Here is a 70,084-nt window from a genome sequence, read left to right as displayed (position 1 = left end):
GAGGCTCCTCCCTATATAATCTAGACATTGAGTCTCTCAATGTCTCTCTCCTCCTTCTCTTTTCTCTTGCATGCCCTTTCTATCCCACTGATCTGTAGTGACTGCCCTGGCCTCAGTCCTTGGGGCCAGTGATCTTACCTGAGAGCAGCTTCCCAATAAACCTGCTGTTAATTTAATCTAACCTGGCTTGAATTGACTCAATTCGCCATTGAAGAAATAACCTACCCGGTAAATAATTTAGTAGTTCAGGAAGTTCCTGAAACTGACCAGATTCACTAGTTCCTGCCCTATCAGTGTAAGCTGCTGAGAGTTGCTCTCAAATGAGCTAAGATGGGAAGAGCTGCCTAGAAGGGCTTTAGACCAGAGTCACTCACTTGAAAGGCTACGCAGTGTGCTTCACCGTCCCAGTTCAGTGAACTGTCACCCATGTGGGGGGTGGATTTTGGTGACACAACTGTCTTTGAGTCATTTCTGTTCCTATGTGTCTCATGTCTCCCCAAGAAAAGTTTTATCACACAATAGCTGTGAGCCACTCAGCTTGTATGCTAGGAACTGAACTCTAGTTCTTTGAAAGATCAGGAAGCTACCTTAACCACTAAGCCATCTCTCCTGTCCCTAGAGGAGTTGTTGATGTTTCGTTCTAAGCGCAAATCCAATTGGGAGTTGAAGGGAAGACACACCAATCCCAGGCCTACACAGACAGGCAGCAAAATGGGAATTAGGAGGAGAGTCCAGAAGCACTTAGCACTAAGCACTAAGGCCCTAGGTCTTAAGACAAGTCTGCTACTCACTAAATACATCTTTTTTTTTTCTCATGGAGCATTCATTATAATGGAAGGAGAGAAAGAAAATGAAAACTGTTCCCATATAATACAGTATTATTAATGTAGAATAAACGGATAAGAGGTAGAGAAAGAACAGGCCTGGTGGTATATACTTCTAAGTCCCAGCACTTGGGAGACAGAGGAAGGCAGATCTCTGTGAGTTCAAGGCCAGACTAGTCTATATCCAAGACAATCAGGACTACCTAGAGAGAACCTGTCTCAAAAAGAAAAAAAAGGGGTTGAGGATTTGGCCCAGTGGTAGAATGCTTGCCTAGCAAGCACAAGGCCCTGGGTTCGGTTCCCAGCTCCAAATAAAAAAAAAAAAAAAAAAAAAAAAGAAAGAAAGAAAGAAAAAAAAGGTAGAAAAAGACATAAAGGTTCTTATTTATTCCAATTGTTTATTTTGTGGGTGAGCATGTGTCACAGTGCACTTGTGGTCAGTGTTAGCATTCTATCTAAGCTCCACCCCACAGTTACCTGGCAACATAAAAGGGGTTATACTATAAAAACGTTATAAAAAAAACGCTATAAAAGGGGCTGCTTACCCCCTCCTCACTCTCTTGATCTCTCTTACCCTCTTCCCACTTTGTCCCTTCTCCCAGAATTCCCTTCCCCCCTCTCTCTCCACTATTCCTCTCTCTCTCTCTCTCTCTCTCTCTCTCTCTCTCTCTGCCTTTCTCTGATCCCACTACCTCTTGATTCCCCTCCCCATGCCCTGAATAAACTCTATTCTATACTATACCATCCTGTGGCCGATCCCTCAGAGGGAAGGGATGCCTCAGCATGAGCCCTCTGAGGTACCCCCTTCCTCCATACCTTACCACACCTCCATAGAACATATCATATCCCCCCTCTCTTTATCTTTTTATAAACACATCAGTCAGAGGACAATTTATAGGAATCAATTTTCACCATTCACCAAGTGGGCCTCAGTGATCAAACTCAGGTGATCAGGTTTTGACAGCAATTACCTTAAAACTTGAAGAGCTCATTTTTTTTTTATTTATAATGTGTTATTTTTAAGTGTGTGTAAAATCTCTAACTCAGAAGATATCCTAGAAACTCTCAGATCTGGAGAAGGGAAAGAACTAAGCCACGAAGATGGGGGAACAAACTTCCTTTTATGTTCTGCATTTTCTGAAATTTCAAACTTTGTGAATGCATGCTCTCATCTGAAATTAGTAGAAACAATTGCAACTTAAAAAAAAAAAAAAAACTGGGGGCTGGGGATTTAGCTCAGTGGTAGAGCGCTTACCTAGGAAGCGCAAGGCGCTGGGTTCGGTCCCCAGCTCCGAAAAAAAGAACCAAAAAAAAAAAAAAAAAAAAAAAAAACTGGAAAAAGTATTTGGCAATATTTCCAAGCACCTGGGACTTCAGGTTATGGGAAAGACCCTGTTGTTTGTGAATCTGGGCAGGAAGAAAGGGCACACTCCCCGCTGCCACGCAGAGCAACCGTGGACCAGAGCCACGCACGTCTTGTGAGATGAAAGAGGACGGAAGGAAGTCAGTTCAGTCTTTGAGTCCCATACGTAGCGTGGGTGTTTATCAAAGGCCCGACAGCTCTTTCCTAAATTTGAATTCCTGTCAAGTGAGAATCAGTTCAGAAAATATGAGTTCCTCCTTTCAAGCCACTTTGGACAGCCCTGTTCTGGAATGAAGGTAACGGGGCCAAGTTCATTCATAGGGGACATCCGCGTGGGGAAGAAAGGAAGATAAGGCCCAGAATAAAGCTGAAAGTGGACACCTCTGCCTTTTCTCCCAGCTTCCTTTCTGCTGCCCATTGGTTGGCTACACAAGAAGGAAGGCCCGTGGCGCTTCTGTGATTTATCATTGTGATTTATTCATGTCACCTCATGAAAGTGCCACATGTGGAGGAGGAGCTCGCCTGCAGCCTGCACCCTCTGTAATGCTTGTGTTCCAGAAGGTTCCCAGAGTTGTTAGATACAGCTCTAGGATTAATGTCTTCTTGTGGTCTCGAGTCAACCAGTTTTGGAAAAACAAAACACAAAGCAAAACAAAACAAAACAAAACAAAACAAAACAAAAATCCCACAGCTTTCTATAACACATTTATAATCACTTGTATTGTTTCATGATAAATCACCCTCTTTAAAAATCTGCCATTATTTTTCTTGTATTACTAACTTTTGACTTAATTAATGGTTAATAAAGGAATGGACTTCTCTGAAGATTAGAGTGCTGCAGTCGAAGGTTTGAGTCTCTTTACTCACAATACCAGTTTCTCTCTCTCTTTCGAGAAGGACGGTACCCTGGAAGATGTGTGCACATCATGTGCCCAAACACTGCTGGTTTCTGAGACATGAACATCCATGGGCCTTAGTTTCCTAGTAGTCCTGGAATCGATCCCTGTTGGTAACCCATGAAAAATATATTCCTACTTGTTACACAGACTGTTTCAGATGCTGTGTAAACCTCCTGAACTCTGTATTGTTTATCACAAAAAAAGAAAACAAAAAAACAAAACTCAAAGAAGAATCCCCTTGCCAGGTGGTGGTGACACACACCTTTAACCCCAGCACTTGGGAAGCACAGGCAGGATGAGCTCTGTGAGTTCGAGGCCAACCTGATCTACATCTCAAGTTCTAGGACAGCCAGGGCTACATGAAGAGACCCTGTCTCAAAAACAAAACAAGGGCTGGAGAGATGGCTCAGCGGTTAAGAGCACTGACTGCTCTTTCAGAAGACCTGAGTTCAATTCCCAGCAACCACATGGTGGCTCACAACCATCTGTAGTGGGAGCTGATGCCCTCTTCCGGTGTGTCTAAGACAGCTACAGTGTACTCACATATATGAAATAAATAAATCTTTGAAACAAAACAAAACAAAAAAACCTAAAAGCAGAAGAATGCTCTTTTTAAGGATTTTGTAGTGCTTACAGAGATCGTTTGGGGTTTTGGTTCGTGAGGATCAATAATAAATGTCTTGTAAATGGGATATCTGCTGTATTAGCTACAGAAGGCCTAACAAAAGCAGCATAAGGAAGAAGGCTTCCTTAGCTCATGCTTTAAAGGGTACAGCCCATGATAGCAAGCCAAGCCCGGCAATGAGAGGGTAAGCGGCTGGCTATGTGTTCTCTACAGTCAGGAAACAATGACATTCAGGGTGAAAATTTTTCCCTCCCAGTTTATCCCCTCTGAAATGCCTTCATAGACATTGCTCCTAGTGGAGTGTCTCCTAGGCAACTCCAAATTCAGTCAAGTTGATAATGGAGATTAACTATTATACCTACTATGTGCTAGACGTGTCCAGATTCTTTGTAAACCTTGTGTCGAGCCTTATCCGGTACTTATTGGTGTGTAGGTGATTCCGATGGCCTGCCCTCAGGGACCCAGCAGCTGTTTAAATGTCACGACCTGCAGGTGTGCCAAGTGTGTGCAGAGATCTCTCTCTCCTCAGCGTTCTCTCCCGGTGTGTTCTCCAAACGGGCCCTCTCTCTTTTCCTCTCTGCCCGACCCCTTTTTCTCCATCCTCATGGCTAAGCTCCCCATCTGTCTGCCTGTCTATCTGTCCACTCGTCCCTTCTACCCCTTCCCCAGGTCTTCACTCCTCTCCCTCCCCCCCCCCATAACCCCTTTTACACCAGGTCTGTTGTGTGGTTTCTCACAATTTCTCAGGGTGCCAAGGACACTCCTCACCGCATTATATTCCATAACCATGTGTCCTTATATAGACGAGGAGTTTAAGATGCAGAAAAATAGGGGCTGGGGATTTAGCTCAGTGGTAGAGCACTTACCTAGGAAGCGCAAGGCCCTGGGTTCGGTCCCCAGCTCCGAAAAAAAGAACCAAAAAAAAAAAAAATGCAGAAAAATAGACGAGGAGTTTGAGATGCAGAAAAGTGAAGCATTAAGACCAAAGACACCCAGCCAGGAATTTGAGCTCAGAGTTTTTAACTGCCTGCTTGGGGGGGGGGGGGTCTCAGTACGAAGCTCTGGTTGGTTTGTCACTCACTATGTAAACAAGTATGGCTTTGAACTCACAGACGCTCCTGTCTCTGCCTCCTGAGCACGGGAATTAAAACCGGGAATTAAAACTGAGCACATGGGGTTGGGGATTTAGCTCAGTGGTAGAGCGCTTGCCTGGCAAGTGCAAGGCCCTGGGTTCAGTCCCCAGCTCCGGAAAAAAGAAAAAAAAACAAAACAACAACAAAAACAACAAAAGTGCACATGTAGCTGGTTCTCTCCTCCATGTTGATTTTTATTTTTCTGTTTTTTGAGACAGGGTCTCACTATGTATTCCTGACTGGCTGGTTTAGAACTTGCTAGATAGATCGGGCCGGTCTTGAATTTGTAGCTATCCTGCTACCTCTGCCTCTCCAAGTGTGTACCACCACACATAGATTTTGGTTTTGGGTTTTTGTTTTGTGGTTGTTGACATTGTTTTATTTTGAGACAGGCTTTCTTGTAGCCCAGGCTTGCCTTCAATTCCTAATCCTCTCTCCTCTATCTTCCAAGTGCTGGAATTATATGCCTGTGCCACCGGTGCCTAGCTTGACCTTAAACTTCTGAAATTTGCCTCCCTCCTGCTCTCTTTCAATGGTCCAAATCCTCATTAATATTCACAACTCCACTTTTGCTATGCTTCTGGAATGCTTAAGCTTACAAAAGAATTCCGTTTTTCTTTGGGCGGCCTGAGTCAGAAGCTATTAAGGGCACCCAGAATTACTCCTCTGTTAACTCAGCTAGACGCCCCTGAGCAGAGTGGTCCACAGGCAGAGCTTGCTTGATTCCCAGAGACTAGATGTCAAAGTTTCATTTGTATCTGACTAACCTCAAGTAGATAATTTTAGGCCTTGTAGAGCCAATTTTGCTCAGGTCTGTGTTGAACATCGTCTCTTAGAAGTCATTCATGGCGGAAGTACTCAGACCATATTACTCGGCTAATGCAGTCCTCCACTGCAATTTCCGAGAGCCATTCGTTAAACAGTTACCAGCACCCTTTTGTCCTCAGAACTACTAAGAAGCAACTAGCACATCACATGTTTCATCGTTTGCTCCTCTCTCTTAGGCTATTTTTTTTTCTTTTCCAGAATCATTTTAGTAGTTCTCAGAGAAGCAAGCAATTTATGCAAATAATTTTTGCCTTTTAAGAAGACTTGGTTTTTTTGGTACTTGGTTTTGAACCTGGAGCTTCACACATCGGGCAGGTACTTCGCCATAAAGCTGTAAATTAAAGCAGAAAGTACAGCCCCCTCTCCACTCCAAGCCTCTGACATGAAGTAGCACGTCTACTGCTACAGCTAGGGAGCCTAGACTTACAAACCATTTTCACCCAGAGACCATAGTTCTGTGGGGGTCATTCCCGGGGTTGTGCTTCATTTTTGTCTCTGTTTTTGCTCTTGTCTTTTGAGATAGGGGTTCATGTAGCCCAGGCTAGCATAGAATGTGATAGATAGCCAAGGCTGGCCATGAATAGTTGAGGATTTGCAGGCAGGCATCACCATGCCTGGCTTATCAGTGCACTCTGTGGATTTTGACGCACATACAATAGCATGCAAGCCACCATTTTGAGAATATTATACAGGATGGTCTCACACCTCCAAAATCTCCCGTGTCTTTTGTCTTAGTCTTTCTCGCCTTCGACACTCACTGACAGTCACTGATCTTTTTACCTTTCATATAATGTCATCCGATTGGGATTAGGTGGTCTACAGATCTTTCAGATTGACCTCTTTCTCATTGTGGTTCACAATGAGTACATTTTTGTTTTTTAATTTTTTAGCACTGATCCAGGGTCCGGATACACCAGCGTTTATTTGTCTGTTTAACCTCCTGAAAGAAATCTTAGTTGTTCCTGAGTTCTGAGAATTTTGAGTAGAAGTATTCTAAATGTTCGTGCATAGATTTGGGGTAACTACTCTGGAGAGCAAGCATTTGCTGGATTGGATAAGGGTGTGCTTGTTGCGATGCGATGATGCCCTTCTTTAATCCCTGCTGGGAGTTGCAGCTCAGTGACAGGGTACTGAGGTGGAAGTAGAAAGGTCAGAAGTTCAAGGCTACCCTTAACTGCATGTAGAGTTTAGGGACAACCTAAGCTTCCTGAGACCCTCTCTCAAAAATAAACAGTGGGGAGGTGGTGGCACACAGGAGACAAGGACAAGCTGATCTCCTTTTTGGGAGTTCCAAACCAGCTAGTTCTAGGCCTGCCAAGGCTACACAAAGGAATCCTGCCTTGACAAAATAAAACCAAACAATAATAGTGATAGACAAAATAGACAATAAAAAGTCTCAAAAACAAAATAAGAGTGTCAGTTTGTCAGTATCTTCAAAATAACTTCTGTTGGTATTCTGTTGATCATGGTGGGCAGAACCTAGGAGAATTTTCTTTTCCATGATGGATCCCAGGCTTGTAACACACTAGATAGGTAGCCTGTCTCTGAGGGCAACTCCAGCTCAGTGCTGAGTCTTCCTCTCCAGGAACCCAGGGCCCTCTCCTATGATCTTACTATAATTACTACTTGGAGAAGTTCTTTTTCAGTTCTCCCCGATGTTATGCATGGATAATCATGGCATGTGTAAACACAGTTTGATTTCTTCCTTCGTCTATGTACCCTATACTTTCTTTTACCTCAACAAAGTTTTTAAATAACAATTGATTTTTTTCCCCTCAGTTGCAGTTGACAGATTTTTTTTTCTCGTGCTAATTTATGATGGAAAGTTGAAGAAATAGACTTTGGACTAAATACCTGAGAATGGCTCCCAAAATACTGTGGTACCAGCTGACGGTGTTGTCTCCATCCAGAAGCTTCAGAACCGCTAAGCTGTGTCAGACTCCTGATCCCAGAATACCATTGCTCTGCCTCCCTCGGTGCCAACAAAACAGGTGCCTCCCGCCCTCCTTCTCCCTCTACACATGGAAGGGAAACATAAATAGAGCCATCACTTCGAGAGTCATGGGGAAGGTGGCCTCTGCAGCCCAAAAAGTCAGCCACCAAGGAATTGTACTTGGAATAGATTTAGAGCAACCCGGTGTAAAGCAACCTGCCAGGTGCCACTTCTGGATGCATGCCTGATGTTATTTCATTCCTACAAGAATACAAGGAGGAAGGACTATAATTATCCTCCACTGACAGATGAGAACGCCAAGAACACAATGGGATGGTGGTTTGGGCTTTATTGTGCTTTGGGAAGGTAAAAGAAACCTGTTCTTCCACTCTTGGAGAAGCTGAGGTAGAAGACAAGAGCCGACAAGAAGGAAGAACTATTTCCAAGGTGACAGGGGACAGGAGAATGAATCCGAGAACTCCCAAGGGTGCATGCCAGACAGATTCCAGAGCCCCTGCTTGCTTCATAAAGCCATACTACCCAAAATGGAAAGAACCAGAATTAACGTCCAGGCAACACAGTCTTAAGGCTCCTTCCCAGGTCATATCTCTACTACCTCTTTGCATCTGTAGCACAGAACAGAGTGGAAGGGTGAAAGGTCAGCAGGGAAGGTTTCCAGGGGCAGTGAGTTCGCAGCAGGTTCTAGAGTTGGACTGTAGGCTTGTGTATGCCTGGCAGGCCAAAGAGGGTTTCAGATGAAAGAATTCACAGGCCCTCGTGCCAAGCCTGACTCTGAAGGACACCGGACACTGTAACGTTTCAAAGCAGTGCCCTTGACTGAGAATAAAGAAGGTGAGCCAGTGTTTGGGAGAAAACAGTAAACAAGCTGGCAAGAACAGGAAATGCTTACAGAATAAGGTCACGTGCGGCCCCTCCTGTACTTAAAGTTTTATGACGGTTTTAGTTCGGAGCTGAGGAGATGCCCCAGTGGATGAAACTGCTTGCCCAAGAAGCCAGGGAAAGCCGGAGGCAGTAGTGCCCCTCTAGGCACGCCTACAACCATATGCAGGTGAAGAGCAGAGGAGTCCCTCAGCGCCAGCCAGAAAGCCAGAGGCTGACACCTGGGCTCCTCTAAACAGTGTGCACAAATAAATGCTCAGGAGCTCACACAGGAGCAAGGGACTAAGAAGAAACAATCAGTATATCGTCAAGTGGATTGGTAGTTAAGATGGCTCTTACAGAGGACCAGAGTTCTGTTCCCAGTACCTACAATTCTACAGTTCCGGCAGTTCACAGGCATGTGTAACTCTGGATCTGACACCTCTTCTGGTCTTTCACTCACATACATACATGGTATACACTCATACAAACGCACGTATGTACAAAGAAATAAAAACAGACCTCTTTCCCTTTTTTAAATGAGTACAGTGTGTAATTAAATTCATTTTGGACCAGCATGAGATCTCAGAGAACACACCACAGCAATGGTATACCAGTATTCAGATGATTCTTGGGCCTGCCTGTCTTAACTATCTCATCCTGGGTCCATTCTGGATGCCCAGGTCTCCTGCACAGAGACCTAGCCCAAGTTCCTGTGTGACCTTGGAAACTGAGGCTCCTTTACAGTGTCAGTTTTTCCTGAAGATATCCCAGTACAATCAAATTATAGTTACAGGGCTGGCTGTGGTGTTTTACACCTGTAACCCTAGCACTCAGTAGGCTGAGGCAGGATGGACACAAGTTCAAGGCCTGCCTAGGTTTTAGAGAGAGCTCAAGGCTCCCCTGGACAACTTAGTGATATCTTGTCTCAAAAAAAAAAATAGAAAATATAAATCAAAAGAGCTGGGGATGTAGCTTAATAATAGAGCACTTGCCTTGCATGTAATGGACCCTGAGTTCTGTTCCTATTACCTGTTCTCACACACACACACACACACACACACACACACATGCACACATGCACACACTTGTACACATCCATACATACACCCATATAAACACACATACACACGTGCACACACATATATACACTCACACACACTTGCACACACAGACACATACATACACATACGTACACACAGAGAAGATAGTATTATGATTTTTTTTAGCCATCTATAAGAACATTGCTGTTGAAGTATGAAGGAAGCTGGAGAAGTACAAATGCCATGCGTGTGTAAAGACGTGTAGTGCATAATGCATACGCTTACATAGAAAGTGTTTTCTGAGGTGGCAGCAGGGTTCTTGCTACCATGACCGGAGCTCCATCTCACCCCCTCATCTCCTCCCACTGAGAAGAACAGAGCGGCAAGAACAGATCACTGTGGCTAAATTTTAACCTGTGTTTATTTCCCTACAAGTGCCTGCTGTTTAATTTGGCCACTCAAGATCCTTTTGTAAGCCCGTGTGTGAGTCCTGAGCACCAGATCTACGACCTTTGCATACGTGCTAAACATTTATAGAGTGGAAGGGCTCTTTTTCTCCATTAGTGATTTGAGTAAATGCTAACAGCCCCACCACCCCACCCCCCAAAAATTAGTATTTGAAAGATAAACTGCCAATAATTCATCCTGATCAGCTGAGGTCTGCCAAGCAAATAATTTGATAAGCCAATTAATTTCAGAGGGCACTGGGGCTTGTTTCTTCCTGATGCTGATTTTGATTTGTAAAGGTTTTTGGGGTTTGCTCTTGGTTTTGTTTTTTCCTTTAAGTCAGATTATCTCCGTGTTGTACTGGCTGGCCTGGAACTTACTGTGTAGACCAGACTATCCTCTAACTCAGAGAGATCTGCCTACTTTTGCCTTCTGAATGCTGCAAGGCATGGACCACCACACCTAGCTAAGGTTTTATTTATTTGTTTGTTTGTTTGGTGTTTTTAGAGACCTGATTTTTCTGTATAGTCCCAGCTGTCCTGGAACTTGCTCTATAGACCAGGCTGGCCTGGAACTCAGAGACCTGCCTGCCTCTGCCTCTCATGTACTGAAACTAAGGGTGTGTGCCACCACATCCAGCTTAAAATGGGTTTGGTTTGATTTGTTCTTTGGTTTTTGTTTTTGTTTTATTTTGTTTTGTTTTTTGACAAATGCAAAGAGAGCTTTTTAAAGTGAATTCAGCAAATCCATAGAACTAATTTATCAGATGAGAAAACTGAGCTTCAGGGCAAAATCAGGTTTTCAGAATCAGTAAAAGAACCGTATGGGGACATGTTTTATTCAACAATTCCTCTGGCACCTGAAGCTTTCTGTGGTTCTTGCCTTTTGTTTCCCTTCTAGTGTGGTGGACGGTATTTGGGCCTGCGACTGGAAACCTGCGGACACCAACCCTCAGTTTAGTACGATTGCTGCCCCCTGCTGGAAGGAAAACAGTTCACAGGATCCGGAGGCTATATGGAACTTTTCTCAAAGTGTAAATATATATGAAAGTATGCAGCAGGTATGTATTGTTTTAGACAAAGTCTCTGTGACTCTGGATGGACACTAGCCTCAAACTCACTGGAAGCCAAGGATTACCTTGAACGTCTGGTCTTTCTGCCTCCACCTTTAGAGGGTGGGATTATAGGGGTACGCTACTGTGCCTGGTTTCCGTGGTTCTGACAATAGAACCCATATACTCTTGGTAATGGGTTCTGCCTTCTGCCAACTGAGCTACATCCTTAGCTTGCAATGGCTCTCTCTTTGTTTTTCTTTCTTTTTTCTTTGTTTTGTTTGATACAGGGTTTCTCTGTGTAACCCTTGCTGTTTTGGAACTCACTCTGTAGACCAGGCTGGCCTCGAACTCAGAGATCTGCTGAAAGCTGAATTTAAAGACATGTGCCACCATCCCCAGTCAAAAAAACCACAGTAATTTCTGAGGCTAAATGTTTAACACCATGGAAAGACATAAAGGCACACAAGAAACTCTTCCCTGTATCTGTTCCATTTTCTTCTGCCAATTATCATTAATAATCCTTTCTTTGTGTGTGTGAATATGAGCTATATGTGCCTTTGTATGCAGGCATGTACATACATACATACACACACACACAGTTTTTAAGAAGTTTTTATATGTAGCTCTGGACTGCCTCAAACCCACCCATCCTCCCGCCACGTCCTTCACGTGCCAGCATTACAGACATGGGTTCCCACACCTGACTCAATCTAACCTTTTTTTTTTTTTTTTTTTTTTGGTTCTTTTTTTCGGAGCTGGGGACTGAACCCAGGGCCTTGCGCTTCCTAGGCAAGCGCTCTACCACTGAGCTAAATCCCCAACCCCTCAATCTAACCTTTTTAATGAAGAATAGGTCCAGGTGTTTAGTAATACTACCGTTTCCAAACCTGCGGGGACATCGAGAACAGAACGTCCCAGGGAGGTTCACTGGAAATCCATAGCTACCTTCTGTGAACTCCATTCTCATCTCCCAGCCAGGGAAGGAAACAGGACTCATACTTGGAAGGGCTCTCCCATGATTCCGATGCACAGTGCCCTGTATGAACAACCATCATCCTCCCCTTCTTGCTACGGGGCAGCTTCTGTTTCCTGATCCCCAAGTCAAGGCCGAGACCCTTTGCTCTTCTTCCAGAGCAAAGATTGGTGTGGGGGTGTGTGGTGTGAGTTTCGACACAGCCCCAAGGGCGGTGATGCTGGGGGTTAGCTTGTTGGTGTAGGTGTTGGCAGCCAGCTGGGGCTCAGGGAGGGAGCCGCGTGTGGGTGAAACTCAGGAATCCTGTGGCACTACAGTTACAAAAAAATTTAAAGGCCCAGCCCAGGCCTTTATGAAGCACAGCTGAGTCTGACAACCCCAGAGGCAGCACCAGCTCTAGATCTTCTGAGGCGAGGGGTTGGGAGGGGGCGGGACACAGTCCCTCTGGGCCCTTCTAAATCAGATAAGACATAATGTAGGTGAAACGCGGGTGGGAAACGCTCCGTACACAGCAGATTGCAGTCATAAAAAGAGATGACAGATTTCACCGTCACTCATTACCCACCCAAATGTCACGTCCTCTGGGCGCTTTCCCTGGCATTTCCTGCCCCAAGTGGGTGTTGTTTCCATGTGCTCCGCGACACTTGAAATGTAACAACAAAAGGAAAAAATATTACTACTGCCGCCTGAGGTTTCCCGGGTCAGAATGTCTAGCTGCTTTCCTGTGCCATCCTGTTTGATCTCCCAGGAGTCCAGGGATCCAAGGGATTTAAATGACTAAAGCCCCCACAGGCTGTTTAGTCAGTGGGCTTCACTTTTTTTTCTTGCACACTCAATTAACTTTCTAATTTCTGTAGGGCTAGAAACAGGTCTATACCTGGGCCTCTTAATCCATAACGAAGGTGGCACTTCAGAAAATGAGAGATTTTTTTTTTTCTCTTTTTCTTTTTTCTTTTTTTTCGGAGCTGGGGACCGAACCTAGGGCCTTGCGCTCGCTAGGCAAGCGCTCTACCGCTGAGCTAAATCCCCAGCCCCCGAGAGATTTTTGTCTTTGGGGTTTTTGTTTTGTTTTGTTTTGTTTGTTTTTTTTGGGGACCGAACCCAGGGCCTTGTGCTTCCTAGGTAAGCGCTCTACCACTGAGCTAAATCCCCAGCCCCTTGGGGTTTTTTTTTTTTTTTTTTATGTGTATGTTGTATGTGCTTATGTGAGTTGATGTATATTACCTGTGTGCAGTTATCCATGGAGACCAGAATCTTGTGTGTGCAGGTATCCATGGAGATCAGAAATAGATCGCCTGGAACTAGATTTACAAGTAGTTGTGAGGTACCATGTGGGTGCTGGGAACTAAACCTGGGTCTTTTGCAAGAACAGTGTATATTCTTTTTTTTTTTTTTTAAAGATTTATTATATAGAAGTACACTGTAGCTGTCTTCAGACACCAGAAGAGGGCATCAGATCTCATTACAGATGGTTATGAGCCACCATGTGGTTGCTGGGATTTGAACTCAGGACCTCTGGAAGACCAGTCAATGCTCTTAACCACTGAGCCATCTCTCCAGCCCAACAGTGTATAAAGTGTATATTCTTTTTTTTTTTTTTTTTTTTGGTTCTTTTTTTCGGAGCTGGGGACCGAACCCAGGGCCTTGTGCTTCCTAGGTAAGCGCTCTACCGCTGAGCTAAATCCCCCGCCCCCCAACAGTGTATATTCTTAAACTCTGAGCAACTCGTCTGTTAGCCCTGGAAAGGGTTGTTTTTTTTTGTTTTTTGTTTTTTTTTTTTTTTTTGGTTCTTTTTTTTTTTTTCGGAGCTGGGGACCGAACCCAGGGCCTTGTGCTTCCTAGGTAAGCGCTTTTTTTTAAACAAAGGTCAATGAACCCGATAGAGGAGTAAGATGCACCTGAGCCCTATTTTATGCCCGTCTCAAACATCGAGATTAGATAAAAGTTTACACATGGGGCTGAGGCTGTAGTTCAGAGCTCTGACAGTAGAATGCTTGCCTAGCGTGTGTAAGGCCTGGGGTTCCAGACCAGTGCCATAAAAAACCAATGTGGTGTACATAGGAGGATTAGAAAATTCAAGGCCGGGGGTTGGGCCAGGGGTTGGGGATTTAGCTCAGCGGTAGAGCGCTGCTTGCCTAGGAAGCGCAAGGCCCTGGGTTCGGTCCCCAGCTCCGAAAAAAAAAAAAAAGAACCAAAAAAAAAAAGAAGAAAATTCAAGGCCGGGGTTGGGGGTTTAGCTCAGTGGTAGAGCGCTTGCCTAGGAAGCGCAAGGCCCTGGGTTCGGTCCCCAGCTCCGAAAAACAGAACCAAAAAAAAAGAAAGAAAATTCAAGGCCATCCTAGGCTACAAAATAAGTCGAGGCCAATAAAGGCCGCTTTGAGTCTGTAGTTTGAGGCAGAGGCAGGCAGATCTCTGAGTTTAACCTGTGCATATAGTGAGTTTCTGTCCAAGCATGGCTACATCTTGAGTCTCTTGAGTCTTGGGGATGGGGCCGTTGTGGGAGGGAAAGACGGCTCAGGTGGTAAAGGCACCTTTAACACAAGCCTGATGACCTGACTTTCATGGTGGAAGGAGTGAACTGACTCCTGAAAGTTGTCCTCTGATCTCCACACACACCCACGATGCCACACAGTCAGCCTCTCACTCAGGCTCATCCTTTTTAAAGACTGAAAGTTCAAACTCTATAGTTTGAGGGCTAGGGCGACAGTTTGTAAAGTGCAGGCGTTGCAAATTCAGAGCCTTGAATTAGATCCCCAAAACCCTTGTAAAATGTTGGGTGTGACTGTAGTCCTGTGCTGAGAAAGCAGAAAGAGGTGGATTCTTCGATGCTCACAGCCTGGCCTACTTAGTGAGCTCCAGGCCGGTGAGAGAGCATTTTGGCTCCTGGAATTCTCCACTGGCCTCCACACAAACCTGTACGCACACCACACACACACACACACACACATACACACACATACACACACACACACACACACACACACACACACACACACCGCAAATGCATGCAAACACATTGTTTGCTTTTGAAATATTTTATTATTTTTTATTATGTGTATGTAGATATGTGTCTTTGTGTGGGTATGTGCATGTGACTATGGCACCATAGAGATAACCATGAAAACCAGAGGCTGCTTCTGAGCCCCAGGCACTGGAGTTACAGGCAGATGGATGCGAACCGCCCCCAGAGGATGCTGGGATCTGAACTCAGGTTCTCGGTGAGAGCAGCAAGTGCTCTTAAACACCAAGTCATCTATCTCTCCAGCCCCCCTATTTATTGTTGTTGGTTGGTGGTTTGAGCCAAGTCCTCTCTCTGTAGACAAAGCTGATCTAGCCTGAAGCTCAAGCCAGACAGGATCCCACCCCTAACCCAGAAGCTATCTGCAATTGACACCGTCTGGTAAAGGAAAACCAGTTTTCTCCAATAGAGCTTTATTTTGTATATCAACCATACTCCAGAGCAGCCCCAAGCCTTGGGGAAATAAAATCAATAGTACTTTTGTGAACTTTTTGCTTCATTTTACTTTGTTTTAGCTTTTTTCTTGTTTATTCTTATTTTCATTTTTTTGTGTATTTTGTGGGGAGCTTTGAAATTGTTTCTTTGGTTTCTGCTTGTTTCTGAAAGAGAAAGGAAGAAAAAAGGAAAAATAAAGACAGGAAATTTGGGAAGATCTGGGAGGGATTGAGGGAAGGAGAAACAATCAAAACATGTTGTGTGAAAAAAATTTTCAATGAGAAAAAGAATTTTAAAAAGGCATGTGCCACCACCCCTTTTATGTTTATTATTATTATTATTTTAATGTTTATATTTATTGTATTTTGTAGGCAAGAATGTTTGTGTCTGCAGGTATATATATAAACCATATACTTGCCTGATCCTCTTGGAGGTCAGAAGATGCTGGATCTGCTGGAACTGAAGTTAGGGATGGTTGAGACCCACTGTGTGGGTGTCCTGGGGTCACTCAGGTGCTCTTCAAGAGCAATGGGAGACAGGTGTTCCTAACCTTAGGCCACGCTTCTTGTTGTTGTTGTTGTTGTTGTTGTTGTTGTTTTGAGACAGTCCTATTATGTAGTCCAGGCTGATCTTGAACTCCTAGTTAGCTTCCTGTCACTCCCTGCTAAGCCACAACAAACTTATTTTTAAAAAGAGAATAAAATAGATTGCACCGAAGGCCTGGAGAGATGCCCAACAAGAGTACAGGCTGCTCTTGCAAAGGACTGTTGGGTAGCTGGCAACACCTGTCGCTGCAGCTCCAGGGGAGCCAGACCCTCCTCTGACCTCCACAGCCAGCTCTGCTTACAAGGAAAGCACTCATATGAGGGTGCCTGTGCGAGCGAGACACACACACACACACACACACACACACACACACACACACACAATTTTACAACAATGTTTTTTTTTTTTTAAAGATTTATTTATTTATTATATATAAGTACACTATAGCTGTCTTCAGATACACCAGAAGAGGGCATCGGATCTCTTTACAGATGGTTGTGAGCCACCATGTGGTTGCTGGGAATTGAACTCATGACCTCTGGAAGAGCAGTCGGGTGCTCTTAACCGCTGAGCCATCTCTCCAGCCCCACAACAATGTTTTAAGTTTTAGAGATAAACCACAGAGTGCTTGATAGAAATATTTTTCTTTCTTTTGTTAAAAGTAATTAAGTGATTTATTTATTTTTTTATCTTCTGAACGGTTTTTGCCTGCGTGTATGTCTGTGTGAGGGTGTCAGATCTCCTAGAGCTGTAGTTATAGGCAAATGTGAGCTGTGAGCTGCCATGTGTGTGCTGGGAATCGAACCTGACAAAGAGCACTGGCTACTCTTAACTATCCAGACCCAGATAGAGGATATTTTCGACAACCACAAGTGTGTTCCTCCCACCCTGTCACTGGGCTAAAGTAAGGAGAACAAGTGATGGATTGAGGAACAAGTAAGGACTGAGAAGATGAATCTGGCCTTGTTTTCTTTTTCCCACAATACAGAAAAGAAACTGCCACCTAAAATGACGTATCCCTCTCTGTGAGCAGTCTCCAGCTAACATCTAAAAGTTTGATTTGTACATTTTTTTTCTTTAAACTAGAATTAGCATATTCATAGCAGTCTTTTTCCTAATTGTCCAAAACTGGCAACAATCCAAATGTCTATCAACAAGAGAATGGATGGGTAAAATTGTGGACTTTCACACAAAGAAACACAATACTCAGCTATAAAAAGAAGCTGCATGGATCGATCTCAAAGACAATGTGCAAAAGAAACCAGACAGAAGATGTGCTCAGCGTGAGATTCTGTTTATACGAACTTCAAAAACATTAATCAAATCCCTCGTCATTTTATCTTACTGCTATCAAGCAGGTTTGAATTTAAAATCAAATTTAGGGTGGGAGAATGTCACTTGCTGGTAGTGACTATCCTTAGCATGTTCAAAGTCCAGGGTTCTAATCCCAGGTCCCCAAAACAAAGGCTATGTGGTGAGATTTTTTGTCTCTCAATAATTAAATTGAACTTGGATTTTAAAATAGATAAGATTTAAACCGAGTGCTACCATGTCCAGTTTTCTGCAATCCTGGGACTCATGCATGCTATGCAAACACCCTAACAAATGAGCTAAGAAAAATCCCAGACTTTAAAAAAAAATTTTTGTATGTGTGTGTGTGTCTGTGTGCATGCTTATGTGTGATTCCTACATGTATGTCTGTACTATGTGCATGCAGAGCCCACAGAGGCCTTTGAACCCTCTGGAACTGGAGTTATTGATGGTAATCATGTTACCATGTGGGTCCTGGGGAGTTGGGGAGGAACCAGTGTTCTTAATGGCCGAGCTATCGCTCCAGCATCCCATGTAATGGTTTTTGTTTTTTGGGGGGGTTTTTTTTGTTTCTTTTTTTTTTTTTTTTTTTCGGAGCTGGGGACCGAACCCAGGGCCCTGCGCTTGCTAGGCAAGCGCTCTACCACTGAGCTAAATCCCCAACCCCTTTTGTTTTGTTTTAATGTAGCCCTCCATAGATCAGGCTAGCCTCAAATTTACAGAAATCTGCCAATCTCTGCCTCCTGAGTGCTGAAATTAAAAACATGTACTCTTTTTTTTTTTCAACAACTTGGCTTTCTTCTCAGCCCAGATCCAGTGTTTGGAGTCCGTCCACTCCAACGTCTACTCTGTCTGTGAGCTTCTGGAGCACATGGAGGAGCAGACGTCATTACAGGATATGGCTGGGAACTGCTGGTCCCAGGCTGGTCCCTGGGGTCTGGCCTAGGGCTTATGCAGTGAGCTGCCTCCCCTACTGGGAGATGAAGGACACAGGGCGATGGTGCTGTCTGCAGTCTACAAGCACAAAGGTTCAGCCCCGCTGAGCCTGGGGCTGCAGGAAGAGGTGCAGCAGTATCCTAGAGCTTGCACAAAAACCTGCCCCAGGTGCCCTGCCTAGCGGCAAGATCACCCTGACTCAGGACAACAGCAGGATATGTGTGATGTGTCACAGCAATGGTTCAGGATTCATAGTGCTTTAGAAACCATAAACCTTGAACCAAACCAACGACTCCTTACAATGAATATTTTCATGTAAAGCTGTTTGGGAGCAGGGAGGGGGGGGTGATAAATACTGTGTGACACACTGCGGCTTCCAATGCCATCACGACGAACAAATATGTGATGGAGAGGTGGGAAAGGCAGAGGGGTGAACTGGTGTGTGCCTGGTGGAGAGAGATGGAACTAGAGCTCGATCGGTGACAGGTGAGAGAGGGTTTCCGGCTGTGGAAACGATTGACAGGGGACACGTCATTGTTTAGTAGGGTCAGAAGGTTGGTGTGCAACAGCCTGGAGCTTGCACAGACTCAGTCCCAGAGCACACTGCCCAGCCGCACGATCACCCTTGCCCCAGATGAAGAATGATTCATTTTCTGGATTGGACCTCCTTGAAGGGTCTCCATGGTATGTGCTTTTCTCAGACGCCATGCTGGTGTCCGAGATCCGGCAGCTGCTCCAAGCAGTGTTGAAGCATAATGGGGTTTATACTGATATTCTGGGCTGCCGCTGGAGTCCATGTCAATGTCCGAGGCCTATGGGGGAACTTTCCCTACCTGCCAGCAGTGTAAGACAAGAGGTCTTCTAATCTTTTAAAGCTCGGGCTTTTACTAGGGCAGTCTCCCAGCTAGCTCAACTAACTTAACCCAACTATCTAGTGTACAGCCAGCCACGTGATTAGCTCTATACCTTTCTCTGCTCCACTGGGGTCGGTGTCTGTTCTTTCCCCTCCATGTCCACTTTCCAAACCTCTCACTTCTGCTTTCTTCCCTGAGACAGACTGTCTGCCCGGAAGTTCTGCCCTCCACTTCCTGCTCCAGCTATTGGCCGTCAGATCTTTATTACAACCAATCAGCATTTAATTCTCTGCCTGTGCAGAATTGACGATTGAAAAATAGAGACACACCTTCACACCATCTGAGTAAGGTAACCCAACAGCGGGCCATGCTACCATGGAGGGCCAGGTGGATGTTCGTAGTCTGTGCTCTCACAGGAGGTCACGTTACGGTCCGTGGTCCATGGCCTGTGTTACCACTGAAGGCCGTATAGATGTTCGTGGTCTGCTTTCGTCACCTGAAGCCATGTAGATGATGTCTATGAACTGTGCTGCCACCAGGGATCATGTGTATGTGAATGGTCTGTGCAGCCACCTGAGACGAAGTAGATGTGGTCTGTACAGCCTCCCGAGACCTAGCTGAGGCCTGCCCGTGGCACCTGCTGATGCCAGAGGCCATGTGGACGTGGGTGATTTGTGCTCCCATTGACTGTGAAGGGCAAGGAAACTACTTTTGCAGTGGTATTAATGACTGCAGACTCACATTGGAGAAAGAGGAGGCTTTTTTTTTTTAACTTTTATTTTGACTGAAAGTCTTATAAGTTGCCCAGGCAACTTGAGATGAACCAGCTCTGTAGCCAAACAGGCCTAGAACTTGAGATCCTTCTGCCTCAGCTGAGGTTACAGACAGGCATCAGTAGCCCATGAGCCAGGAATATTTTATATATTAAATTTGTATTGCTCTATTCTTTTTCCTTTATATATTGACCATGAAATAATTGTAGGGCAGTTAGTTAGTTAGTTAGTTAGTTAGTTAGTTAGACAGGGATGCCGGTCTTTTAATCACAGAATAAGATTCCTAAGTATGACCCATACCGTGATTTATTTAATAATTCTATTATCAGACCTTTTCTGTTGTATTTTTTCTAAATTATAAGTGATCCCCAAGGAGGTTCCTCAGAAAATTGGACATTGAACTGCCTGAGGATCCAGCTATACCTCTCTTGGGCATATACCCAAAAGATGCCCCAACATATAAAAAAGACACGTGCTCCACTATGTTCATAGCAGCCTTATTTATAATAGCCAGAAGCTGGAAAGAACCCAGATGCCCTTCAACAGAGGAATGGATACAGAAAATGTGGTACATCTACACAATGGAATATTACTCAGCTATCAAAAACAATGACTTTGGGGGCTTGGGGATTTAGCTCAGTGGTAGAGCGCTTGCCTAGGAAGCGCAAGGCCCTGGGTTCGGTCCCCAGCTCCGAAAAAAAGAACCAAAACCAAAAACAAAAACAAAACAAAAAAAAAAAACAATGACTTTATGAAATTCGTAGGCAAATGGTTGGAACTGGAAAATATCATCCTGAGTGAGGTAACCCAATCACAGAAAAACACACATGGTATGCACTCATTGATAAGTGGCTATTAGCCCAAATGCTTGAATTACCCTAGATGCCTAGAACAAATGAAACTCAAGACGGATGATCAAAATGTGAATGCTTCACTCCTTCTTTAAAAGGGGAACAAGAATACCCTTGGCAGGGAATAGAGAGGCAAAGATTAAAACAGACACAGAAGGAACACCCATTCAGAGCCTGCCCCACATGTGGCCCATACATATACAGCCATCCAATTAGACAAGATGGATGAAGCAAAGAAGTGCAGACCGACAGGAGCCGGATGTAGATCGCTCCTGAGAGACACAGCCAGAATACAGCAAATACAGAGGCGAATGCCAGCAGCAAACCACTGAACTGAGAATGGGACCCCTGTTGAAGGAATCAGAGAAAGAACTCGAAGAGCTTGAAGGAGCTCGAGACCCCTTATGAACAACAATGCCAACCAACCAGAGCTTCCAGGGACTAAGGCACTACCTAAAGACTATACATGGACTGACCCTGGACTCTGACCTCATAGGTAGCAATGAATATCCTAGTAAGAGCACCAGTGGAAGGGGAAGCCCTTGGTCCTGCTAAGACTGAACCCCCAGTGAACGTGATTGTTGGGGGGAGGGCGGCAATGGGGAGAGGATGGGGAGGGGAACAACCATAAAGAAGGGGAGGGGGAGGGATTAGGGGGATGTTTGCCCGGAAACCGGGAAAGGGAATAACACTCGAAATGTAAATAAGAAACACTCAAGTTAATAAAAAAAAAAAAAAAAGTGATCCCCGATGAAAATCCTTAACCTGTGCCCATTCATGATTCTTCCTCCAGGAATAATTTCTAAAAATGGAATCTGTGTAGCTCATGATGGCTCGTTCCTTTTCTGAGTTTCTGTCTTTAAAGGTTGTATTGATTGGCTATCGATTGACACTCCCACCATCAATGGTGCCGAAAGCACCTTCCCTGACAATGAACATTACTGACTTTTTTTTTTTTCTTTTCTTTTTTTTAACCCAGGGCCTTGCGCTTCCTAGGCAAGCGCTCTACCGCTGAGCTAAATCCCCAACCCCCACATTACTGACTTTTAAAACTGTGCTACGCCTGGGTAACCATGCCTCCAATCCCAGTACTTGAGAAGAAGCAGAGGCAGGCAAATCTCTGTGAGTTCAAATACAGCCTGGTCTACAAAGTGAGTTCCAGAGTGTGGCCAGACTGGCTACCTCGTGAGATTCTGTCTCCAAAGCAAAAACAACAAAATAAAAGTAAAATAAAGATTCCTATGTCAACCTCATGCCTACCCACATGCTGTGCACACATGGACACACACATATCTGCACACATACAAACACACATACACACATTTGCATTTACAGATCGGCAAAAACAAAAAGAAGCATTGTTGATCGCTCTGGAATTCGGTCGTATTTCATGTTCGCATCCTACCTACAGCTGTATAAGTTGTCTGTTTGGTACACTGGCCTCTCAAGTAGATGGGAACAATTAGACTCCCAAAACTTAAATTTTGACCCAAGTCAAGCAATTTTGACCCAAGTAAAGCAAGCGGAGATCTAAGGCTTGCCGGTTCTTAACCCAGCCACGGCGACCTTTCCCCTACACCACTCTGCCCCCTGCTGGAGAATACTGTAGCACAAGAAGTAACCGAACTCCACAAAGTAGTTCCCTAGACTTTTCTGGGTATTTGTGGTAGATGGTTGCAGGATGTTTGGTCACACCGGGAACCCCAAGATTGTGTTGTTTACTGGAAAAACCATTTCTAGTTGTGTGTGCCTCAGCCCTTTAATCCCAAACAACAAAGGTAAAATTAGTTTGTACAAGGAAGCACCCGTATTTGAAAGTGATGTCTAATTGAGTGGCAGAAAATCAGAGGTCTTACAGAATAGCATATGCCCAACTCTCAGGAGAATAGAGGAAAGGGAAGCTACTTAAGAGGGAGCCTTGCAGAGAAAAAGGGAGAAGGCAGTTTTAACCAAGACAGTGGTACAGAGACAGTTTGCGGAGAGAACAAGCTAGACACAGTGAAGACAGAATGAACCAGAGAATGAGAAGGAGCCAGAAGATTAGAACAGATTGCCAAAGTTCGTATGAGGCCAAGCTGAGCAATTCAGGAGAGGCTGGGGGGAGAAGGGGGAGACTGAATCAGAATCAGTCAGCCTTGAGAGGATTTTTGAGCAGAACAGCTGAGTTGAACCATTCAGTCAGAGCTCAGAGAGAACTAGAAAGGGTGAGCTTATTCAGCAGCAAGTCTCAGAGGCTGAAAATATTCGAGGCCTAGATTAGAGTGTATGGAAGCTAGAAGTTTCCAGGACTAGGCTTAGGGTAAAAGTCTGAGGTAGTAAGCCTCGGAGATGACAATTATGGCAGACGAGTAAAAGTCACTTTTACAGTAGCTAGAGGAGGACATTGGTTCAACTATGAGACACTGAGACTTTTAAAAAATTAGACCCGCTCCAGGTGTTCTGGAATACCAGCACTTGGGAATGGAAGCATGGGAGGCTCAGGGGTTTGAGGCCAGCCTAGGCTGGATTCTAGATTTAATATAGAAACCCATGCAATTGAAAAAGGTGTCAGAAGTTTATTTGAACGGTTGGCTGAAGCATTTATCAAAAGATGGCCTCCTGAAAAGGAGTTGGAGATGCTTGATTTCTTTTTTTCTTAGCTTAGTGTTGATGAAGGGATTTTTCAGGCTCAGGGAAACTGCAGTGCTAGAGTGGGAACACTGTGCAAAACCTAATCCTCCATAATGAGAAGGCCTGAAAGACATGCTCTTCATCCTATAAGACGCAAACTGGAGAGAGGGGCACCAGCTCATTTAAATTTTGTTGTCACCCTTTCCTTGTCTCCTTAGTGTTGGAGAGCCTGCTGCTCAATTGGAAGAATTAAGGACAATGGGTTTAATTGGGCCCCCGAGGTGGCAGAGGCCAGGTGGCAGCACTGAATTGCCAGAGGCAAGGTAAAGAAAGTAGTTATTATAATGGGCAAAGCATGTGAAGATATTGGTGTCCCATGGAAACGCTTGCCAAAAGGTGACTTCAGCTGAGGAAGAGTTCAGTAATCAAGTGGATAAGACTGCCTGTTGTGTGGACAGTCAGCCTCTTTCCCCAGCCATCTTTGTCATTGCTTAATGGGCACATAAACGATGTGGCCATGGTGGCCAAGATGGGGTTTATGTGTGAGCTCAACAATATGGACTTCTACTCAGTAAGGCTGACCTAGCTACAGCTACTGCTGAATGCCAGATCTGCCAACAGCGGAGACCAACACTGAGCCCCAGATATGGCACCATTTTTCGAGGTGACCAGCCAGCAACCTGGTGGCAGGTTGACTACACCGGACCACTTCCTCCGTGGAAAGGACAATCTTTTTTCTTTTTTCTTTTTTCTTTTTTTCGGAGCTGGGGACCGAACCTAGGGCCTTGCACTTGCTAGGCAAGCGCTCTACCACTGAGCTAAATCCCCAACCCCAAGGACAATCTTTCATTCTTACTGGAATAGATATTTATTTTGGTTCTGGATCTGCCTTTCCTGCACGTAATGTTTCTGCCAAAATCACCATCCGTGAACTTCCAGAATGCCTTATCCACCATCATGGTATTCCACACAGTATTACTTTTGGCCAAGGAACTCATTTCACAGCCAGAGAAGTGTGACAGTGGGCCCATGATCATGGAATCCACTGGTCTTACCATGTTCCCCACCATCCTGAAGCAGCTGATAGAAAGATGAAATGGTCTTTTGAAGACAACAGTTACAGCACCAATTATGTGCCAGGAGCCTGTTTGGCTAGGCCAGAGTTCTCCAAAAGGCAGAATATGCTTTAAATAAAAAATATGCTTTGAATCAAAGTCTAATATGTGGTACAGTTTCTCCCATAGCCAGGATCTGTGGGTCCAGGAATCAAGGGCTGGAAAAGGGAATAGTCCCACTTATTACCACTCCTAGTGACCCACTAGGAATGTTCTTGCTTCTTGTTCCTGCCACCCTCAGTTCTGCTGGCCTAGCAGGGCATGCTTCTGCCGGGAGCCACAACATTCTATTGACCTGAAAGCTTAGTCTTCTTCCTGGTCATTTGAGGCTTCTAATGCCCTTAAACCAACAGGCTAGAAAAGGAATAACAGTGTTAGGAGGGGTGATAGATCCAGATTACCATGGGGAGATTGGATTGCCTCTCCATAATGGAGGCAAGAAGGATTGTGTCTGGAGTGCAGGAGATCCCTTAGGACATCTCTTAGTACTGTCATGTCCTGTGATTAAAGTCAATGGGAAACTATAACAGCCTAATCCAAGCAGGATGACAAGGGCACGGGTCCATCAGAAATGAAGATATGGCTCACTCCTCTAGCAAAAGAGCCAAGACCTGCTGAGGTACTTGTAGAGGATGGAGGAAACACAGAATGGGTAGTAGAGGAAGGTGGTTATAAATACCATGCAAGGCCACATGACTGATTGCAGAAACAAGGATTATAAGTGACATGAGTGCTCATGTTTTATTTTGTTATGAAAAGGATGTTTCCCAAGGGATGATGACCTGATCTAAATTTACAATGCATTTGCCGTTATACGTAGGATAATTATGTCATGTTAGGAGTATTTATGAGCTGGTTACTGTTTCCATTTGAACATGAGATATGATTCCTTTCAAGTTGACAAGGGGTGGATTGTGATGGCTATTCCTGGTTGTCACCTTGACAGTATCTGGAATGAACTACAGTCTAGAAATGGAAGACACCCTGTGATCCAGATCTTGAGGCTGGAAGGCACAAGCTTTTGATTGGGACCTTGAGGCATAGTGGCCATGAAAAGCTTATGCCCAGGCAAGGTGGTGCACCCATTTAATCCAGGAGACAAAGGCAGTCAGATCTCTGTATTCAAGGCTAGACTGGGACAGAGAAAGTTCCAAATAAAGCACAGTTTAGGTCCAGCTGTAGTGGTACCCACCTTTAATCTGGGGCATACCTTCTGCTGGAGGCCTACATCAGGACAATGGAGGAGGGGAGGCTTTCCTCTTTGTGTGATTGCACTTACTGGCCAGCACAGCTGTTGGAATCTACTTCCTCCAGATTCTGGCTTGTACAGAAGACCAGCCGAAACACCTAGCCTCAAGGGACTTCTTACCCATTTACAGCTGCCCATTGTTGGATTAGTTGGACCACAGACTGTAAGTCATTCTACTAATTTTAACATATAGAGACATTACATAAGTTCCGTGACTCTAGAGAACCCAGACTAATACATCTGTGAATTCAAAGCCAACCCTGATCTACAAAGCAAGTTCCAGAACAGTCAGGACTGTTACTCAGAGAAACCCTGTCTCAAGAGGAGGGAGGAGGAAGAGGAAGAAAGAGGAAGGGGAAGAAGAGTGCTGGGTCTAACCAACATCACAGGCCATAAGACCAACAGGTACTAGGTGGGGCCTCATGAAGTTGAAAAGCTTCTGTATGGAAGAAGCCACCATCACACAGGCAAAGTGGCAGGCTACACAATGGGAAGAGATCTCTACTAATTATACATCTGAATCTGACAGTAGCTTAATACTGAAACTATATAAAGAACTAAACAAACAAACAAAAGAACATCAAGGAAAAAAAACTGATGGGCAGTGGTGGCACAGCCTTTAATCCCAGTTCTTGCTGATCTCTATAGCCAGTCTTTTGCTACTTTGTGGGTTCTTCTTTCTCCCACCGCCCAAGGATAGAAAAGAAGGGGGATGACGTTACCATTGGACTACTTCCTGCTGATTAGGGTATTGAGTTCCTTGGGGCAAGCTTGATCTACACACAACTACTTAACCCACAACCAACAGCCCACTCGACCTCTCAGGCTCTGGCATTTATATACCCTCTGAAAAGTCCCCAGAATTCCAAACATCGCACAACGTCAAACTACTGTGGTGGCAGAATCACACCCCTGCTAGAGCACCAGGCAAATCACAGTCAGCTGCTGTGGACAATCTGAAGCAGTCCCATATTCCACACCTGGGAGAAACAAAAACACATTCTTATATTTTTGTATTTTAAAGAAACCAAAATTCCAAAATTGCCACAAGAGATCTCCATGAGTTTTAAGCCTGCCTATTAGTCTACAGAGTGAGTTCTAAGACACCCAAGGTTTCACGAAGAAACCCTGTCTCAAAGAAAAAAAAAAGCCCAAACAAAAACAACTTTAAAAAATTGGGGAACAGAATTAAGCAAGGAGCTCTCAGAAGATGTGACACAAATGTCAGAGAAACAAAGAAGTGTTTAGTATCCTCAGCCATCAGGAAAACTCAAATTAAAATGACTTTGAGGTTTTTATTTTACATCTGTCAGAATGGCCACAATCAATAAAACAAATGACAGCTCAAGCTGGTGAGGATGCAGGGCAAAGGGGCCATTTATTCATTGTTGGTAGGAGTGCGAACTTGTACAGCTACTGTAGAAACCAGTGTGGTGGTTCCTCAGGAAGCTGGGAATATAGATCTACCTCAGCTATGTCACTCTTGAGCATATTTCCAAATGACTGTACCTCTGCTAACAAAGACACTTGCTCACCATACTCAATCGTTGCTCTATTCACGAGAGCCAGAAACTGGAAACAGCCTAGATGTCCACCAACAGATGACCAAATAAAGAAAATCTGGTACATTTACCCCGTGGAATATTATTCAGCTGTTAAAAATTATGAAATTCACAAGTGAGTGATGGGACTAGAAAGAAAAAAATCATCCGTGTGATGTAACCCAAGCCCAGAAAGAGAGATCTGGATGCTTTCTTTTTTATGTGGTGGCTAGCTCTTAAGCCGTCCTTGTGGGTGTTGTAGTTCGTGTAACCACATGGGTTAGGTACCTAATAAAGGACTTGGGAGGGGGAATTTCACAAGGAAGGGAAAATAGAATATGTTGTTATGGAGAGAGAGAGGAGACTGGAGTGGGAGACTTGAATGGGAAGCAGGATGGAAGGGATGGGTTAGGGAGGGAAAACTAACATTCAGGGCCATTAGAGGGTCCACATGGGCTCCTCATACTGCGGCTTTCTATATCTGTACATATATTGTCTTAGGGTTTTGTTGATGCAAAGAGACACCATGACCAAGGCAACTCTTATAAAAGAAAACATTTAATTTGGGTCTGGTTTACAGTTTCAGAGGTTTTGTCCATGACCATTGTGGTGGGAAACATGGCAGCATCCAGGCAGACATGGTGCTGGAGAAGGAGCTGAGAGTTCTACATCATGATCTGCAAGAAGGAAACTGGATGTGTTTCACACTGGGTGGAGCATGAGCATTTAAGACCTCAAAACCCTGCCTTCACAGTGACACACTTCCTTGAAATCCCACCAATCCCCATTCTGGAAATGTCAACCCTGGAGAGCTCCATCCCACACCACCCCAAGAAACCCTATATAAAGTCTTCCTTCTGTTCAGTTCGCTGCTGCTTCTCACCCAAGCAGAGGCAGCCACCCTTTGGGAATTTTTTCCCTCCCAATAAATCTCTTGTATGAGGTTTGCTGTACAGGGTGACTTTGTGGTATGCTTTGGCCCCCGACTGACAGGATGCCTCCCAGAGCAGAGCTGTAACACCTTCTCTGTGGAAACCTCCCCTGCTGAAGGAGAACTGTAATACTTTTTCTAGAGAAACCTTCCCCTGCCAGGGCAGAGCCATAAAGAAACAAAGTTATCCAATTATAAAAGGAAAAAGAGTTCTGGGTGTAAGCCCCAACAGGTGACACAGTAGTCAGGCCTTGCCCCTGAGGATCTCCAACAGTCAGTTCTATCCACAGAATACTCTACTGCTCTAATGGCTAGACCCTGCCAGCCCCCACCCTACAGAGTAAAAAGTTCAAGCTCTGGGCTTGAAAACCCACCCTAGAAAGCTCCACTCTCACCCCAAGAAACCCTATATAAACCCCATCTTCTGTACAGTATCCTGCTGCTGCTCACCTGAGTTTGGGTTCTTCCTTCCCAATAAATCTCTTGTGTGGGAGGCTTGTTGTGCCATTGACTTTGTAGTATTCCTTGGCTCCTGACTGCCAGGATACCTTCCTGCTCAGAGCTGTAACACTTACACTGGATGTAAAGGCATGGACCACTGCACCAAGCTTAAAATCAGATTTTTGTGTGTGAACAAAAATAGATTTTCCAAGCATCCATTGGATGAGTTGGTTAAAATATCTTCTTGAAAAGTACTTGGAATCCAAGGTCACCAAGAAGGTTCAGTGGTTAGAAGGACTGACTGCTCTTCCACAGGTCCTGAGTTCAATTCCCAGCAACCACATGGTGGCTCACAACCATCTGAAATGGGATCCATTGCCCTCCTCCGGTGTGTCTGAAGAGAGCTACAGTGTACTCACATACATAAAATAAATAAATAATTCTAAAAAAGGAGGAGGAGGAGGAGGAGGAGGAGGAGGAGGAGGAGGAGGAGGAGGAGGAAGAGGTTCAGTGGGTAAAGAGGCTTGCCAAAGACGAAACCAGATGACTTTGATTTTAATCCCTCAGACCCACATAATGAAAGGCAAGAACCAACTTCTAAAAGTTATCCTTGGGGGGTTGGGGATTTAGCTCAGTGGTAGAGCGCTTGCCTAGGAAGCGCAAGGCCCTGGGTTCGGTCCCCAGCTCCGAAAAAAAGAACCAAAAAAAAAAAAAAAAGTTATCCTTGGATATCCATGTACACACACACACAGACATACTCACATACACACAAATCTGTTGAACTCTTACAAGCTGAATCCTGGGCTACAGGAACCAGAAACAGTAATTCAGCTCATTTTAATACAATCCCCACGATGTACCTCTATTATGTACACTTGACAGAAAGGGGCACAGGTACACAAATGGGGAAGTAACTTCCACAAGGTTTACACAATAACAAGCAGAACTGTCAGGATGTGAAGGCAGATAGTTTAGCTCCCGATAAGAAAGGCCAACAGGCTGGGATCACCAAACAGCTTTGATTGCCACAGTTAGGACTGCTTCAGAGAGTGGCTCCAAAGCCTTGTTGCACTTGGACTCTGAAGTGAGTTCAAAACTAGCCTGGGCAACTTTGCAGGACCTGTCTTAGAATAAATTTTTAATGGGGGTGGGGGGTGGAGGGTCGAGGGTCGGGATGAGGGGAGAGTGCACGGTTGATAAGTGCTTGCACTAGAATGGTTAGGTCCTGAGCTAATTCCCAGAACAAACCCATGTTTTGTTTTTTTAAAAAGTCTGGTCAAGTTGGCACTATCTCCTTTAATATCAGTACTACAAAACAGAGGCCAAGTTCAAACTCTATGTCTTGAGTTCCAAGCCAAGCAGGACTACACAGTGAGACTCTGTCTCAAAACAAAGTAACTTTTTTCCTATTGTACTGCTTTTCACAATTTGCGAAATGTCTAACACTATGCATGCGTTTATTTTTCGTATTCTTTACAGGGTCCCAAGTAAGGAGCGTAGTCTTTAAAATAGCGCACCTGGCTGGGCTGTCTGGACTCCAATCCCCAGCAAGCATAGCAGCAGACAAAACGGGAACTACGGATGCCAAGGAGGTGGGTGGACCGACCCCCCCCCCCACCTCGGTCCTTTCCCTCCCAGAAGCCCGCGGGCGGCTTGGAAACTCGTCGGTATCATGGCTGCGGGAGCCGGAACAGCGGGCCCTGCTTCCGGCCCGGGCGTTGTGCGTGACCCGATGGCGTCACAGCCAAGGAAACGGCCCGGCGGGGAGGGCGCTCGGCGGTCGAACACGATGGCGGGAGGAGGCGGGAGCAGCGACAACGGCGGGAGGGCGGCGAACCGGCGAGCATCGCGCAGCGGCGGGAGGGCTCGACGGGGGCGGCACGAGCCGGGGCTGGGAGGCGCGGCAGAGCGGGGCGCGGGGGAAGCTCGTCTGGAGGAGGCGGTCAACCGCTGGGTGCTCAAGTTCTACTTCCACGAGGCGCTGCGGGCCTTTCGGAGTAGCCGGTACCGGGACTTCAGGCAGATCCGGGACATCATGCAGGGTGAGGGCTGGCTCGGGCCGCGGGGAGGACAGGGTCTGTGGGGGCATGACTTGGGGTCCGGGGCTCGCAGAGCCAACCATGTCTTCTTTCCCAGCGTTGCTTGTCAGGCCCTTGGGGAAGGAGCATACGGTGTCCCGGTTGCTGCGGGTTATGCAGTGTCTATCGCGCATTGAAGAAGGAGAAAATTTAGGTATGGCTATTCTTTGTGTTCTTTTCTGGGCTTACTTACGTAGGGTTTTGTTATTTTCAAACTTGACATCCGGAACTGAAAGATTCCGGGTTAAAGTGCGCTACTGTTTCCACCGCGGAGGGCTTTTTCATTCAAAGGTGGTTGAATTCTCTAATTCTACTTTTCTCCAGTTAAAGTTCCTTGGCTGGTTTTATGTGTTTTTGTTGTTGTTGTTGTTGTTATTTTATTTTCTCCCACCTGTTAATTGTACACCCGTTTTTGTTGCTAGAAGTAAGTTACATCAATAAGGACATACCTTTCTCCCTTTTCCTCTGCATAGTAAAGTGTGAAACACCCCACACACACACACACACATACACAAGTTGAATTTGGCAGCTCTTTAACAAACTGCCTTCATTGTTGGCCACTTGTATCTGAGAAAGATGTGCTATTCTGGATTTTGAAGTCAAATGTATACGTTATAATTGAGCTGCGTCAAAAAGAATTGAAAGGTAGTCACTTGAAATACGTTGAAGCCCATGTAGTGTAGTGGCCAGCCTGGCCTACAGAGAGAGTTCCAGGACAGCCAAGGCTACACAGAGAAACCCTGTCTCGAAAACAAACAAAAAAGAAATATGTTGATTTGAGTTTGGACCATATATCAAGTACTAAATAAATGCAAATTTTACTGAGTTTGTATGGTCCTTTTGTATTATTATTCACTGATGGTTTTCTGATTTGTTTTCAAATGACAGAATCTTTCTACATAGCCTTAGCTGTCGAACTCACTGTATAGACCAGGTCGGCCTCTGCCCTTTGCCTCCTGAGTGCTGAGATTAGATGCCTGGCTTGCATGATTCTTTATACAAGTGGGTCTTATGGTGTTTGCATGCTTTCATTGATAGCTGTGCACACTTTTTGGACATTTGCTACTCCACAGCAAAAAGCTTAAAGTGGAAACTGTGTTCTGTCCTAGACTGTTCCTTTGATATGGAGGCCGAGCTCACACCCCTGGAGTCAGCTATCAATGTGCTGGAGATGATTAAAACAGAGTTCACACTGACAGACTCAATGGTTGAATCCAGCAGGAGACTGGTGAAGGAGGCTGTAAGACACATTTACTACTTACTTTCTTTCTTTCTTTCTTTCTTTCTTTATTTATTTATTTTCTAACAGAAATCAGGGATCTGTGAGGACTCATTGTGGAATCTTTTCTGTGTGGGTAGAGGGAAGAGCAAGTGGAGAGAGAGAGCGTGAGCGTGCACAAGTAACGTCATCTCTTCACACGTGCCCTAGGCATGGAGAGTATAGTTTGGTTGTCTTTGTGGCCTTGGCAGGAGTGACATTAAACTGGGAAGTGGGTTGACATTGAAGACTGCTGTTTTGGAAGTTATTGTACTACTGAGGAGCACCGAGGAGGCCCCCAAGTATCTCTGGTCCTGGGTTTGGTCACCATTGTCTGTCATAAGCCAGAAGGAATGGTTAGGGCCTGGGGAAATGTGGGACTGAGTTCTTTGACTGCTGAAAGGAGGACTTAAGGACTATTCCCTGCACTAGACTAGAGACAGTCAACCCTGGACGAGGTGTAGCACAGACAAGTACTCCAGAATAACAAAGTTGAGGAGTGTCCAGGAATTCTGGGGTTCGGGTGGCTTCTTTAAACAAACCAAGTGGCTGTGGGTTCTTCTCTAGTAATCCAGGCTGAGGGTGTGGGAGCATGTGCATAGCTAGGAGTGGAAGAGTGGCAGAAAAGTTAAGGCTAACAGAAGAGAACTGAAAAGGGCAAGGTCTTAGAGGTAAATGCTTCACAAGAAGACATTAGCTCTATACAGGGTACATAGATACTTTGTTTTTGTTTTCTAAACATATCTGTTCAGTTAAGGATCTGGAGCAGGAACTATTGGTTCCAAACCATGCTTGGATAATTGTTATTCAGTTCAAGGAGGAAGAATAATCCACTATAGGTTTTTTTTTTTAAAGATTTATTCATTTATTATATATAAGTACACTGTAGCTGTCTTCAGATACACCAGAAGAGGGCATCGGATCTCTTTACAGATGGTTGTGAGCCACCATGTGGTTGCTGGGAATTGAACTCAGGACCTCTGGAAGAGTAGTCGGGTGCTCTTAACCGCTGAGCCATCTCTCCAGCCCCCACTGTAGGTTTTTAGTATGGGTAAGACAGGTTGTGTTGAGGGGGAAAGGCCAGAAAAGTCCTTAGCAATGGAGTAGAAACCCAGGCTACCCTGAGCATAGCTCAGACTGTACTGAATGGAGGAAGTGTTACTTGGTCATAGTGACTTGTACAACCCTTGTAGAAATGAGGACTATAGGTGTGTCATCTGGCCTGTTTTGTAGGGGAGTCTTGTAGGCATGTACATGTTATAATTTTATTACTTAAGCACATGGGTCTCTTTCTGTTGTTGTTTATTTGGGAGTTTGTTGTGAGATGGGGTCTTACTGTATTCAGAGTAGCCTCCGCCTCTGTGCTCCTGACTTGGCCTCCTCAGTGCTGGCTTATACCACACAACCAGCTAAGTTATTGTGTTCCTGTTCTAAATTTTTGTTTGTAATGTCTGTCAGTGAAACCTAAACTCCCTGGGGCTGGAGAGATGGTTCAGTTGGTGGTTAAGAAGAGCACTGACTGCTCCTTCAAAGACCCCAGGTTCTGTTCCCACCACCCACATTGAGGCTCATGACGGTATTCTGCTGTAGCAGTAGCAGACAACCAAGCTACTCTCCTGGCCCTGACTGTAATTGTCCCTTCAATATAGCAAAGTACTCTCTTGAAACAGTGTCTATTAGCCTTTTGTTGCCAAAGGCCAGGAAGCTAGTGGCCCACCTAAGGGGCTCTGGCTCGGGATTTCTTAAAGCTATAGTTAAACTGTCAGCCAGACTTGCAGTGCTGTGGCTTGGTGGTATTCTATGTACCTCACGTAGGAGAGACCTTAGATTCAATCCTTAGCACTACAGAAATAACAGTCATTTTAGACTCAGCTGGCGCTGGGACTGTTGATGCTTATTTGAAATCCCAGTACTCGGGAGGCTTAGGCGGGAAGATTTTGAGTTGTAAGCAAGCCTCAGGTGGTAAGATCCTGCTAGGGTCTGAAAGATCTGATCCATATCTGATGTGGCTAATAGCAGGACTCACTGTCAACCAGCTATAGGTTAGTGTACACGTGGAACTGCGTCACACTGTAGACAGCTGTGCGGTATTACAATGGGATTGTGCAGGAGGTGAGGGTCACAGAGGACTACTTTAGAACCGGGGTCACTTCTGCTTTGATACCCTTGTCACCCTTGTGTTTTTTCTGAAAAATTTCTGAAATTTCTGAATTTCTCATTTAGTGTTCCTAGAGTCTCTTAGTGGGCATCTTAGAAAATCTTATGGGATGCCTAGGTTCATTTAAGCTCTGTAAATTGTTACAGTAATTTATTATTTTGTTTTTGAGACAGAGTCTCGCTATGTATGTAGCCTTGGCTGATATGGAACTTGCTTTTAGACCAGGCTAGTCTAGAACTCAGAGATCTGCCTCTGGTATCTAGGCCTCCCAAGTACTAGAATTAAAGACATTCACTATCACAGTGGGCACAATAATTTATTTTAAAATGTACTAAAATATGCTGGGTGGTAGTGACAAACACCTTTAATCCTGGCACTTGGGAGGCAGAGATGGGCAGATCTCTTGAGTTCGAGGCCAGCCTGGTCTACAGAGTGAGTTCCAGGACAGCCAGGGCTACACAGAGAAACCCTGTCTTGAAAAATAAAGTATTAAAATAGGGTCTGGGGTATGGTTCAGTGGTTCAGCACTGACTGGAGTTCAGATCCCTGGTGTCAATGCTGGGAGAGCATGGGGGTGCTATAACACACCCTCAGAAGGAGGAGATAAGATCTCCAGGACAGGGGTTGGGGATTTAGCTCAGCGGTAGAGCACTTGCCTAGCAAGCGCAAGGCCCTGGGTTCGGTCCCCAGCTCCGAAAAAAAGAAAAAAGAAAAAAAAAAAAAAAAGATCTCCAGGACAGGTAGCTGAGGAGGCCAGCTGTATCTAGAGTTCTAGGTTTGATTGAGTAACCCTGCCACAGTAAGGTGGAAGAAAGATTGTGGGTAATTCAAAAAGAAAACTTTTAACCAAGTAAACTAAGTTAGAACTTCTCAATTCACGTTCTGATTCCTGGAGGTCTCTGAGGCTCGCTCAGAATACACTCTCAAGTTATATTAAATGGCCAGTTCCTTTTTAAAAAGTTTTTTATTAATAAGTATGTCTGTGTACATGTGCATGATATCTACGATGATCAGAGGACTACTTTGTGAAGTCTGTTCTCTCCTACCTTTACATAGGGTAGGGATTGAACTGAGGTCTTCAGTTTTTATGGCAAACTCTTTTACCCACTGAGCCAGTGAGTCTGCTTAGTGAGCTTATTTAATTCCAGCACTGGTGTGGCAGAGGCAGGTGCCAGCCTCTTTTCCCTAATGAGACTATATAGGGTGGAGGGTGTGGCTAAGTTTGCTTGTTGGTCAGGGAAGAGTGGTACAAAGGATCCTAGTACCCACAGGTGCCTCACAACCCACGTTGGCTCCTGTCGCAGGGCATCTGACGCTCTCTCTGGCCTTCTCAGGCACTGCACACACCTGGTGCACAGACATAAATGCAAGCAAGACACCCATACACATAAAATAATTTGGGGGGCTGGGGTTTGAGACAGGGTTTCTCTGTGTAGCCCTGGCTGTCTCTGTGGGCCGGGCCAGCCTGAGAGTAATGGGAGTAAAATAAAGCTCTTTTTTTTAAATGGGAATCTGCTTTGTAAAGTTTGGTGTAAGAGCAAGACTGTAAATGAGTGGCCTGTAAATCCTAGCTCTTTAGGAGGCTGGGGCAAGTTCAAGGTCAGCATGGTAAACTTAGTGAGATCCTATCTAAAAAGAGAGAGCTGGCTCAGCAGGTGAGGACACCTGCTGTCATACCACGCCTGACAGCCAGAACTTACACCTTACACCCAGCCTAGTGCAACCTGGAGGAAGGAGAGAAACAACTAGAACATGTTGTCCTGACCTCCACATAAGCACCATTCGCTGGTACACATCCATGTACACACACACTAAATAAAGATTATTTCAAACTAAGGGCCATGGTATAGTTCCACAGCAGATCGCTTTGCTGCCATGTCCGCATGAACCCCCAATGCCAACACCCAAGGAAAAGTCGGAAGTCATAGATGAGCATCAGTGTCTGAGAAGCTGTCAAAACAGTTGTCCCATGAAGGCACTCAGACCTCTAATCCCAGCGATCAAACATGAGTTCCACAGGCTAGCCTAGTCTGCATGGTGAGTGCCAGGGTATAAGGAGACTCTGTCTTCTAAAAAAGAAGTAAAGTGGAAAAGAGGGCAGGGAAGAGAAAATCCTCTGTAGACCAGGCTGACCTCAACTAGAGACCCGCATACCTCTGCTTCCCTCCCAGTGCTGGGTGATGAGCCCCACTGTCCCCAGTGCTGGGTGGTGTGGCCCCGCTCTCCCCAGCTGCTGTTTTTTTGCTGCTGCTGTTTATTTTGGTTAGCATTAGTTGTTTGGCATTTCTTCCCATTATAAATCTACCTTACCTGTTTTTGAAAGTCTGCTTGTAATGTCCTATGTGTCTAAATTAATTGGAGACCATTCATAAGGCTACCATCTAAGAATCTTAATAAATACAAGAGAGAAGGAATTAGATTATTTTTCTGACAGCTATGGGAAATTAACACAAAGTCAAGCTTGCAGCATGAACTTCGGATTTGAAAGTATTCACATTTCCTGTCCTGCCTCACAAATGAAATTATGGGTGGCCTGTGTTCCAGTTCTGGGGAGTAAAGCACAGAGGCTGTCTCTCCTTACACAGTGGGAACAGCTGCTGAGGATGCAGATGTAAATAGTGAGGTAGGAGAAGAAGATCAGAAGTTAAGACTGTGCCAAGACTAGTGTGGAGTAGTTACCATTTTCTTGCGCTATCTAGAATGGACTCCAGTTAGGCAGCCTGGACACCTGGATGTGTACTCCAGGTATGAACAGAAAGAGTTTCAAAAGACCTTCTCTTTCTGGCCTCTGGAACCTTCCCATGGATTGAGATAATGGAAGGAAAATCCTTTCACTCCTGTTCGGCAGCAGCTGTGCTGAACAAATCGGCAAAGCACAGGGTGTGTGTGTGTGTGTGTGTGTGTGTGTGTGTGTGCGTGCGTGTGTGCATGCGTGTGTGCATGTGCGTGCGTGCGCGTGTGCTTGCCCGTGCTTAGGGGTTGCAGACAGGGTCTCCCTATGTGGCTGTTACTGACTGGCTGGCTGGAACTCGAGACCCGCCTGCCTCTTTCTCTGAATGCTGAGATTAAAGGCAAGCACCACACACTTGGCTGTTGGAAGATTTAGTGTCCCTAAGATTGTGTTCTCTTTCATTAATCCAGTTCATATTACAATCTCATCAGCCGCTGTTACATATAAGAAAAGACAAATGAACTAAAGTAACCAGCACAAAAGATACAGATAGGGATGAGTTGAGTAAGGAGACTCCAGGGCTGGGTGTAGGTAAGTGCTAGAGAGTGTTGTTGTAAAAATATAATAAATAAAAAAAGGTATTGGTTCTTTTATCCCGCTAGGTCCAGCACCGCAGTGTCCCAAGATAGTCTGCTAGTTATCTTGGCGAAAACACATCCCAACTCCTTGGTGGCCCAGTGTCTCTTGCCACCACACACTTCACTACACACAAACCGTCACATAAAGGAGCACACAACACAATAACCTTTGACCCAATTGGTAAGATATAATTGCCCACTTAAACATACAAAGCCCAGTACCATCCATCCCTTAGGAACATTGATAACAACCTGTAAATACACAGAGCAGAATCTTAACATCAGCCTCCATGTCCTCCCACGGCTTCTCTCCCTCCCTCCCTCCCTCTCTCCCTTCCCTTCCCTTCCTCCCTCCCTCTCTTCCTCTCTCTCCCTCCCCTTTCCCTTCCTCTCCCTCTCTCCTCTCCCTTCTCCTCTCCCCTCCTCTCTCTCCCCCTCTCCCTCCTCTCCCAGTCTCCTCCTCTTCCTTCCAACTTTTCTCCTGCCCATCCTTCCTTCTCCTCCAATGACAGGCATCCTTCTATCATGTACCTGCCCTCACCTGTATTTTACAAATTCAATGGGGAGAAGTTTCTGGTGAAGTCACTTGAGTCCTGAGTACAAGACTAGGCCGCTGTCCTTGGGGCAGTGGAATCAGCATCAAAATACAGATAACTTCAGGGCAAACCACAACTAGAGAGTGCATGCAGGAGAGCCAGAAGCCCTTGCCACATATATGACAGATGGATCTTTGACAATGTAATGGCATTTCAATAACTAAAATATTAAATGAAAAAGGGCAATCTTTAGCAGTTGCTGTTGAAACAATGGGGTGTCGGTATGCATAAATGAATCATAACCATAAACATATTTCATAGCAAAAAATAATTCAAAATAGATCACAAAGAAATTGTAAACTTTAAAACCATGAAACTTTTGTTGTTAGTGGTTTTTGCTTTTTTTTGAGACTGGGTAACCTTGTAACCTTGGCTTTCATGGACCTCCCTATGAAGTCTGGCCTCAAATGCCTGCCTCTGCCTCTGCCTCTGCCTCTGCCACTGCCACTGCCACTGCCTCTGCCTCTGCCTCTGAAGTGCTAAGATAAAGGTATTCGTCACCACGCCCAACTTCAAACCATGAATCACTTGAAGAAAGCATAAAAGAAGGTCGTTTTAGCTAGCACATCAAGTTCAGTTCAGTGTTGCATGTTTGGTGTTTCAGTGTTGCACTTAGGAATGGAGGCTGGAAGACTAGGAGTTTAAGGATCTAATACATTACAAGGGAGTCTTACTTGGACAAAAAGAATTTGGGTGGGGGTTTGCTGGAGAGATGGTGTAGTTAGAAGCACTTGTTCTTGCAGAAGACCTTGGTTTGGCTAAATTCACATGGCTATTCACAACCATCTATAACTGAGATCCTATGCCCTTTTCATACACATGACTAAAAATAAATAAATAAGCAAGCAAGCAAGCAAGCTTTTAAAAAGAATCTTCAAGAGGACAAATTGATACATGACAAAAAATGTTTATTCTAGGGGTTGGGGATTTAGCTCAGTGGTAGAGCGCTTGCCTAGCAAGCACAAGGCCCTGGGTTCGGTCCCCAGCTCTGGAAAAAAAAAAGTTTGTTCTAGCTGGGCATGGTGGTGCATGCCTTTAATCCCAGCACTCCAGAGGCAAAGGCAGGCAGATCTCTGAGTTCAAGGCCAGCCTAGGCTACAGAGCAAGTTCTAGGATGTCCAGGGCTATACAGAGAAACCTTGTCTTGAGAAACAAACAAAAAACCCACTTTTGTTCTGAGCTAAATACTATATTAGAAGAATAAACAACTGGAAGAAAATATTTGCAAGTCATATCTGACAACAACTATGATATATAAAGAACTATATATGTGTGTCTAAATCTAGGTACCTCCCTTTTCCCTGATAGCCCAGGCACTGAGGTTTTGAGTGTGAGCTATTATTATTACACTGAGCCAAAGTGTTTGTTTCTGTTTTTATTTTTGAGACTATTGAGGCCTTAGCCTGGAACTTACTAGATAGGCTTTGAACCCAGAGATCCACTTGCTGTGATTCAAGCCATATACTACCATGCCTGGCTAATAACATCCACTTGGGAGAGTTTGGTCAGGTTTTTAAGTTTAGGGGTTTTTATGTGAGTGAATGAATTTGTGTGTGTGTGTGTGTGTGTGTGTGTGTGTGTGTGTGTGTGTGTGTGTGTGTGTGTATGCATGCATTGGTGTTTTGATTGCACATGTCTGTGTGAGGGTGTCAAATCCCCTCGAACTGGAGTTATAGATGGTTGTGAGCTGCCATGGGGGTGCTGAGATTGAACCTGGGTTCTCTGCAAGATCAGCACATGTTCTTTTTTTTTTTTTTTTTTCTTTTCTTTTCTTTTTTTTCTTTTTTTCGGAGCTGGGGACCGAACCCAGGGCCTTGTGCTTGCTAAGCAAGCGCTCTACCACTGAGCTAAATCCCCAACCCCCAGCAAATGTTCTTAACAGTAGAGATATCTTCTAGCCCTGTGATTTTAAATAGTGAAACTATATTATCTTGTTTCCCTATAGGATATTCTATAGCTTAGGCTCTTTGTTTAACTGATAAGTAGCTGAAAGATGGCCCTGGAACTACCAATCCTCCTCCTTTCACTTCCTAAATGGCCAATACATGCTTTGGTTGTTTTACTCTGTGGGGGCTGGAAAGGAGGCTCAGTGCTCATGAGCAGTTGCTATTCTTAAAGGTCCTGAGTTCAATTCCCAGCAACCACATGGTGGCTCACAACCATCTGTAACAGGATCTGTTGCCCTCTTTTGGTGTGTCTGAAGAAAGTGACAGTGTACTTGTATAAATAAATCTTTTTTTAAAAAAAATGCAAAAAACCTGTATGAATTAATGAATGGAATGAAATGTGTGAGTATGTACTGTGTGTCAGGTACTCAAAAAAGCCAGAAAGGCACTTTGACCTCCTAGAGTTTGTATTATAGGCAGTGAGCTTCCTGGCATGGGTGTTGGGACTTGACCGCTGGTCCTCAAAAGTAGCAAGCACTCTTAACTATTGAACCTTCTTTCCGGCCTCTAAAGTCTATTTTTCTTTTCTCTTGGGAGTGAAGTGGGGTGTTGGGTTTTTCAAATCAGGGTTTCTCTTATAGCTCTGGCTGTCTAGAACTCACTCTGTAATCTAGGCTAGCCTAGAACTCTGAGATCCACCTGCTTCTGTCTACTTAGTGCTGGGATTAATGGTGCACACCACCACCACCTGGCTCAAGTATCTGTTCTTTTTTTTTTTTTTTTTTTTATTTATTAAGCACACTGTAGCTGTCTTCAGACACACCAGAAAAGGGCATCGGGTCTCATTACAGATGGTTGTGAGCCACCATGTGGTTGCTGGGATTTGAACTCAGGACCTCTGAAAGAGGAGTCAGTGCTCTTAACCTCTGAGCCATCTCTCCAGCCCCCTCAAGTATCTGTTCTTAACAGTTAGTATCCAACACTTTCTCCTCCATCCAAGGACATTATGTTAAATGGATTTTTGTTGCTCAGTGATAGGCTAGGAGCTTGCTCTGTCCCCTCCGTGCATCAGCCTGGGATAGTAGTACCTCCAGGAGCTGTGAACCCCTGCGGGGCATTAACAGATGTTAGGGAGGATTTGGATAACTGAAACAGTTGCACATTGCTGATAGAAATGCTAAGTAGTACATCTGTTCCCTACCATAGGTTTGGCTGCCACTCACCCTGTTGAACAAGTGTGCTCCAAGAATCCTACTCCTGCATATTTATGGCACAGTTGAAGAGTTGTTCACACAAAACCTGTTTTATCATCTCTGTTCATAACGACCAAAAACTGTGACCTACCAGATGTTCTTGAGTGGATAAATGAATAAACTATAATATATTCCAAACAATACAGTAGTCCTCGACAGCAAGAAAATGGAACCCTGGCAGCCCAGAGCTCAGTGGACTCGCATTGTGCAGAGTAAAGAAGCACCCTTAATACAGCTGGTGCCAGAGCACAGCCTGCTGGCGAGTGTCTGTAGTCTCAGCTCTTGGGAGGCTGGGACTTGAGGGTATGTGATGATACCCTACTTTAAAAAAAGCAAGAAATAGTGCCACTTTATGCTTTTAATAAAGACACAAAATAGCAACAAGAAGAGTTTAGAAAGTGGGGCTGGGGTTGGGGATTTGGCTCAGTGGAAGAGCGCTTGCCTAGTAAGCTCAAGGCCCTGGGTTCGGTCCCCAGCTCCGAAAAAAAAAAGAAAAAAAAAAAAAAAAAGAAAGTGGGGCTGGAGAGATGGCTCAGCGGTTAAGAGCACCCGACTACTCTTCCAGAGGTCCTGAGTTCAATTCCCAGCAACCACATGGTGGCTCATAACCATCTGTAAAGAGATCCGATGCCCTCTTCTGGTGTATCTGAAGACAGCTGTACTTATATATAATACAGTGTACTTATATATAATAAATGAATAAATAAATCTTTTAAAAAAAAGAGTTTAGAAAGTGGACATTTGGATTCTTTTTTTTTTTTTTTTTTTTTTTTTTCCGGAGCTGGGGACCGAACCCAGGGCCTTGCGCTTCCTAGGCAAGCGCTCTACCACTGAGCTAAATCCCCAACCCCTGGACATTTGGATTCTTGCAGATATAGATGTGTGTTAACATTTCATGCCATATGTCCTAAAGAGTTTTTCTGTGTACAAGTTAAATGCAGTTAAACCTAATAGAACTGTTGTGGTTTATAAAAAATAAAAGCTGTGTTAAGAAAGTAGGTATAATAGTATTTATGCTGAAATGATATGTACATAAACATGGTCATCCGAAGATGGTTAATTTTGCTTCTTCAAAGAGTTTATGGTCGTGCCTGCTTATTGATGGGCATCAGAATCTGCCCTGGATGGCTGTACTTATATGTGAAAGTGTCCTCTCAGGTGTCCACTCACCGCTGCCTTTCCATATGTGATGTGTTCTCTCAGGGTCTCTGTTCTTCCGATGGGAGCATCCACTCCTACCTGGCTCTTGGTCGCTTTCCTTTTCTGTTGTGGGTGAGCTGTTTGCAGATCTCAGTAATTCCCCACATGCTCTAGCTAGAGTAGCTAGATGGCAGTTGTGGTCTAAAAGGCTTGTTTCTTGTTGTACAGACTAGGCCTCAGCCTCTTTCTGGATAGAGAGAACTAGCAGAATACTAGGATCCCCACATTAGGTTCTCTCGCTGAGCCCCACCCCGCTTCAAAGCTCTTGTTCCCAAAAAAGATTGGAATCAATTGTTCTGCAGACCTGAAATTTCCAGACTCTGCTATAACTCCTGTCTGTTTTCTTTCCTTAGGCAATCTGGCTCAGCTTGGCTAAGTGTCTGGAGACCAGGGGATCTAGATTTGCTCTCAGGCATTAAAAACAAACAAAAACTACACATATGATTCCTCATAGTGCTTGAACAGTAATGTTGGCTTTTAAATAACAGAAATTTGATTCAGTGTAAAAACAGTCATAGGAAGTTATAAGGTTAAGGGTTTTGGTAGAGTATGTTTTGGTATTTGATATTCTAATGACAATTGTCGTTACAGAACTTTTACATTTTTCTCCCTTTTATAGGCTGTCATTATTTGTATCAAAAACAAAGAATTTGAAAAGGCTTCAAAAATTTTGAAAAAATACATGTCCAAGGACCCCACAACTCAGGTAAATTTGACATATTTTTATTCCTGTGACTTAGTTCCTCTCACTGGTTTTTGTGAAGCAGGAGTGGAAAGGGTTCTTTGTTAAGAATGTCACTATCACAAATGTGGTAAGAGACACCATTAACTCCAGCACTTGGGGAGGTAGATGGAGGTGCAAGGCCAGCCTGATGTCCATAGTGTGTTCCAGGCCAGCCAGAAAACTACAGCGTGTGACTTTGTCTCAAGGGGGAAAAAAAAAACCCACATCTAAGTATTTACCTTTTAAATACCCAACATCTTGGTTGATCCTAACCTCTCAGAGCTTTTGCTTATGGGGCTATTGGGGGGTCCTGCTTGAGGTTTTAATAGTAAACACACAGAGAGACATCTGCATGGTATGAGGCCGTTGGCCTGTTTGCTTGGGCAGTCTCTGAGTGTCTAGCTCCACCTGACTTCTCTCCTTCCTCTTCTGTCGCTCAGAGAGGCAAGAGGACTGCAAGTCTGGGGACTGCCTTGGGCTATAGCTAGTTCAAGGCTAGCTTAAGTCACATAGTTAGACTGTTGGAACATGTTTCACATCTTTTTTCTTATATTTAAGGTAACTCTGACTGTAGCTTCAGTATCTGAGACTGGCTTCTCAAAATTTAGTTTTTTTCAAGCTACTTATTTTGCTTGTTCCGTTGGCTTTGTGATAGAACATTTAAGTAATTGATACCAGATAGTCAACAAAAAGTATGAGACTTCCAGCCCTGTCTATATAAATGCTAGCCCTGTAGGCTTGGAAGGCTTCTTTGGGAAGGATTTATTATCTCCATTTCCTGTCAAAAGGGTGGATTCATTTTGAGCTATATCCTCAGTTGGGTTCCCTTCCCACAACTTGGATTATTTTATAAATTTAAATTTTAGGCTGTGGAATATTGCTCAAGGGTAGGGCATTTGTCTAACATGTCTAGGTGTGAATCCTGGCACCAAACACATGCACAACCCACTCTGTCCCTTTTGTTGTTTTGAAGTGAGGCTTCTCTATGTAGCTGTGGCTATTATTGAAGTAAGTAGACCAGGCTACCTCAAACTAACAGACTCTTACCTCTCTGGTACCACCATGCTTGGCAAAGCCCTTTGATGTTTGAAGATTAACTGTGTAGTACAAAATTCAAAAGGTGTTCTCAGGGTTGTAAAATCGGGTAACGGTGTGCAAAGCCAAGCCTGGGACCCTCTGACCCATGCGCGCACACACACAGATGCACACACGGACCCACACACATGCAGTTAAATTGTAATAATAAAACCTAAGTTGTAAGAAAGCCAGAGTGAGGAAAGAGCTGAATGAAGCTTCCCTTGTCTGGCCTTCACCCATTGCTACTCTCAGAGGCCATTACTCTGACCCTTTCAGAGAAACCATCTACAGGCAAGTCTGCTGTGTGTGCACATAAACCCGTCATGGCTTCCATCTGCCCACAGGACACAGCCTCTACACTTAGACGTCGTTCTCTCAGTATTGTAGCAAGGGGTTTCTGTGAACAGAGAATGAAGCTGCTCTTCTCTTATCACTTTGACCCGGTGTGGCTGAACCAGGGCTAGTCAGCCGTCCTCTGAGTAGTGGGGCAGCTTTACAGACGTTCTGCTGCTGTGTGCTGTCTCAGCTCAGCCCTGGTGTTTACTGTTCTCTTCCTTTCTCCTGATGCAAATGTCAATCTTCCATGTAGAAAGTAAGAACTGATCTCCTGAACATTATCCGGGAAAAGAACTTGGCTCACCCTGTTATCCAGAACTTTTCCTACGAGATCTTCCAGCAGAAGATGTTGCGCTTCCTGGAGAGCCACCTGGATGACACGGAGCCCTACCTCCTCACGGTGTGCCTTGGCCTCTCCTCAGTTCCCATAGCCATGTTTGGGTCCTGGAGCGTGGGTGGAAGTGGAAATGTAAAAGTGAAGAGAGTGACTGCATGCCTGTGCAGTGCCTACGATGACCTCCTGCCCACGGCGGGTGGAACTTAGGCTGGTTTCTCTAACCTGCTCTGTATATTCTTTTTTTTTTTCTTTTCTTTTTTTTCTATTTTTCGGAGCTGGGGACCGAACCCAGGGCCTTGCGTTTGCTAGGCAAGCGCTCTACCACTGAGCTAAATCCCCAACCCCTGCTGTATATTCTTTTACGTGTGACCAAATCTTTACAGTAGTGCACGCTCTTATAATCCACGTGGTTCCCGCGGCAGCAGAGGCTTGAGTGCAGTGATGGGAGTTGGTCTGTGAGGGCACAAGCTGGACAGAGCGGATCTTTTTTTTTTTTTTTTTAATTTTGCGTTTTGCTTGTACAGATGCCTGAGCACTACATTTGTGTGATGCTCGTAGAGGCCAGAAGGTGTCAGATGCCCTGGGACTGCTGGAGATACTGTTATAAGCCTCCATGTGGGTGCTAAAAATCAAATTTGGGTCCTCTACAGGGGCATCCAGCACTCTTAGCTGCAGCGAGAGTAACTCTTGCCTTACCCATGTACCCCTGGCTGGCCTAGAAAACTTGGTAACCCAGGCCGCCCTTGAACACACGTACATCCACCTATCTTTGTGATAGTGCCCCTTGAGTGCTAGGATTAAAGGTGTGGGCCACTGTGCTGTACTCCCTTAGGATGACAGTCTTTAGTTGAACTCAAGAGATTGCATGGTGAAGTACGCCACTGTGCTGTACAGGACCAGTTCCATGAAAGTCTGTGTCTGATCCTCAGCACCCCAAAAAGAGAGTGAAGTAGGGAACCAGGATTGACTGTGATAATGTTAAAGTTGCCTGTTGTGATGGTGGATCTCAAGCCCTTTATACTGGTGTCAATGATAGATCCTATCAGCTGTTTGACAAGTCTCAGATCACTTGTAAAGCAGGTAGCTGGGATAGCTTGCAGGAAGTATCTAGGTGCCACCTAAACCAAAGCATTCCTTTGCCTTTGGGGCACCGGGGGGTGTTCTGCTCACCAGAGGATAGAGCTGTAGTGAATGGGACAGTCTAATACTTAGCAGAAAGACAGATTAATAGTCAGGACAAGAATGTCCTGCCTAGAGCTTCCTGTGCAGTGTTGGTAATGATTTTCAAATACTGTTGGTCAGACAACATATAGTGGGGATACAGTCAATAAAAATTAAATACACAAAGTTATTCTGATCTATAAGTTGTCCTACATTTTAAAAATCTGTTTAGGCCAGGCGTCGTGTGGCACATTCTATAATACCAGCACCTGGGGAACAAGCAGGAAAGTCACAGCAAGTCCAGGGCCATCCTGGTCTATCTTTTGAGTACTGGGCCATCCAGAACTGTAGGCTGAGACCCTGCCTCAAAAATCAGAAAACAAAACAAAGCAGGAGGTACCTGGAGAAATGGCTCAGGGTTTAAGAGCATTTACTGCTCTTACAGAGGACTCATGTTAGGGTCTGGCCTTTGTGAGCATGTGGGTACACATGAACTCATGCAAGCACATGCACATATATGTGAAAATAAATATTTTTTAAGAAGTAGGGGAGGGGTTGGGGTTTAGCTCAGTGGTAGAGCACTTGCCTAGCAAGCGCAAGGCCCTGGATTCAGTCCTCAGCTCCAGGAAAAAACAGAAGATGAAGAAATTTAACTTTTGTATTTATTTGACTCCAAAAGAGACTTGAAAACGAGGAACTGATGGGACCGAGGTAGGAAGGACAAAGGTGCAGTGCAGCCGTCTGTGGAGGGTGCCATGATGGTTCTGCTGCTCTGTTTCAAGATGAGGAAGAGAAGTCTAAGGGTGCCCCCATCATGCTGTTCCTGTCTGTGTCCTCCAGCCAGTGCCTGGGTTGATTTGTAAATGTGTTGCTTATGTGTTGAGTATGATCTTGGTGGAAGAAGCAGATGCTGAGTGAACTTTTGTGGCTTCCTCTTTCTGATGACGCCCTTCCTTTCCTAGATGGCTAAAAAAGCTTTGAGATCAGAATCAGCTGCTTCAAGTACAATGAAGGAGGAAAAGCACACAGAGCCAGTGGAGAAACCACTCAGAGAGCCTCCACGGTGAGCATGTCCTTTGTGATTGTCGGGGAGACATTTTGCTGATGTTACCAGGTTATTGGCATACCACGGGTTGAGAGGCAGAGAACATGGCTTAGGAGAATGAGAGTAGCTGCCTGGGGTCTGGGAAGATCCCAATTGGCACTCCTCCAAAGGTTCTGTTTAAAAGTTTGTTTGTTTTGTTTTGTTTTTAAATATTTATTTATTATATATAAGTACACTGTAGCTGTCTTCAGACACACCAGAAGAGCCCATTGGATCTCTTTACAGATGGTTGTGAGCCACCATGTGGTTGCTGGGAATTGAACTCAGGACCTCTGGAAGAGTAGTCGTGGCTCCTAACCACTGAGCCATCTCTCCAGCCCCCAAAGGTTCTGTTTTTACCGCTCTGCCTCACCTGTAACTTGTGGATCAGCCCCATCCCCACCCCTTCTGACTTTGCAACCCGGGCTGGCCAGGAACTCAGCAATACTCCTTCAGCCTCCATGTGTTAGGTCTTCAGTTGGAGCCAAGCCCCTGGCTGGATAGATGATACTTTAATTCATTCATGTAGCAGTGTTCAGGTAAATGAGTCAGAGCTGGGCATGGTGGCACATAGCTTTGTTGGGGGGAAAGGGGTTAATGGAGGGAGGGTGCATTCAAGACAGGGTTTCTCTGTGTTGTTCTGGCTCTCCTGGAACTCACTCTAGACCAAGCTGGCCTCGAACTCGGATCTACCTGCCTCTGGTGGCACATAGCTTTAATTCCAGTACTGGGGCAAGAGACTCTAAGTTAAGAGGCCAGTCTAAGCTATGTGTAGTGAGACCCTGTCTCAAAATCAAATGAAAAGAACTGGTTGCAGATATCAAAGGAAAGGAAGGAAGACAAGTCCAAATCTCCTTGTAACATGAAAGCCACCGAATTCCTAAAGTGGGTGGGGGGTACGTTTTTATATTTTTGGTTGTCAGCCTAACCTTTAGTGGGTGAGCCATCTCTCCAGCCCTGGAACATTTTTATATAGTAATTCTAGAGGCTCGAGGGTCCATATGTAGTGATGCCCTTCTTGTTAGCATGCCAAGTGCTGGTGAGGGAGGAGTGTGTGTGTCTCTCTGTCGGTCTCCCTGGTCTTAAGTAGTTAGTCTAGGGGGCTCTATCCTGATGTCCTTTTCTAATCCTAGTACTTGCTGGGGACCTATCTTCAAACCAGGAGTTAAATGTCAACATGTGACTCACTGAAACCATATTTAAATCATAGCACACTGGTTTGAAATACAGAGGGCCGGGGTTGGGGATTTAGCTCAGTAGTAGAGCGCTTGCCTAGGAAGCGCAAGACCCTGGGTTCGGTCCCCAGCTCCGAAAAAAAGAACCAAAAAAAAAAAAAAAAAAGAAATACAGAGGGCCAAATGGGTCCTAAAATAAGATATTCCAAAGCAGGACACTAGCAAGGAGAGATAAGGCTTTCTGTTTTTCAGTTGCTACTTTATAAAGAGTGTAAGCATTCCACAGTGTGTTCAGATTTTGTGTGTGATACTTCCTTTTCTTTATGGTTAGATTTCTCAAGTTTTAGACATTTTTTTATTTTATTTTTTTTTTTTTATTTTAATTGTGCATGGTGGCTATGGGTTCCTATGGAATCCAGGAAAGGGATTTGGAGTAGCTGTAGCTGGGTTTATCCAGCTGATGACAAGCCACCTAATGTAGGGTTGGGAACTGAATTTGGGCCTCTGCTCCTCTGCAAGAGCACCAAGCATTCTTAACCATTGAGCTAGATTTCCCAACTTCTCCATGTTGGTTTTTTTTTTTTTTTTCCGGAGCTGGGGACCGAACCCAGGGCCTTGCGCTTGCTAGGCAAGCGCTCTACCACTGAGCCAAATCTCCAACCCCTGCATGTTGGATGTTGGTTTTAAAATACAACTTTGCATGTGTTAGACAGCATGACATGTCATGACCAGTCTGGGGAGGCTGGCCTTCAGGCTGCCGGTTTGCCCTTTCCTGACAGATGTTACCGTAAACTCTCTAGTTGTTCCCAGGGATCGATGAAGTTTTTGTAAAACCTAGTCACATTGCTCCCAGGCCCATGGCACACTGCTTTCTCAAGACACTGACTCTAAACATGCTGTGGATGTAGCCCACTAGCTGCTCATCTCACAGGAGGTCTGGGCTGGGATGGCAGGAAGTAGAGATTCACAGTGAGTCTGTAGTGCTGTCAGTTGGCTGCCCAGCTAGATGTGAGGTTGCCAGGTGCTGCCCAGAGCTCTTACGGGATGGAAAACATTGCTTTGATCATAGAGACTAAAAGGGCTGACAGGGCACAGACTAGGGTGGCCTTGGTTCCTGTAAGGTTCTCTTGTTTGGAACTTAAACTTGATACCACTTAGATTTGTGTTCAGTGAGTGAAGGGTTTTATAAACAAGAGCTGTTGAACGAAAGCAGCCTGTCTTCCCCCCATGTTTTTTGTATTGGCTTGTCTTATTTTGATGGACCGTCTTGAAGAGTCCTGTTTGAAGCCTTATATTTCACAAAAGTCCTGCCTACTTAGGTGTGTTTCTACTTTTGGGAGACTGAGTATCCTGCGTGTGCTTTATTTGCAGACAGCCTCGGAACCCTCCAACCACCATCGGACTCAGGACAGTGAAGGCAGCTTTCAAAGCTCTGTCTACTGCACAAGACTCAGAAGCGGCTTTTGCAAAACTGGACCAGAAAGATCTGGTACTTCCTAACCTAGCATCCCCATCATCACCGACCCACAAAAACAAGAGACCCAGGAAAGATGAAAATGAAAGCTCAGCTCCTGCTGAGGGTGAGGGAGGCTCAGAACGACAGCCCAGGAACAATCGCATGACAATAAGCAGATTGGTGTTGGAGGAGGACAGCCAGAGTTCTGAGCCCAGCCCAGACCTCAATTCCTCCCGGCAGGCCTTATCAGCATCACCATCCAAGCCCAGAGCTCTCAACCAACCCCACACAGGGGAGAAGAATCCCAAGTATGAAGACCTTCTTTGTAGCAGTTTGGGGGCTGGTTGGTGGTCCTGGTGGGCCTGGTTTTACTTCCATGAATGAAGTAATCTTCAGCTAAGCTACTCTCCACCAAGGCTTGCTCAAACTGCTAGAATGAGACTGGGGCAGGGAGGGACAATGCAGTCCTTCCCAGTTCCCAAGCCTGCCGGAGGCTGCAGGGCACTGCCCGAGGGCGTGAGTAAGAGGGCAGGCTTCTGAGCCTCCTGCCTGTTGATCTAAGTGCCTCAATGACTAAAAGTTAGTCTTATTTGGGACGTTTGTCTGAGTTGGGCCTCATTATACTTGGTATTAATGAAAGACCAGTGAGTACTTAGTTTTGTACCTTTCATGAGCATTTGAGACCCAGAAAATTCAGCAAAGATTCCCTAATCTTCCATGTTGTGCAGCTTCTGTGGGTCGGTGGTTAGAATATGTTAATTGTATTAACTTTATCACCATCGTGATGTCAAGCCCAGGTTTTGAGTCTTTGCCCTTCGTGCCCTGTGTGGATCCACCCTCCAGGCACTGGTTTGCTTGTGCTCTGAACATGCTGTTTGTTTCTCCTGCTGTACATTCCCTTCCTCTCATCCCCACAGTGGACTGTCATCCCTCTGTTGTTGCCTGTCAGAATCCAGTGGTGCTTGGCAGGGGAGAGACACTGAAGTGTTTCCTGGGCCCAGGCACTTCCAGGTGTTACCTTACGGAATCTGCAGCTCGTTCCAGGAGATGGTGCTAGCCCTACTGTATAGATGAGAAAGGCTCAGCAAAGTTACTAGGTCACTTGATGTTACACAGCAGGAAGTAGCAGACGGCTGTTTGGGGGTCTTAAGCTGCATGGTGTTGACACAACAGCTGAAGCCACATATACCAGTTACCTCTCCTGAAACTTCCCTTCTCCATGAACTCTTGTACAGCTGTCCCTGCTGTAAGTCCTCTGCCACACTGATCTCCCAAGGCCATGGCCATCTCCACACACTGTTGTGTATTATGATTGTTCAGAGACCCTGTTTTGACGTGCACTGTGAAAGGCCATGGCATGTGATAGCATGGTTTCCTTAACCTGTGTGTGCTCCTGCATTCGGAAACAAGTCACTGCGTCTCTTCACACTTCGTCCTTCCTTGATCCATGATCCATTGATACCTCACAGACCCCCTGTGAGATGTAGATACTGTCCCCTTCCACCTCCCACCCCCATGAGCAGCTGAAGAACCGTGGGCATCAGCAGCCAGTGGGATTGTAAGTGGAGTCTGTCGGGAGGTTGTGGGCCCGCTCAGTGCTGTCAGTGTCCAGGGTGTGAAGTGTACCTGCGGTAAGGGCTGACAAATCCACCAGCCACTTGTTTCTGTCAGGAGAGGTTAATTAGCCACATGCAGAAGGTAGGACTTGTCCGTGGCTGCTGTGGTGCTATGGCTGTGAAACAAGGAGTGGTGACAGACTCAGCAAGGCTTGCAAAGCTGAAAACACTGTCCCATGAGTCTATATTGAGGAAGTGTGAGGTACCCTGGGAGCTAGGGGAGAGTTCCTGAGCCTGCTCATACAAGTCTTGGGTGGACTACATTCTGTGGAACAAATGTGGGGCTGACCTGAAAGGGTAGGAAGGCAGCAGGTATACTGTGGGGAACAGTTCTGGCAGTAGTGTTGGGGGAATGCAGCACAGAGTTGCAGGGATGGGCCAGATCTTGAGGAGGGCCTTGGAGTCTGGCTGGTAGGCAGGCAGCTTCTTAAACTGAGGGTCACAGTTACAGACTTTTTTTTTTAAGGTGTATGTCCCTAGCTTGTGAGGCATCACTGAGGGGAGGGTGGGAAGCTCATGACGGCTGCAGGGAAAGCTTTGGGAAAACAGGGACAGAAAGATTCAGAAGGGACAGGCAGCTAGGAGAAATTACCAAAAGGAAAGGCCATAACACCTAGATTTATTTTATTCCCTAAGGCATCTTGTACCTGGTAGATATGTGCTTGGCGTTTGTTGATCAAGTAAAAGGGATTCTTAGACCTTGTATTTAAGGGTTACCATCCCCCAAATGTGTGTAGGCCATCTGAGGGTTAAGGTTTGTTCATTTGGAAGAGGGGAGGAACCAAAGCCTCAAGAACAAAACCCAGCAGTCACAGGCTAATTCACAAGACTGGGCTAGACCAGTGTTCTCGAAATTTAACCAGTGAGGAACATAAGGATCCAGAAGTGACCTGACTTGTCCGGGGCCACACAGCCACTTGACAGCTAGGAGGACTCTATTCTCAGTCCCTTCCACATGGGAGAAGAGCAGCTGCAGTGAACAGGGCATGTTACGTGGGTGGGTAGGCTCCAGGCAACCTACTGAAACATGTGTAGAAAAGGCAGTGCTGAGAGTTGGAGAAGGACAGGTCCCTAACAGCCTGCGGTGAACTCTGTAGAGGACAGAACAGCAGTTTCGGGAAATGGTGACTGGCCAGGGATCAAGGTGCAAGCTGACTTCCTGTGAGGGCAGGAAAAGTAGAGAATTTAGTAGGCTGTTACCTGTTTGTAAACACTGATCCACAGTAAAACTAAAAAGAAAGAGGCTTGTAAATGTTTGTCATATTGTTTCAAGTAAATTATTCACAATTTAACCAATTACGCACAGTATATATTGTCTACCATTTGTCTCAGCGACTTTGATAATTTCTTAGGAAAACTACAAGAAAGGAATGGGGGTGGGGTATGTCTTGCCTAGCTTTGTTATTTTAAGCCAGGCTGTAACTAGCTCTATGTGGCCCCAAACTGACCGAAGAGGCTTTCTGTACTGGGATCGGTAGCTTTAGGCTGGGGATGTAGCTCAGTTAGTAGAATGCTTGCCTGACGTGCATGAAGCTCTTGGTTTGGTCCTCAGCCAAAAAGGGCCTGGTAACACTCATATCAGCCCTCGGTGGAGGTTAGAAGATTGGCAAATTAAGGTCTTTGATGATACAGCACATTCAAAGCCAGCCTGGGCAACTGAACCCTATCACAGGAAAAAAAGAAAAAAATTATTATTATTTTTTTTTTCGGAGCTGGGGACCGAACCCAGGGCCTTGTGCTTGCTAGGCAAGCGCTCTACCACTGAGCTAAATCCCCAACCCCCGAAAAAAATTATTTTTATGGTGTTGAAAGACCCATAAGAGGAAGATCCAGGAAGAAACTTCTAGGCAGAGGACTTTGTTCACTCACAGGAGCAAAGCAACCTGGGTTGCTATAGGTCAGCAGTTCTCAACCTGTGGGTCTCAACTCAGGGATGCAGGGGGTGTCAAACAACCCTTCCACCAGGGTCGTAGATCAGATATGCACAATTCATAACAGTAGCAAAATTACAGTCACGAGGGGGTCACCCAACATGAGGCACTGTATTAAAGGGTCTCAGCATTAGGAGAGTTGAGAGCCACTGCTGCAGGTGTAGCATGTGGTGTAGTCAAGGTAGGAAACAATCTGGATTCACAGACCATGGAGGAGGATGTGCTGGTTTTGGTGTTTCAAGAAGAGTCGAGCATCTGCATTTCGAGCCAGCTTTGAACTTGTGGTTTTCCCATTGTAGTTTCCCATATGCTGTCAGGTGTGGACCACTGTGCCTCATCATACACTCTTGTGGTGTCACCTTAGTGAGGAGAAAAGGCTAGTGTAATAACTGATGAAAGTTATCTTGAGCTTAGCTCCAGAAATAAGGAGGGTACCAAAGTCAGTGTAGTCAGATTGAGCGTGGCCCTGCAAAGGGGAGGGGGAAGTTTGCACCTTTGAACCTGCTAGATCTTTAAAGGAGCCCAAAAGACTGGCTATGTTGATGAATACCTGTTGAGGATCCCAGCCCTCAGGTGAGGCAGGAGGATTGAGAGCTCAGAGTACCAGCCTAAAACAAAATGAAGAACTAAACAAGTTAGAAAATGAGTTTTGAGGGAGATGGCAGTGTGGTGATGGACTTCACCCAATGCCCAGTTTGACACTTGGCCCTGCAGGCTGGGACATGTTCATGCAAGGAGATGCCTGGAAGGGGGACAGTGAATCCAAGCGTTGTGTGTTGAATCCCAAGTGTGTTCTGAAAGGGAGCCAAGTTCAGTGTCGGGGTGTGGGGGAAGGGAGCGTTTCGTGGCTCACTTTACTGTTTTCCCCTAGAGCATCGAAAGACAAGTGGAACAGCCCTAACGGGCTTGAAGAAAAGGAAGTTTGGTCGGAAGAGGACCAGCTGTTTGAAGTGCGGGGTAAGGCCTCTTGCAGATGTTCGCTGAAGTGTGAGGCATGTTACCTAACAGTCGGGTTCATGTTGCAAAAGCCTCTGCCTCCTGGGGAGACAGTGGCTCTACCTGATCTCATTTGGAATCACTAGGAATCAGATCGATCGTTTGGTTTGGTTTGCAAACAGGGTCTTGCTAGCCCAGGCTGGTGTTAATTGTAGGAGCCTCCCAGGTGCTGGGATCAGGGACATGTAACCACGTCTGCCTCCCTGTATTTCCCTTTTGTTTTTCTTGGTGGTGAGGCAGGGTTTCATACAGTCCAGTCTGACCCAGAACTCCTGGCCTCTGCTTCCAGAGCTCCGGGGTTGGAAGCATCCACTGTCACACCTATTTTTTCCTTTTTGTTTATTTGTTTTGGAGACAGGACCTCTTGGTACGTAGCCCTGGTTGGCCTGAAACATTATATAGACCAGGCTGACCCCAAACTGGGGATCCATCTACCTTTGCCTCCCAGGTGCTAGGACTAATGGTGTGCGTCACACTGCCCGGGTCATATGGTATGTTCTCATACAAATAAAGAGCTAAATCTTCATTTGGAGGGCTGTAAAGACTTGGAATGACAACAGTAATTCTTTCCGAAATTCCAAAAGTTTTGTCCTTAAGTATCCTCCAAGAAGGCCAGCTGCCAAGCCAATGGACCCAAGCTCAGCCTCAGAAGCCACACAGTGGAAGGAGAGTACCAGCGCTCACACACAAGCCTCAGTTTGAGTACACATGTACTTAGAAAATGAAAATATGCTCTTATTGTAATAAAAAAGAGTTTTTAAACACCTTCATAGAGGCTGGGCCTGGTGGTATATACCTTTAATCTGAGCATTCCTGTGGTAAGGACAGAAGGCACTCTCCGAGCTCACTCAGGCTAGCCAAGACTGCATACTGAGACCCTGTCTCAGAAAAAGGGAAAAAAGCCATGGGTTGTGTGTGGAGGTCAGAGGACAAATTGGGGGAACCTTCTGCCATGTGGGTCCTGGAGATTGAACTTGGGCAGGCAGATTTGGTCACTTGGTCTCCCAGCTCCTAAGGATTTTAAATTCTTAGCAGAAAACAATAAAGTGATTATTCCAGAACAATAGTTATCAACGGATTGTAAATGTGTGTGTGTGTGTGCGTGTGTGTCTGTGTGTGTGTCTGTGTCTGTGTGTGTGTGTGTGTCTGTGTCTGTGTCTGTGTGTGTGTGTGTGTCTCTGTGTGTGTGTGTGTGTCTGTGTGTGTCTGTGTCTGTGTGTGTGTGTGTCTGTGTGTCTGTGTGTGTGTGTGTGTGTCTGTGTCTGTGTGTGTGTGTCTGTGTCTGTGTGTGTCTGTGTCTGTGTGTGTGTGTCTGTGTGTGTGTGTCTGTGTGTGTGTGTGTGTCTGTGTCTGTGTGTGTGTGTGTGTCTGTGTGTGTGTGTGTCTGTGTGTGTGTGTGTGTGTGTGTGTTATACCCATATGTAGTAATTCTTAAGGCTTTATTTTTAACTATGTAAGTGTGTGGACTTGTACACATGGCCTCAGTGCTAATGAGACACAGAAGCTGTTGGACCTCGCAGGGTTGGAGTTATAAATGATTGACAGCTACCCAGTGCAGGGACTGCAAAACAGAGTTGTCTCTGAAAGATGAGCCATCTCTCCAGCCCTGAATCTTTACTTTGACTTTTGGCCACAGAATTTAGTCCCTTTTGCATATTAGGCAGGCACACTACTACTGAGCTGTCTACTGAACTTTTATATGTGATAGTTCCTCAATGGATTTAGAAAATGATAGTTTTGGTATAGAGCTTGAAGTCTTGTTGTTAATCATAATTTATTGCAGTCAGGCAGAACTGGCACACGCCTTTAATCCCAGCACTCAGGAAGCAGAGGCCGGCCAATCTCTGACTTTGGGGCCACCCTGGGCTACAGAGTAAGTTCTAGGACAACCAGGAAATCCTGTCTGGAAAAAAAAAAACAACAACAACAAAACCAAAACCAAAAAGCAAAAAACCTCAAAATCTGTTGGAAGCCTGTTTGTAAAGCGTTTCTTTGTTCAGGCTCTCAGAGCCTCAGGTGACTGCAAAGAACAGAAAGGTTACCCTTCAGTCAGTGGTAGTCTGAGCTGCAAAAATTTAAACCTAGTTTTCTTTTGGGGGATACTCTGTTTTCTTCATGTAAACTCTAAACTGAATATACTTTTCATGTGTTCCAACAGCACCAGGTGAAGACAAGTCATCCAATTTAGCAAGAAAGCAGGTAATTTAAAACTGGATGTGGGGATGTTTTGCCTACACTAAGATTGTGTTTTTGATCATGTGTGTGTGGAGGCTTCTGCATGTGACTGCAGTGCCATAGAGTCCAGAGCAGAGATCCTCCGAAGCTGCAGTTACATGGTTGGAAGCCACCTCTTACTGGTGCTGGAAGCCAGAGTTGGTCTGTGTGCACCTGGCGTCTGCAGAGGCCAGAGATGGTTGTGAGCTACCGTTTGGATGCTGAAACCACAGGTCCTCTGGGAAGACAGCCAGGGCCCTCTCCTAACTGCCCTTTCATCTCTCCAGCCCGTAAGACTTTTCTCATAGGAGTTTCACGAGAACCAGTAAAACAGGTCCCCTTCTCAGGAATTTACCCATGCAAAAATACCTCTCAAGGTAGTTCAGACTAGGGTCAACACTGGGTTTTGATGTTTTGGGTTTTGGCACAAGGGGGGAACACAGGGCTCACACATCCTTGGCAAGCACTGTGCCACGAGCTGCACCCTTCTCCTTTTACTTTCCTTTTACGTTTCCATGGTTTCAGGGTTTTGGTTGGTTTTTTGTTTGTTTGTTTGTTTTTGTTTTTTTGTTGTTGTTGTTTTTTGTTTGTTTGGGTTTTTTTGGTTTTTGTTTGTTTGTTTGTTTTAAAGATTTATTTATTTATTATATATAAGTACACTGTAGCTGTCTTCAGATACACCAGAAGAGGGCATCGGATCTCTTTACAGGTGGTTGTGAGCCACCATGTGGTTGCTGGGAATTGAACTCATGACCTCTGGAAGAGCAGTCAGTGCTCTTAACGGCTGAGCCATCTCTCCAGCCCTTGTTTTTTTTTTTTTTTAAGATTTATTTATTTCATTTATATGAGTGCACTGTAGCTGTTTTCAGACACACCAGAAGAGGGCATCAGTTCTCATTACAGATGGTTGTGAGCCACCATGTGGTTGCTGGGATTTGAACTCAGGACCTCTTTTTTTTTTTTTTTTAAGTTTTGGGGGGGATTTTTTCCTGTGTGTTTTGCCTGCATGTATGTCTGTGTACCACATGTATACAGTGCCCCAGAAAGCCAGAGGAGAACATCAGATCTCCTTAAACTAGAGTTTACAGATGGTTGTGATCCACCATGCAAGTATAGGAAACCAAACCAGGGTCCTCTCCAAGATCATCAGGTGCTCCTGACCACTGAGCTATCTGTCCAGCCCCACAGCACGATGATCAGTAAAGAATGATATGTCGGAACATTATAGTTGCAAACTATCCAGATTCTCGGTGCTGCTCTTTGTACTGTAGCTTTGGACCGTGTCTCCATGTAGCTCTGGCTGTCCTTAAAACAGAGATCCGCCTGTCTCTGCCTCCCAGGTGCTGTGGCGCCACTTGGCTTGTACCTCATCGGAAACCCTGCTGTTGGGTTCAGAGCATGCGCAGGAACTTTCCCTGCTGTTGGGCTCAGAGCATGCGCAGGAACTTTGACTTTGGTTTGGTCAGTTTGTTGGGAAAGGTAAACCACAGCACATTTTGACAGGTCGTTTGGTTTTCTTTTGCAGAAGTGGACCATAGAAGAAAGCGAGTGGGTGAAGGATGGAGTGCAGAAATACGGGGAAGGAAACTGGGTTGCCATTTCTAAAAGTTACCCCTTTGTTAACCGAACAGCTGTGATGATTAAAGATCGCTGGCGGACCATGAAAAAACTTGGCTTGAACTGAGAAAGGTTTTCAGAGCCACAGGACTCACAAGAACATGATTCTCAACAGTAGTCCCTGAGGCTGTGATGTCTCCTTCAAAAGCTGGAGAATTGCGGCAACCTCCTCCTGTGCTGGGAGGTCCGGGGACACTCCTGTCACTGTTGATGGAGATCATGGAGCTAAGCGGCAAAGCCAGGTCTACCCATGGCTGCGGCAGAGGCGCGGGCAGGCACATGGCTTGTACAGTGCCGGAACATCATTAGTGTTTCCCTTCAGTGGTTTGCTTCAGTTTGAATCCCTAGTAACCCAGAAGTCTTCTAAGAAATGACGGAATCCATTAGGAGCACATAGGCTCTCATGACCTGTTAAAACCAGAAATGAGAGTCATCGGGAATAAACTTAATCCTCATTGAGTTTTGGACTCTGACTCAAATACAAAGGAACTCCGTGTGTTGAACCCAGATGAGAGATTCCTTTTAAAATACTGTTCGGCCACTTTCGTCCACCCTGGGCCTGCCTGCCTCAACACCCACACCGATGACTGCCGGGGCTACATGGCAGGTTCATCTGCCACACTTCTCCCGGGAGTCAGACGAGTGGATTTTGGTTAAATGGTGATTGTAAATAAGCTTAGCCCTTCCCCACCCACCCTTTTCTCAGAGCCTTCCGTATGCTGGACTTTTGAACCTTGAAAATCATTTGTTGAATATAATGCCTAACTCGACCTCTGTGATACAGTTGCTCCCCCGACTCCCTGGTCTTGCTTTGTTTGTGTCTTGCCCAAACTCTGACATACCCTTCTCCTTTTGTACTGTGCTGTGCTTGCTGTCTCTCAGACACCCTTACAAACTGTCTTTTTGGAAAAACACACACACACACACACACAAATTGAGTAAAGTGTTTTCTGTAATCTTTTTTTAACTATGAGAATGACTTGTTCCTACTTGTAGCATTCTTCATTAAAGTCTTGCTTCTCTCACGTTTCTATAGCTGGTTCATCGAAGTGCAGCATGGACTCCGCTCAGGCTGCTGCACGGTGCTGTTGAGTTGATGAAGCCACTTTGTGGCCCTTGGGTGCCATCCATACATGCTGTAGACTTTTCCTCTCAGTTTGTCCCTTATCCCTGGAACCGCTTTATCTAGGGATTAAAGAATCCTGACTTTCTGCTGAGTGAGTGAAAGGCAAATTTAAAGACGTGGAAGTTTGCGTTTTGTCTTTAACTTGATTGAAATGAGGAGAGTGCAGTTCAGCGCCTGTCAGCCGAATCTGGCATTTGATACTTCTGCTGTCTCACCAGCCACAAGAAGCCACAGGAGTGAGACCCAGAGCTGCTCTGCAGTGCCTTGTAGCTGTCACCACAGGTGGCCTCCCTCCAGCCCCGATTAGAGTCCTGCTCTCTCTTACCCTAAATTCCATCATTAGAGGGCTCTTTCCAAGGAGATGGGTAAGGCTGATTAGAATTAAAGAGGCAAAATACCCTCGTTAGCATGTGCCATGTGTCCACAGGGCTTAAGTGTGTTTATGCAGGGCTCCTGAACAACTGCACTGTGCTCTGTCAACCCAGATGCTGCTTGTAAGTGATGTTTAGACAGTGCTGGCCGTGGCACTGACTGGGAGACCTCTGTGTCCCTGTGAAATGAGGTAGTTCTGGGTTCCTTGACTTAAAAACTTCGCAAGAGCAACCAGGCCATAGGGTTTTGGGGTGTGTGTGTGTGTGTGTGTGTGTGTGTGTAGCCCAGGCTGACCTAGAACTGACAGAAATCCACCTGCTTCTGCTTCTTTCGTGCTGAGATAGAGGTGTGCAGCAGCTCTGTAAGTTGTTTTTTAAAGACTCCGCTACTTTTCTGTTGCTGTAAAACAGCATGACCCAAGCAACTTTCAGAAGAGTTTATTTGGGCTTTTGGTTCTAAGGGTAGGGAGTCCATCACGGAAGGAAGGTGTTGCAGCAAGCAGAGGACATGGCAGTGGAGTGGAAGCTGAGGGTTCACATCCTGAACCAAAAGCACAAAGAAAGAGCGGGGCATAGTCTTCAATCCCAGTGTTCAGAGGCAGAGGTAGAGGCCACCCTGGTCTACATAGTGAATTCCAGGATAGATTGGATCCCAGGAACAAAAATGAATTAAAATACATAGAGGAAGGGTTGGGGATTTAGCTCAGTGGTAGAGCGCTTGCCTAGCAAGCGCAAGGCCCTGGGTTCGGTCCCCAGCTACGGAAAAAAAAAGAAAAGGGAAAAAAAAATACATAGAGGAACTAGGAGAGGCCCATCCCTGTGACACACCTCCAGCAAGGCCATACTCGGTAAACCTTTCCACACAGCACCACCAGCTCAGGGCCGGACCACTACAGACTTCCTGACATAAAAATGCTAGCCTTTTGGGCTAATGCTGGGCCATCTTGGGCTAAACTGGAGATCCTAGTTTACCTGCCTCCTACCCTGTAGGGAGCTGCGACGTGCCACGCCCCAAAGACGGCACTGGTTTCCGCCTTCCACCCTCCCGACGGTGAGCGCTCCTTGTAATAAGTCCTTACTTGGCTATGTCTGCCTGGCCTGCTAGCTTCCCCATAATGACAGCCTGTCTGCATGACCCACGTGGCACGTTGAGGTTGGTCAGCGTTAGGTATTTAAGCTGATGCAGGACGTTCCCCGGGAAGAGAGAATAAGCTTATATCAAGGATCCTGAATAAACTGCCTAAAGAAGATCTCTGCTAGTCGTGTCTTCCTTGCTGGTCGAAGTTGGGTGCAACACTACCCAACACACACACACACACACACACACACACACACACACACACACACACACGGTTAGGTTACAGGATTCAGAATTTGGAAACCAACAGCTTGAGAAACTCTTAGAACATGAGGACTCCAGCTGTGCCACCTATTCCTCTGGGACCATGAGCCACTCAGGTCTGTGGCAGTGTCCTCAACACTAATATAATTGATGACAGCATTGTGAGGATGAAAGGAAATGTTGGTGAAATGGTGAGCCCAGTGCCTGTCACAGTCAGTGGGTGTTGAAGCCGTGAGTTAGAGATCAGAGATTGGGATATGTCATAGTTTTAGAATTGGAATAGATAACGGTTTCAACATGGATTTCAGATAGTTTTTCCCTTCCTGTGGATGCCAAAGAAGTCGTGAGTAAAGAAGAGATGGAAAGTTTGAATAACGTCCTCTTTCACAGGGTTTGGAGAACTTCAGACTTTTCCAACCAGGCAGGTGGAAGTTAGCAGGAGAGACAGAGTGGAGGGGTGGACCACCTTGTTCACTCTTAGTCTGGGTTTCCATAGCTGTGATAAGCACCGTGACCACCAGCACCTCTCGGAGGAACGAGTTTACTTGGCCCATACTTCCACATCACAGCTCCTCTTTGAAGGAAGCTAGGACAGGACTCAGGCAGGACAAGGGCCTGCAGGAAGGAGCTGATGCAGAGGCTGTGGCCGTGGAGGAGTAAGTGCTGTTTATGAAACTTTGTTCCTTCTTTTGCTCTGCCTGTTTTCTTAAGGATCCCAGGACCAGCCGCCGAGAAGCACCCACAGTGAAGTGGACCCTCCCCCATCAATCACTAAGAAAATTCCCTACAGACTTGCCTGCAGCCTGATTTTATAGAGGCATTTTCTCAATCAAGGCTCCCTCATCTCAGATGAGTACAGCTTATGTCAAGTTGATGTAAATGTATCCAGCATTTCTTCATATGTTAAAATTTTTATGTAGCTGGGTGTGGTGGCACCCAGGGGCAGGCAGACTTTTGAGTTCAAGACCAGCCTAGAGAGAGGCTCAGTGGTTAAAACTAGTGGCTGTTATTCTGGAGATCCTGGGTGCTGGGAATTGAACTGAACCCACATGTCTGCTCATAACCCTCTATAACTGTAGTCCCACGGGATCTGATGCTCTCTTCTGGTGTGCAGATGTACATACAGACAAAACACCTATATACATAAATATTTACAAAACAGTGTGGTCTACATAAGAGACCCTGTACTGCACCCCACCTCACCCCCAAAAAGTGAGAAAAATATCTTTGGTATGTATGCTCTGTGCTTTGCTCTAGGCCAGGAAATCTGTTGGCCAGATGCTGCCCTGATGTTGTGCCCAGTAGTACGTACCTAGCCATTTGCTGTAAGAGAGACCTCATCCCAGCTAGCTTTTGTCACTATGCACAGTGGCTGTAAATGAACTTGCCACATATTTAATCTACAAGAAGCGAGAACTGAGAAAACACCTTCAAGGATGAATGGATGGTTGGGTGGATGGATGGGCAGGTGGATGGATGGATGGGTGGATGGAAGGATGGATGGGTGGATGGAAGGATGGATGGGTGGATGGATGGGTGGATGGAAGGATGGATGGGTGGGTGGATGGATGGATGGATGGGTGGATGGGTGGATGGATGGGTGGATGGGTGGATGGGTGGGTGGATGGATGGATGGGTGGATGGGTGGATGGATGGATAGATGGATGGGTGGATGGGTGGATGGATGGGTGGATGGGTGGATGGGTGGGTGGATGGATGGATGGGTGGATGGGTGGATGGATGGATAGATGGATGGGTGGATGGGTGGATGGATGGATAGATGGATGGATGGATGGGTGGATGGGTGGATGGATGGATAGATGGATGGGTGGATGGGTGGATGGATGGATGGAAGGATGGATGGGTGGATGGGTGGGTGGATGGATGGGTGGATGGGTGGGTGGATGGGTGGGTGGATGGGTGGGTGGGTGGAAGGATGGATGGATGGATGGAAGGATGGGTGGGTGGGTGGATGGATGGGTGGATGGGTGGATGGGTGGATGGGTGGATGGGTGGAAAGTTCTCTTGTGGTTGGGTACTTTTCTAGCACCCATAATCTATATCTGGCAAGCTACTTTCTGGAGATGAAAGATCCTTCTGTGGGTCAACACGGTGGGGGAGGGGGGTAGTGGTGCACGGCACCTGTAGTGCAGAATATCTACAATGGCCCTGAAATTGGTCTTAACTGTGACTTGTGTAGTTAATGATTAGCTGGATGCTTGTCTGACTTCTTTTCCCCGGGACTGTGAGTAACTCACCTGCAGAAGAATCCACAGAAGGCAGCATGTTCGCTTTGCTTCTTGAGGCTGGGCTGGTGGTTCTGAGCCTAGTGACTTCTGCTAAGAGCCAGAGGACAGATCCCCTACATGGCTCCAAGGACCAGCCCCTCCTCCGTGGAGCTGACCGACATGACTTTGCCATCGTGGTCCATCCGGGAAACACAGAATGTTTCTGGCAATTTGCTGACCAGATGGGATACCTGTACTTCAGCTATGAGGTGCGTAAAGGCCTCTGTCCATACCTTTTATAAAGTGAGCCAGGTTTTTTATGAAGCCAAGGTCTAGGTCTCTATATAGCCATGTCTGTCACTTGTGAGTCAAATGGACCTTCAGTTAGAGAGCAGCTCTGGGGAGACTTGGACGAGCAGCCAACAACGGGAGCCAAAGCAGATGGGTTGGTCTGGAACTGGAAGCTTCAGAAAGAAGTGTGTTCCAATCCAATGGACAAAACCATGCTCCTTCAGGAGAGGAAACCTCCCCCTTTCCTCTGATTTGAGGGAAGACAATATTTGCTAAAGTAGTCACATTTATGGGGCATGTATCTTTAGTCCCAGCATTCAGGAGGCAGGGGGATTTCTGAGTTCAAGGCCAGCCTGGTCTACAGAGTGAGTTCCAGGGTAGTCAGCACTACATAGAGAAGCCTGTCAGGAAAGAGAGAGAGGGAGGGAGAGAGAGAGAAAGAAAGAGAGAGAGAGAGAGAGAGAGAGAGAGAGAGAGAGAGAGACAGAAAAGTAAGAGCTCTGTAATAGATTTCAAATGAAATCACTTCAGTTACTGGGGTGGGAACAGTGTCAGCCCTCCTGCTTGTGTTAATTCTGGCAAACTGGAGAATAACCAGCAAGAAGCTTCTCTATGCAACTAGACAATTCTATTTCTTTTTGGAAGGTGCCTGTTCCTTAGGCAAGTACACCCAAAGGGGCTAATGCCTCCCAAGGAGCGTAATACGAAAGTTAGAGGTAACCGGTTGTTTTTTGAGGTTGTGGGGGGTCTCGGACTTGAGGTACAGTACCAGTCTTGCTGTTTGAGTGATGCAGTAGGTACCCTTCTCTCTCCCTCTTTTTTAATGGTGATGGAAGGTTCAGCGCACTCTTGGAATGTCACATGACCGCCACATTGTTGCCACGGCACATACCCCACAGGGTTTCCTTATTGACACCTCCCAGGATGTTCGGGGCCAGATTAACTTTGCTACACAAGAGACAGGTATGTATTCATCTCCAAAGCTATAATAATAGTCATAAATTTCTATGAACTTGAGAAATAAGGGTTGGGGAGTGGTGGCATATCCCTTTAATCCCAGCACTCAGGAAGCTGGTGGATCTTTGTCAGTTCGAGGCCAGCCTGGTTACAGAGTGAGTTCCATTCCAGGTCAGCCAGGACTCTTAAACAGAGAAACCTTGCCACCTACAGTGACACACCTCCTCCAACAAGGCCACACCTCCTAACCCTTCCCCAAACATTCTTCCCAACTAGAAACCGAGCATTTAAATATAGGAGCCTATGGGGCCTTTCTCATTCCAACTACCACACTGGTCTTCATAGCTACATGGTAACAAAGCAAAAAACAAAGTAGGAATTAGCATTGGAAGAGAAAAACATTTTTTCCTATCTAATATAGGAGCTATCATTTAGCAAAATGTAGTTGTAATATTTAGTTAGTTGGTGATAAGAACAGCACCCTTTGCATCAAAAATGGGCCTGTTACTTCCTACATAAACAGGTCTGTAGTAGCAATTTGAAACCAAGGAACAAACTAAAAGTAGTAGTGCGTGGTCCTCATCCCAGCGTTTCAAAGGTTGAGGCATGAGAATTCTGGGTTCAAGCCCGCTTAGCTATATAGTGAGACCCTGCCTCGAATTAAAACTAAAATAAACTGATGATCAGTTATGTCTATGGGGAAGTGTAAGACAGGGTGGGGCACTGAAGATGTGGTAACGAGATCTGGGAATTCCCACAGGTTTCTATCAGCTTTGTCTAAAAAATGAGCAGAATCGCTTCAGTTCTATACAAGTGTATCTCAACTTCGGAGTCTTCTATGAGGGGCCCGAGATGGATCATAAACAGAGTCAAAGAAAACAGCTGAACGATACTCTGGACGCCATAGAGGTAATGGGATTGGTGTTCTTGGGTGGCCCGAATGAGGGAGGAGTCATAAAAACCAAGCTGGCAAAAGGAGCTGAACCCTCTAGTTCATCATACCGCGTGGCGCTCCTCTGTGGCCTGGGCAAACAATGGCTAACAGGTCCGTCTAGTGCACTGCCTGTTTGTAATATACACTCACAAACTTGTGCAGCTACCCAGGTACTTAAAGCAGAGCAAAATCTCATGTCCCCGCAAGAAATTTCCTTACTGCTCCAATTCCCTCTAGAATGTCCTAATCCTAGAAGCAGTTGTACTGTCCCTGTAGGTTTTCTGACAACAGAATCATGCTTGTGGCTTTATATGGTCGCTTCTTTCACATAGCCTGGCTTTTGTTGGAGACAAGGTCTTTTTTTTTTTTTTTAAATTTATTTTATGTATATGAGTACACTGTAACTATCTTCAGACACACCAGAAGAGGGCATCAGATCCCATTACAGATGGTTGTGAGCCACCATGTGGTTGCTGGGAATTGAACTCATGACCTCTGGAAGAGCAGTCGGGCGCTCTTAACCGCTGAGCCATCTCTCCAGCCCGAGACAAGGTCTTAATATGTAGTCTTGACTGGCTTTATCTCATTATTAGACCAGGGTGGCCTTGAACTCACAGAGATCTACCTATTTCCCTCTTGAGTGTTGAGATTAAAGGCATGCACCACTGTGTCCAGTCTAATTTTCTTTTTCTTTTGAGACTGTTTTTCTGTGTAGCCATGGCTGTCCTGGAACTCACTCTGTAGACCAGGCTGGCCTCAAACTCACAGAAATCCACCTACCTCAGCCTCCTGAATGCTGGGATTAAATGTATGCATCACTGCCACCTGTTTGTTTGTTTGTTTGTTTGTTTTTTAAATAGAGTCTTACACTCTGTAGCTCAGACTGGCCTTGATCTGCAGCAATCCTCCTGCCCCAGCTTGAGTGAGTGCTAAGATTACAGGCCCAAACTATCACACCTAATTTACATAGTATGCTTGGCCCTTTCTGGCTGGTCCTTGGTTCCTTCCTTATAGCTGAGCATCCTACTGTTTAAGGGCAGTTTTGTTGGCAACTATCCACTCAGCAGCTGCCTACTGAGAGTTCTTGGCTCTCACAGTGCTGGTGATAATATTTGCAAACAAGCTTTTGTGTTTTCATGTACCTACAAGTGGAATTTCTGGGCATGACTTAAACTGTTTGGTTTTGTGTGAATTACCTGCCAGTTTTCCATAGTGGATAAGACCTTTAGGCAGCTATGAAGACTGTAATTTCTACCCATCTTAAAGTATTATGGTTGATGATAGCTGTCCTGGTGGCTGTGAAATAGATTTTCTGCTCTGAATTACACTTAAGCATTCTCATTATTGGAAAGGCCAACAAATTGCTATACAAATAAAATTTGCAATAAAACATAAACATTAAAGGCTGGATCAACAGTTAAGAGCACTCTCCTCTTCCAAGAGTACCCAGGTTCAATGCTAAGCACTCGTGTTAGGCAGCTCATGTGTCTCTAACTCCAGTGCTTACATGTATGTGGTACACATAAACTTACGTGTATGTTTATGTGTATGTAGCAGTTGGGAGGTAGAGGCAGGCAGATCTCCTGAGTTCAAAGGCAGTTTAGTCTAAAGAGAAAGTTCCAGGATAGCCGCAGAGAAACCCTGTCTTGAAAAACCAAAATCAAGCAAAATTAAGTATCTTTTCTTTTTTCAACTTTCTCATTTTTACTTGTGACATTTTCCTGATCTCTTCTGGTCAAAAGGTTTCTGAGACAATCTCACCGGTCTTAGCTAATCAGAGAACAGAACCATCTGACTTGCCCATCCTGTGAGTGGCCCCCACAGATAGTATAGTTTTTTTATTTTTATTTTTGTTTTTTTTTTTTTTCCTTTTCTTTTTTTCAGAGCTGGGGACCGAACCCAGGGCCTTGTGCTTGCTAGGCAAGCGCTCTACCACTGAGCTAAACCCCCAACCCCGATAGTATAGTTTTTAAGATTTATTTATGTATTTATTATATATAAGTACACTGCAGCTGTCTTCAGATACACCAGAAGAGGGCATCAGATCTCATTACAGATAGTTGTGAGCCACCATGTGGTTGCTGGGATTTGAACTCAGGGCCTCTGGAAGAGCAGTCATTGCTCTTAACCACTGAGTATCTCTCCAGACCCATAGTATAGTTTTTAAACTCACCATTAAACCAGCTGTGAGTTGTCACCTTGGTCGCATTCACCTGGATGTGGCTGCTCTTGGGGCATCTCCACTGCACATACAGGCCCAGAACTTCCTGATGCAGTTTTGAATGTCCAGGCTGTGCTGTCTTACTGGTCCAGCAGGAGGGCAGAAAGGCTAAATATCTTCTCATATGCATATTGACCATGTATCTTCTTTGGGAAAATGTCTACTCAGATCCTTTGCTCAGGGCTAGGGATGTAACTCAGTACTAGCTAGCCCTTGCCTGGTGTGTACAAACACAAACTCCCTCCCTCACAAAAAAGGTGTTAGGTGTTGGGGGAGGCCATCTTTTTCTTAAAACCTCCTTGTAAGAATTCTTTACATTCTGGGCACACTTCTGACTTGACACCCGACCTATAGAAGCCTTCTCCCATCACTCTGCCTCCTCGGCACACGTTTGTTTGACAACTGCCCATCAGTTATGGCAGCTTTTGTGCTACCATGGCAAAATTTGGTATTTGGTAGTTGCAGGAGACATTTTGCCAGAGACATTGCTCATAAGCCCAACAGAATCTGCAGGGACAAGGTATCAGTTAGGAGGGTAATGGCATGTTGAACACATATCTCAATCAAAAGATCTCAAAGTCTCTCGATAGTGGCTTTTTAAAAAATGATTTATGTGCGTTGGCATTTTGCTGCACATATGTATGAGTTAACACTCACTTGAAACTGAAACGCAGACAGTTGGGAAATGCCTTGTGGGTGCTAGGAATTAACTCAGGCCCTCTGGAAGAGCTGACAGTGCTCTTACCTGCTGAACCATCTCTCCAGTCTCTTGACAGCAGCTTATACACGAAACCTCAACAGGGTAGGAGATCAGGAGTTCAAAGTCATCCTTAGCTACACATTGAGTTTGAGGCCAGCCTGGGCTACATGAGAAATAGTTCAGTGAGAGTGTTTACCTTGAGCATGCAAGGCTATTGTGTTTAGGGTGCAGGCAGTTTTGTGGCTAGTAGGCAATCCTTCTTACCATGGGGGTACATCCCAAGCCCCATCCATGCCTTCCGACTTTAAACTACCCCAGCAATTTTTTTCAAGCACAGCCAAAGTAGCATTTATTAGCAGCTGCCATAGCACTGTTTCTCATAATCCTGAGTGGTATAGGTCACTCAGGGCGGGTGAGACCCGAACAGCAGCCAGCGTGGCTTTCCTCCTTCCCACAGGACAGTACCCGGAGGGTGCAGAACCACGTTTTCCACATGTGGCGCTTCTACAACTCTGCCAGGATGAGGAAGGTGGCTGACTTTTTCCTCCTGCAGTCTAACTACAGCTATGTGAACTGGTGGTCCACAGCTCAGAGCCTTGCTATTGTTCTTTCCGGGGTCCTCCAGCTCTATTTCCTGAAACGGCTTTTCACCATCTCAACTGACACAAAGAAGCCAAGATGCTAACATAGAGCATTATATGTCAAAGATTTGATCAAATCAGCTTTGTTAAGTTATTGGGGTGGAAAAAGTCAATTTAAATCCCGTCTCTGAGTCCATCAATAAAGGCAATGGCAGTAATAAAAAAGTGAGTTCTGATGCTGATTATTCTAAAATATATATTAAGTTAAAAGTTTTCTTTTTTTGAGACGGGGCTAGCCTAGAACTTGCTGGGTAGACACAACTCACCTCAGACTAAAGAGACTCATTTGCCTCTGTGACCCCACTGCTGGCAAGGTGTGCACCACCGTCCTTATCTTTGTACTGCTGTCCTTTAAGCTTCCCTGACTGCACTTAGAGAAGGGGTTCTGAGGATGAAGCTCACCTGAGTAAGTACCTGCTTTGTATACAGTTTGGGCTTTGATCCCTGATACCACATAAATTAAGAGTGGCAGCACTCCGATCTGAACTCTAGCACCGCCAAGGAGGAAGCATTAAGATCAGCCTCAGCCAGTGCAAGACCATATCTCAAAGTAAGTTAAGTCTGAAATAAGAGTTGGAAACGAGGCAAAGACAATTTTTGGAGTTTAAACATTTTTAATCCATCGTAATAGGACTACAAAGGTTAGTGTCCCCACCTTCTACCTTGTCCCAGGGATTGAACATGTCAGGCTTGGTGGCACATGCCCTTATCCACTCTACCAGCCTGCCCAGAGTTATCTTGCTGGCCCTATAGTGCCCTTCAGTGGTTGAAAATATTTTACTTTAAAAGATGTTACCTTTGGAAACTGGTGTGGTGACAGACCTATGATACCATCATCACTTGAGAGGTTAAGACAGCCTGGGCCTCATAGTGTTTCTGACCAATTTAGATATAATGTTAACACCCTGTCTCAAAAAATAAAAATGCCCCCTAAACTGGCAAAAACAGATATTAAGAAATTATTCTGAAGCTGAGCATGGTGGGCACATCTTTAGCCCCAGCATGTGGGAGGCAGACATATCTCTGAGTTAGAGGCCAGCCTGGTCTACAGAGAAACCCTGTCTCAAAGTGGGTGGGGGTTAGGGCACACGGGGGTTTGAGGCAGTATGGTACACCTATTTAATCCCAGAACTTCAGAATCAGATGGATCCAGGTTTCAGGCCAGCCTGGGCTACACAGCACATTCTATGCCTGTCAG

General features: G+C 45.4%; 2 protein-coding genes and 2 long non-coding RNA genes across 7 annotated transcripts in view; 3 read left to right on the top strand and 1 right to left on the bottom strand.

Annotated features, from left to right (window-relative positions):
- Positions 1–7,665, bottom strand: part of LOC134483512 (uncharacterized) — a 22,080-nt gene extending 14,415 nt beyond the window's left edge. Inside the window, exon 1 of the long non-coding RNA XR_015644125.1 lies at positions 7,527–7,665. This is a non-coding gene — a long non-coding RNA (uncharacterized LOC134483512). The remainder of the gene's footprint in view (positions 1–7,526) is intronic.
- LOC147999443 (uncharacterized) overlaps positions 1–20,569 on the top strand; it is a 32,557-nt gene extending 11,988 nt beyond the window's left edge. Inside the window, exons 2-3 of the long non-coding RNA XR_015644124.1 lie at positions 10,875–11,034; positions 19,305–20,569. This is a non-coding gene — a long non-coding RNA (uncharacterized LOC147999443). The remainder of the gene's footprint in view (positions 1–10,874; positions 11,035–19,304) is intronic.
- A 9,680-nt stretch (positions 20,570–30,249) lies between these two features.
- Terf2 (telomeric repeat binding factor 2) lies at positions 30,250–59,100 on the top strand. Of its 4 annotated transcripts, none has more exons than XR_015643423.1 (10): positions 30,250–30,655; positions 30,750–30,845; positions 31,801–31,931; positions 42,971–43,057; positions 44,742–44,888; positions 46,949–47,049; positions 49,617–49,734; positions 54,120–54,205; positions 56,403–56,443; positions 57,984–59,100. XR_015643423.1 is itself a non-coding variant. In NM_001108448.1 (10 exons), the coding sequence occupies exons 1-10, from the start codon at positions 30,403–30,405 to the stop codon at positions 58,140–58,142; spliced, it is 1,494 nt and encodes a 497-aa protein (NP_001101918.1). In that variant the 5' UTR covers positions 30,366–30,402; the 3' UTR covers positions 58,143–58,593. The 4 variants fall into 4 exon arrangements, 2 of the variants coding, with proteins under 2 accessions (NP_001101918.1, NP_001229284.1); XR_015643422.1 differs by having other exon boundaries at positions 49,617–51,259; NM_001108448.1 differs by having other exon boundaries at positions 30,366–30,655; positions 49,617–50,009; positions 57,984–58,593.
- Positions 59,101–63,163: 4,063 nt separating this feature from the next.
- On the top strand, positions 63,164–69,045 carry Tmed6 (transmembrane p24 trafficking protein 6). Its single transcript, NM_001106183.1, has 4 exons — positions 63,164–63,411; positions 64,270–64,396; positions 65,151–65,299; positions 68,703–69,045. Exons 1-4 carry the CDS (start codon positions 63,199–63,201, stop codon positions 68,928–68,930), a joined length of 717 nt encoding a protein of 238 aa, NP_001099653.1. The 5' UTR covers positions 63,164–63,198; the 3' UTR covers positions 68,931–69,045.
- The last annotated feature ends 1,039 nt before the right edge of the window (positions 69,046–70,084 follow it).

Source organism: Rattus norvegicus, chromosome 19, assembly GCF_021556685.1.
Source record: "Rattus norvegicus strain SHRSP/BbbUtx chromosome 19, alternate assembly SHRSP_T2T, whole genome shotgun sequence".
Lineage (NCBI taxonomy): Eukaryota > Metazoa > Chordata > Mammalia > Rodentia > Muridae > Rattus > Rattus norvegicus.
This window is presented reverse-complemented; position numbering and strand designations above follow the sequence as displayed.

What these genes read in the sequence shown, in the direction of transcription:
- Terf2 (NM_001108448.1), top strand. Translation starts at nt 30,403, where the DNA reads ATGGCGGGAGGAGGCGGGAGCAGCGACAACGGCGGGAGGGCGGCGAAC. An exon ending in TGAAGAAGGAGAAAATTTAG is followed by an intron (nt 30,846 to 31,800) that starts GTATGGCTATTC and finishes GTTCTGTCCTAG; the next exon opens with ACTGTTCCTTTGATATGGAG. An exon ending in CCAGCTGTTTGAAGTGCGGG is followed by an intron (nt 54,206 to 56,402) that starts GTAAGGCCTCTT and finishes GTGTTCCAACAG; the next exon opens with CACCAGGTGAAGACAAGTCA.
- Tmed6 (NM_001106183.1), top strand. Translation starts at nt 63,199, where the DNA reads ATGTTCGCTTTGCTTCTTGAGGCTGGGCTGGTGGTTCTGAGCCTAGTG. An exon ending in ACCTGTACTTCAGCTATGAG is followed by an intron (nt 63,412 to 64,269) that starts GTGCGTAAAGGC and finishes TGGTGATGGAAG; the next exon opens with GTTCAGCGCACTCTTGGAAT. An exon ending in CTTTGCTACACAAGAGACAG is followed by an intron (nt 64,397 to 65,150) that starts GTATGTATTCAT and finishes GAATTCCCACAG; the next exon opens with GTTTCTATCAGCTTTGTCTA.